The sequence below is a fragment of the Anomaloglossus baeobatrachus genome, chromosome 3 (assembly GCF_048569485.1).
Source record: "Anomaloglossus baeobatrachus isolate aAnoBae1 chromosome 3, aAnoBae1.hap1, whole genome shotgun sequence".
Taxonomy (NCBI): Eukaryota; Metazoa; Chordata; class Amphibia; order Anura; family Aromobatidae; genus Anomaloglossus; species Anomaloglossus baeobatrachus.
This window is the reverse complement of record NC_134355.1, coordinates 635,577,519-635,649,607: the sequence shown is the minus strand read 5'-3', so window position 1 is coordinate 635,649,607 and position 72,089 is coordinate 635,577,519. Positions and strand designations below refer to the sequence as shown.

General features: G+C 46.4%; 1 protein-coding gene across 1 annotated transcript; it reads right to left on the bottom strand.

The window, feature by feature from the left end:
• Window positions 1–36,867: 36,867 nt before the first annotated feature.
• On the bottom strand, window positions 36,868–57,188 carry LOC142296964 (uncharacterized). Its single transcript, XM_075341132.1, has 2 exons — window positions 53,435–57,188; window positions 36,868–36,949 (listed from the first exon to the last, which is right to left on the bottom strand). The coding sequence occupies exon 1, from the start codon at window positions 57,132–57,134 to the stop codon at window positions 53,847–53,849; it is 3,288 nt and encodes a 1,095-aa protein (XP_075197247.1). The 5' UTR covers window positions 57,135–57,188; the 3' UTR covers window positions 36,868–36,949; window positions 53,435–53,846.
• Between the last annotated feature and the right edge of the window lie 14,901 nt (window positions 57,189–72,089).

Below are 72,089 nucleotides of genomic sequence, written 5' to 3'. Positions count from 1 at the left end.
CCAATTGTGCAAGTTCTCCCACTTAAAAAGATGAGAGAGGTCTGTAATTGACATCATAGGTGACCACAACTATGAGAGACAAAATGAGAAAACAAATCCAGAAAATCACCTTGTCTGATTTGTCAAGATTTTTTTTGCAAATAATGCTGGAAAATAAGTATTTAGTCACCTAAAAACATACAAGATTTCTAGCTCTCAAAGACCTGTAACTTCTTCTTTAAGAGGATCCTCTGTCCTCCACTCATTACCTGTAGTAATAGCACCTGCTTGAACTAGTTATCAGTATAAAAGACACCGGTCCACAACCTCAAACAGTCACACTCCAAACTCCACTATGGTGAAGACCAAACAGCTGTTGAAGGACACAAGAAACAAATTTGTAGTCCTGCACTAGACTGGGAAGACTGAATCTGCAATAGGCAAGCAGCTTGGTGTGATGAAATCAACTGTGGGAGCAATAATAAGAAAATAGAAGACATACAAGACAACTGATAATCTCCCTCGATCTGGGGCTTCACGCAAGATCTTACCCCGTGGGGTCAAAATGATCACAAGAACAGTGAGCAAAATTCACTGAACCACATGGGGGACCTAGTGAATAACCTGCATAGAGCTGAGATAAAAAAAAAGTCTACCATTAGTAACACACTATGCCACCAGGGACTCAGATCCTGCAGTGCCAGACATGTTCCCCTGCTTAAGCCAGTACATGTCCGGGCCCATCTGAAGTTTGCTAGAGAGCATTATCCAGAAGAGTTCTGAGAGAATGTCATATGGTCTGATGAAACGAAAGTAGAACTGTTTGGTAGAAACACAACTCGTCATGTTTGGAGGAGACAGAATGCTGAGTTGCATACAAAGAACACCATACCTACTGTGAAGCATCCAGGTGGCAACATCATGCTTTAGGGCTGTTTCAATGCCAATGGACCAGGACGACTGATCCGTATACATGAAAGAATGAATGGAGCCATGTATCGTGAGATTTTGAGGCAAACATCCTTTCATCAGCAAGGGCATTGAAGATGAAACATGGCTGGGTCTTTCAGCATGATAATGATCCCAAGCATATCGCCAGGGCAATGAAGGAGTGAATATATAACAAAATATTGAAATGAACTTTTGTTATTGACCAAATACTTATTTTCCACCATAATTTGTAAATAAAATCTTGCCAAATCAGACAAGATTATTTTCTGGATTTGTTTTCTCATTCGTCTCTCATAGTTGTGGTCACCTATGATGTCAATTACAGGCCGACCTCATCTTTTTAAGTGGCAGAACTTGCACAATTGGAGGCTGACTAAATACTTTTTTTCCCACTATATGTCCTTTTGAAAAAATCAATTTATAAAATAAACTTAAAATGGGAAAATGTGTGTAGATGGGTAGGTAGCTGGCTTAGTGGTAGAAAACAAAGAGTGGTTATTAATGGCGCATACTCAGATTGGGCCAGGGTTACTAGTGGGGTGCCACAGGGGTCTGTATTGGGCCCCCTACTATTTAATATATTTATTAATGATCTGGTGGATGGTTTACAGAGTAAAATATCAGTATTTGCAGATGATACAAAACTATGTAAGGTAGTTAACACAAAGGAGGACAGTTTGCAACTACAGATGGATTTGAGTAAATTGGAGAATTGGGCTGAAAAATGGCAAATGAGGTTTAACACTGATAAATGTAAGGTTATGCACATGGGAAGGAGAAACAGATGCTACGATTACTTACTAAATGGGAAACCGCTGGGGAAATCAGACATGGAAAAAGACTTAGGCATCTTAGTCAATAAGAATCTAAATTGGAGTGCCCAGTGTCAGGCAGCAGCCACCAAAGCAAATAGGGTGATGGGATGCATTAGAAGAGGTCTGGGGGCACGAGATGAAAACATCATTCTCCCTCTGTACAAATCACTCGTCAGACCACACTTGGAGTATTATGTGCAATTTTGGGCACCAGTGCTCAAGAAAGACATTACTGAACTTGAAAGGGTTTAGAGGCGGGCTACTAAAATAATAAATGGAGTGGGTGCATTACAATACACGGAAAGGTTATCAAAATTAGGTCTATTTACTATAGAAAAGAGAAGACTTAGGGGAGACCTAATAAATATGTACAAATATATCAGAGGGCCATATAGAGATCTCTCCCATGATCTGTTTGTACCAAGGACTATGACAACAAGGGGGCATTCTCTTCGATTGGAGGAAAGAAAATTCCTACATCAGCATAGAAGAGGGTTCTTCACGGTAAGAGCAGTGAGGCTCTGGAACTCTCTTCCTGAGGAAGTGGTGATGGCCAACTCACTGAATGAATTTAAGAGAGGAATGGATGCTTTTCTTGATAGCAAAAGTATAGAAGGTTATAAATAGCATAATCTTACAGGTAGATAGAAGAGCGACCTAGATTATTAGAGGAATGGGTGGGCTGCAATACCTAGACAGGTTATTAAACTTGGGGTTATTTAGTTTGGAAAAACAAAGGCTTAGGGGGGATCTAATCACAATGTATAAACATATGAGGGGACAGTACAGAGACCTTTCCAAAGATCTCTTTACACCTAGGCCTGCGACTGGAACATGGGGGCATCCGCTACGTCTTGAGGAAAGAAGATTTAATCATAATCACAGACGAGGATTCTTTACTGTACGAGCAGTGAGACTTTGGAACTCTCTGCCGCATGATGTTGTAATGAGTGATTCACTGCTAACATTTAAGCAGAGCCTGGACGCCTTTCTTGAAAAATATATTACCAGTTATGTATATTGGATTTTATGACAGGGTGTTGATCCAGGGAACTAGTCTGATTGCCGTATGTGGGGTCAGGAAGGAATTTTTTTCCCCATTGGAGCTTATTTGACACATTGGGGTTTTTTTTGCCTTCCTTTGGATCAACATGTTAGGCTACGGGTTGAACTAGATGGACTTAGAGTCTCCCTTCAACCTTAAAAACTATGAAACTATGAAACTACTGCTAGTTAACTCTTGTTAGGAAATAATAATGTGGCGCCCCGGAGTACATCAGGGTGCCACAGGGTACTGCATCCTTACCAGGGTGCAGGGCCTACCCCCCCCATGGTTCCAGGTTCCTAAGAAATCAGTGTCACTACCATCAGCACCACAAATCCCAATCAACACCTCACATCATGACCTGTCAGACACACCAGTGGGTTGATCTAGCTGGAAAAGGGTCACCGACCTAGGGGTCAGGCAGACTGGTGGGAGGGAGGAAGTAGGAGAGTAGTGAGAGCCCTCAATGAGTGTGGAGCTGGGGAGAGTGAGCTCCCGGGGAGCTAGACCGAGGTTGGGTCGCAGACGGTGGTCCAGGACCAGAGAAGTCAGGGACCGGTGGCAGTGACATTGGAAGAGGATGCGATAGACATAGTCTAGGGGTACTGTCGGCACCAGCAAGCCCAAAAGAAAAAGACCGGTACCGAGCACAATGGGGTACTGGACCCTAGGTCAGGAGCCGATTCAACGTCCTTGCAATTAACCTGCAGAGGAAGGAGACCTTCAGGGACCTTCCCACAAAGCTCAGAGATTGGGGGCATCAGCACAACGCGGGGGACAGGGTTTTCCAGCCAAAAAGCAGTCCACTGAAGTCCCAAGTGCCAGCCCTCAAGAGCACAGCTACACTACACATAGTGAGCGGGGCCTTAACAGCTTCAAGCTACTGGGCCACAAACAGACAACTAAATTGTGCACGGAGGTAGGCTCTGGACTACCAAGTGACACCGATGGGAGCTGATACCTGGACAGGCTCCCCGCAGTGACAGTGATACACAGAGACTTTGGTTTACCTACAGTGTGTGTGTTTACTTTATAAACCTCATCCAGCACCACGACTACCGCAGTGAGTACCCTGGTCCCATGCACCCTGCGCTCCCAAGTAACCACCAATTCCCCTGAGCCCGGGGCCATCGTTACCTGTGGAGGGGCTACCATCAGGCTGCTTAACTCCATATGCACCGGTACTCCTTACAGTAGCGGCGGTACTCCCATTACTGCAACCCACAGGTGGCGTCACGAACTTCTCCCCTGTAAATACCCCCTTTTCACGGATCAAAGTGTCCGCCAACCCGGGTCTGGGCCCCTCGAGCCACCACGATCCCGGATCCGAGCAGCCCGACCAACACCGGGGTGCTACAATAATCACATAGGACTTCTCAATGACTTTAACATTTAGGAAATTGTGTGTTATTCTCTCATTTTGATCTCCCCTGTACATATGGAGGTATTCAGCTCAACTCTCTACTCTTCACCTAGCCTTTGAGAAAATCACATTGCCTTGAGGGGCAGGCTCCCTTATTCTTTATAGCCCGTGGAAAGATTATTTACCTTGATAAGATTTTTTTTGCCTTTGGTTATCTGTTTCATCTTTTCCCACTGCTGGATCCCAGGGATTCTTTATGTGTTATGCTTGATTCATTATCTATGTCCTTTTTGCACATCTGGGTCTCTTTGATGGTGATACCAGTGTAGTGGGTGGGCCTACCCCCTACTAGTCTAGCATAGATAACCCGGCACTGTTGTTATTAAAAATGTTTTATTATTGTATATGATGTGTTAGGGCACCCCCTAGTGGCCGGGTGGGACGGCTGTTGCCACCGGGGAGGAGGAGTCGGCCGGATTGCTAGGCAAGGTCTGAATGTGTGTGAGATAGAAAGATCCGGGTCAGCGGAGTGTGAACATCTGGAGCGGCAAGTGCGATTGTGTGAGCGGAACATCAGGGGACACCGGAGATAAGGAGGTGGACGCAACCTCAAAGCCTATTCTGCCGGTGTGGGTCCGGTGTATGCTTGGCTGAAGAGTGGGAGTCCAGTGGCGCAACCTCAAAGCCTATTCTGCCGGTGTGGGTCCGGTGTATGCTTGGCTGAAGAGTGGGAGAAGAACTCTGGGCATATCCCCATCAGAGGGTGCGTTTGGGCAGGTTGTCCCCAGCTCCACTAATATTGCCGGAATCCGCTGACCGGAGTGTTTTTTCCTCTTTAACTTTGTGAATAAATGTCGTTTTTATTGCATCTGGACTGTTGCCTGCAGCCTCTTTGTGCATCGGCCGATGAAGACACCGACATACACTCTCTCAACATTAAAGAAGTGATGAAGCCAGGGATGTGCCTTGAATATAGTGCTGCCACGACTACACAGCCAGAGGCCTCCCTGGCTGGTCACTTCATGTGGCGTAGTCGGCAGGATCCGAGTCCCTTGCCGGAGAACCAGGAGTCTGAAGACCAAGTAGTGCCTGAAGCACGGAATTCGGACGATGAAAGAAGATTCCCAGTCCCATGGTGGGAGGAAGAAGTGCCCAAGGCGTTGGACCGGGCACAAGATGGCGGCAAGATGGCCGACGTCTGTGAAGAAACAGAAAAGGCGCGGAAAATTGGCGCCGAAAGAAGAGCCTGGGGCTGGCCGGTGCCGAAGAGAAAGCATGGAGTACTCCGCCCAAAGAGGGGAGGCGCCAGCTCCAGGGCATGGAGGAAGAAAAAGAAAAAGAAGTACCTCAGCGGAGGAGTCGAAATGATGCGTGGGGCTGGGGGTGGATTCTGTTTAAGAGCGGGAAATGAAGACCCGCCTCCACTTCCTCCAGTCTCAGCGTCGACACCACCGCCATTATCAGCGATTCTGTTGAGAACCGAGATGGAGAACTTTGGGCAACCTGCGGAGTTGGCGACGACTATGGCCCTCATCAGCCTTGGCCGAGGCCGACCCCGGTTCGCCCCTGCTAGCGAGGCCGCGATAGCGGACCTTCCCATTGGGCCGGGAGGCTCTACAAGACCGGACAAGGTCTCTTGGAAGACCTCATGGGACGCTCAAACCGGGAGCACCATTACAGAGGTAAAGGCGACCTACGCTACTCCGCCCATGCCAAGCCGTCCGGGGGTTGCTGCTTTCCCATGGGACACCCCGCAGCTTAACGCCGTCGCCACACCACTTGTCCCGGCGCCAGAGTCGGCTGAGGAGTTAGCTGGGCGTCTAGAGGAGGACCACCTGGGCTTCTTCTGGGACCCAGTCATCGCCCCGCCGGAGAAGGCGCGCCCCAGTGTTCCGCCCCCGAAGCCTGACCCCGTCCAGGAACGGCTCCTGGCTGAGACCATTGTCCGGGAAATGCTGTCCGGTTCCGGTGGCGAGAAGCTAGCCCAGCAGTTTGTGACCGGGGTGGTAGTCAAGTTTAACCAGCAAGAGGGATACGGCTTCATCCGAGAAGTAGAGACCGGGGATGACTATTTTTATAACCGGGTTCATCTCGATGTCGAAGGACTCCCTAAGCGATTGCACACCCTTTGGCCGGACGAGAAAGTCACCTTCCTGCCGGACGCCGGTAGCCGCGGCCTGTTTGCTGTCTGTGTCTCCCGCATGCCGACCTCCCGGGAAGCGGAGCAGTGGCAGGAGGAGATTGAGTGGGAGGAGCAGCAAGAGCGGCGCCGGAGTCACGCTAGGCCGAGTCTGTCTGAGCCCTCTCACCCCAGGCGCATCAAGGCTGTCATCCCAGAGGCAGTGGCTGAACCGACCCCCGATCCGGAGAGGGTTCCAGCCGTGGTAGCGGTGACGCAAAATGTCAACAACAGACCGGTTTTCATGCTGGACGCGTCGCCCGCCGCGCCACCACCATCCCGGGCAGAAACGCCATCACCGCCAAGAGGAGCTGCAGCAGCTGTGCCGGAGGAACCGCCCTACGCCCCGGTGTCTTTCAGGCGAATCCGCCGCCAGCCGGGACAAACTCTGGGGGCCTACATCCAGGCTCAAGCGGAAGAATGGAAGAGAGCCTGGCCCCCAGAGTAAGTTGTTGCCTCCAGCACTTGCCGAGACCGGTGTTGTTCCAGACCGGCAGAAAGTTCCTCTGTTGTTGTAAAGTTTTACGGGCCTGTTGCCCTCAGCAAAGACCGGGAGCGCTCTTGAAGCCTCCGGGCACCTCCAGCGAAGACCGGGAGCGCTACTGAAGCCTCCGGGCACCCATCTAAGACCGGGAGCGCTGTTGAGCCTCCGGGCGCTATCCAGAGACCGGGAGCGCTGTTGCGCCATCAAGCGCCCCTCAAGACCGGGAGCGCCGCTGAACTGGTGCCGCTGTTGAGGACTGAACCGAAAGGTTTTTATGTGTTTATGTTTTTATGTGTTTAAGAGCCTTGCCGGGAGGCTCGGATTTTAAGAGGGGAGGCATGTAGTGGGTGGGCCTACCCCCTACTAGTCTAGCATAGATAACCCGGCACTGTTGTTATTAAAAATGTTTTATTATTGTATATGATGTGTTAGGGCACCCCCTAGTGGCCGGGTGGGACGGCTGTTGCCACCGGGGAGGAGGAGTCGGCCGGATTGCTAGGCAAGGTCTGAATGTGTGTGAGATAGAAAGATCCGGGTCAGCGGAGTGTGAACATCTGGAGCGGCAAGTGCGATTGTGTGAGCGGAACATCAGGGGACACCGGAGATAAGGAGGTGGACGCAACCTCAAAGCCTATTCTGCCGGTGTGGGTCCGGTGTATGCTTGGCTGAAGAGTGGGAGTCCAGTGGCGCAACCTCAAAGCCTATTCTGCCGGTGTGGGTCCGGTGTATGCTTGGCTGAAGAGTGGGAGAAGAACTCTGGGCATATCCCCATCAGAGGGTGCGTTTGGGCAGGTTGTCCCCAGCTCCACTAATATTGCCGGAATCCGCTGACCGGAGTGTTTTTTCCTCTTTAACTTTGTGAATAAATGTCGTTTTTATTGCATCTGGACTGTTGCCTGCAGCCTCTTTGTGCATCGGCCGATGAAGACACCGACATACACTCTCTCAACATTAAAGAAGTGATGAAGCCAGGGATGTGCCTTGAATATAGTGCTGCCACGACTACACAGCCAGAGGCCTCCCTGGCTGGTCACTTCACCAGCAGTGGTATTGAATGTCTGATATTTTCAGACCATTGTAGTCTTTAGTGTTATTTCCATTTGTTATGGTGTGCCTCTTTATTATATGTGCTATTGTTCATCTATTGTTGTACTGGATTATGTGTATTCCATAGGGTGCTTCTTTTTAATACTGTTTTAAATGTTTTTATTATTGTTTTTATGTTTCAATAGTTTTGATTGGAAAATTTAGTTTGACTTTTTGCGCCGACACTTTAATAAAGATGTAATTTTTTGGTGATCCTGCTTTTTAGCACATCTTTTCTTCATATCTCATTTATTAGTGTGTTCTTGTGCCTATGGAGATCTCATTAGGGTACTGCTGGAAGACCCACGACCTAGGACACAAACCCAGCTTTCTGACACTGTGCACTACATTGCGACCCAAAATCCTTTGGTAATTTTCAGATTTCATGATGCCATGCACACAGTGCCAGAGGTAGCAAAACAAGCCAAAACATTATTGAGCCTCCACCATATTTGGCTGTAGGTACTGTGTTCTGGCCTCATTCCATTTTTGGTAAACAATAGAATGATGTGCTTTACCAAAAAGCTCTATTTTGGTCTCATCTGTACACAAGATGCTTTCCAAAAAGAATTATGGCTTACTCACATACATTTTGGCAAACTGCAGTCTAGCTTTTTATATCTCTGTGTCAGCAGTTGGGTCCTCCTGGGTTTCCTGCCATAGTATTTATTTCATTCACATGTGGACAGATAGTTTGCGCTGACACTGATGCAACCTGAGCCTGCTTATCCACCATCTGGACTATACTGTATTGCAACCTTTCATTAATTTTCTCTGCCATCCACATCCAGGGAAATTAGCTACAGTGCTATGGATTGCAAACTTCTTGATTATGTTGCACATCTTGGACAATGGAACATCAAGATCTCTGGAGATGGACTTGTAAACTTGAGATTGTTGATATTTTTCAACAATTAGAGTTCTCATGTCCACAGACAGCTCTCTTCTGAGTCTTCTCTTTCTGTTCCCCTGGCTTAGTGTGGCACACACAGACAAACAATGCAAAGATTGAGTCAACTTATCTTGTTTCAGGTGTGATTTTCACATTGCCCACACCTGTTACTTGCCACAGGTGAGTTTCAATGAGCAACACACGCTTGAAACAAAGGTGTTTACTCACAATTTTGTAAAGGCGCCAACAATTGAGTACAGACCATTTTGGGGGGCCTTGTGTGAAAGCCTTTTTTTTCTTTGTTTTTTTCTGTGTTATTCCAATACACACAATGGAAATAAACATGTATGACAAAACACGTATAATAGCAATAATTTTCTGGTGAGAAATATTTTATTTTTTTGAAGAAGTGCCAATACTTTTGTCCATGACTATATGTCAAAAACAGACATCTGACTAAAGCCTCAGTGGGGTCATTCTCTTTAATACCAGACATATGCGATCGTCGATACAGGAAGTTGGCAGCTGAGTAATCACTTGTGCCTGCTATTAAAGAGAATAAATATTCACTGCTCCACACTCCTATAATGCTGCCCACCTTTCGGCGCTGGCTTCAATGCTGACAAGTGGCTGGGATTATGGGTATGGGGACCACTGAATTCAATTCTTTTATTAGCGGCCATACTGTTAGCCTCAGCGGTGAGTCTTATCTTCTGTGACCCCACTCTTGCCTTCTGTGACCCGCTACTCCGCCGCTACTGCCCCCTCCACAGCCACAACCAATTACAACTGGACTATAAGGCATACCCCCCTCTTTCCTCCCAAATTTTTTTTAAAAAAGAGGACATCTTATAGTCCACAAAATACAGCATACATAGAAAAAAACAAATCACTTATACATACAGACATGCATGATGAAAAAAAACAAAAAAAAATAAAAGTATTTGATACACTTCTGATTTTGCAAATTTTTGCACCCACAAAGAATGGAGAGGTCTGTAATTTTTATCATAGCTACACTTCAACTGTGACAGACAGAATTCCCCCCCAAAAAAATCCATAAAATCACATTGTCTGATTTTTAAATAATTACTTTGCATTTTATTGCATGAAATAAGTATTTGATACAATAGAAGAATAGAACCTAATATTTGGTGCAGAAACATTTTGTTTGCAATTACAGAGGTCAGACGTTTCCTGTAGTTCTTAATCAAGTTTGCACACACTGCAGCAGGGATTTTGGCCCACTCCTCCATACAGATCTTCGCCAGTTCTTTCAGGTTCAGGGCTGACACTGGGCAACATTGCGTTTCAGCTCCCTCCAAAGATTTTCTCTTGGGTTCAAGTCTGTAGACTGGCTACACCACTCCAGGACCTTGAAATACTTCTTAAGGGGGCACTCCTTAGGTACTGGCTGTGTGTTTTGGGTCATTCTCATGCTGGAAGACCCATCTGCAGTGCTCTAACTGAGGGTGGGTGGTTGTTGGACAAAATCTTACGATACATGACGCCATCATACTCCCTTCAATACGGTAAAGTTGTCCTATCCCCATTGCAGAAAAGCAGCCCCAAAGTATGATGTTTACCTCCATGCTTGATGGTTGGGATGGTGTTCTTGGGGTTGTATTCATTCTTCTTCCTCCAAACACGATAAGTGAAATTGATGACAAAAAGCTCTATTATGGTCTCATCTGACCACATGACCTTCTCCCATGCCTCCTCTGGATCATCCAGATGGTCATTGGCAATTTTCAAATGAGACTGGACATGTGCTGGCGTGAGCAGGAGAAGGACATTGTTTGCTCTGCAGGATTTCAATCCATGACGGTGTAGTGTGTTACTGACTGTCATATTTAAGACTGTGATTCCAGCTCTTTTCAGGTCATGGACCAGGTCCTCCTATGTAGTTCTGGGCTGAATCCTGACTTTTCTCAAAATCATCCTTACCCCATTAGGGGACATCTTGCATGGAGCCCCGGACCGAGTAAGATTGACAGTCATCTTATGTTTCTTTCATTTTTTAATAATTGCACCAACAGTTATTGCCTTCTCACCAAGCTGCTTGCCTATTGTCCTGTAGCCCATCCCAGCTTGTGCAGGTCTACAATTTTGTCCCTGGTGTTCTTAGACAGCTCTTTGAAAGGTCTTGGTCATGTTGAAGAGGTTGGAGTGTGATTGATTTAGTGTGTGGACAGGTGTCTTTTATACAGGTAATACGTTCAAACAGGTGCAATAATACAGGTAATGAGTGCAGAGTAGGAGCTTCTTAAAGAAAAAACTAACAGGTCTATGAGAGCCAGAATTCTTGCAGGTTGGTAGGTGATCAAATACTTATTTTATTCAATAAAATGCAAATTTATTATTTAAAAATCATACAATGTGATTTTTTTTAGAGCATTCTGCTGTCACAGTTAAAAATTACATTTTATGTGGGAGGAAAAAACTGGCAAAAGCGGCGGATATATATATATATATCAGAAAATGTAAGCCAATGTCCAGCTCCAGCTGGGAGCTCACGGGTCTCTTCCCACCTGGTAGTGAAGTTCCTGCACGGACTTGGATAGGAGTCAATCCATTAGTATGAGGAGAAAACAAGGAAATCCAGCAAGGACTCAGCAAACCAGGATTGGAGTAAAACTTTCTTTTCTTTATTAATCTTCAAAATATAAAATTAAAAGGCCCACAAGGATCAGGAACCAAAGTCAATGGCAGAGAGTTAGTGCAAATGGGACTACACGTTTCGGTGGTCTTGTCCGCCTTCCTCACGGTCCAAAAAGCCAGCACTAAATGTGCACGTCAGCGCTAAAAATTCCAAACTGTACTTATAAAAATTTGAGATTTTTGGCAAAAAATTGCAATTTCTTGAGCTACCCCGCCTTGTCACGGCAAATCTCTTTGGGGCAGTCCTACAGGTCCTTGGACCTGTCCCGCCCACAGCCATGACTCAGTCATGGGTAAGGGATTAAAATTGACCAAGTAAGTGCTGCTAAGAGCAGTTCTACTATTTCATATGTGAGGCCGTATAAGACATTTTATAAAAATATTTTAGTGTAGGACTGCCCCAAAGAGATTTGCCATGACATGGCGGGGTAGCTCAAGAAATTTCAATTTTTTGCCAAAAATCTCAAAATTGTTATAATAAGTACAGTCTGGAATTTTAAGTGCTGACGTGCACATTTGGTGCTGGCTTTTTGTTGTTTTTCTTCATTCTTTTTCTTCATTCTGCATTGAGGCCCTGCGCAGGTGCACTTTGATCTGCTTTGTTCAGGGCAGATCAAAGTATTTTAGTGCGCATGCGCGGGCAGTCTTTATCTTTTCCTCGCACCTGCGCATTGCTGTACTTTGATATTCCTCAGCAGGGCAGATCAAAGTGCGCCTCCGCAAAACCGCGATGCCGGCCTGGGCTGGATGTAAGGAGATCGCAGTAGAGAGGAGATGCTGCACCAGAGAGCAGCAACACCTATCGGACCGAACCGCCACCTTAGGTGAGTATTATTCGTATAAAAGTGTTTTTTACTTTCTACACAACGGCCAGAGTACAGTATTCTCAAACCCATCCAACCAGTCTGCACTGCACCGACCCTTATGTGAGTATTATAAACTGATTTTTATGTTCTATACATCGGCCTGGGCTCTTATATACAACATGTTAGAATGCTGTATATAAGAGCTCACTGGTGGTGGCCGCAGCTTATAGGTCCCAAATCTGGTGACAGGTTCCCTTTAAATATCAGTCACTTTTTAAACAATTATTTTTATATTTAAGATAAAAAACACAATTCTGACATTATTTGTACATTTTTTAGGGGTGTTCGCCATTTCTAATATTTACATAGATTGTACCATAAATTAGTGACCATGGATGCTTTGATGGATTTGTCTCATGACCAGCAATAAACCATTGACCAAGTTCTTTTTTTTTCCTGAAATGGTTCTTTTGATGGATCATTATAAACTCTGATTAAGAGGTATATGGATAAACAGAACTTTCCTACAAGATTATCATTGGTTTATTTAGGGCGTCCTTAACAGTCTATACCGTAATAATAACCAGTTGCTTATATTAACTTAGGTAAAGTAGATCGGATCCCACAGTCTAAACTTGGCCACAAATCATGAAGGGTGAAGAACCCGTCAAAGGAGATCAAAGGCTGGCAGCCATAGAGCAAGGACACTCAGGAGGTGTTAGATGTCCCTCATTTTGATCAATTAGATCTCACCTACCATGTACCACCAACAGTGACCTGCAAATGATGAGATTATACATCAATGACATGTAAACTACAAATCAACCAGAGGTGGAACATAGAAGAACATTTACAACAGTAATTTTTCTTTCTAGGGCAAGATTTATCTATGATGTCTTCAAGAGCATGGATTTATGACAGTGAAAATGGCACAAATTGTGCCAAATATATCAAAATGCAGCAGGTGGCAATATATACTTAAAGCATTTTTGCACGAAATCAACACAAACGACCGCTATGGTGCTCAGTTCTCCATTTAGTGCCAAAATTAGTACATGGGGAACGGACGAAGGGGCATGGTTTATGCGTAATAATCAGTAACTAACATCAGTAAAAAGAGTTAATAGTAATAGAACACACATTGAAACTCATTGCCTTGAAGAAATAGTGGGATATACACACACGCCACTGAAATTTTAACTCCTTCCCAAACAGTATTCTTGGGGTTGTACTCTTCTTTCTTCTTCCTCCAAACACGGTGAGTGGAGTTGATACCAAAAAAGTTTTGGTCTCATCTGACCACATGACCTTCTCCCATGCCTCCACTGTATCATTGAAAAGGTCATTGGTGAACTTCAAATAGGCTTAGAAATGTACTGGCATGAGCAGTGGGACCTTGCGTGCCCTGCAGGATTTTATCCCATGACAGCGTGGTGTGTTACTAACAGTAATTTTTGAGACTGTGGTCCCAGCTCACTTCCAGTCATTGACCAAATCCTCCCGTGTAGTTCTGGGCTGATTCCTGACCTTTCTCAGAATCATCCTTTCTCCATGAGGCAAGATCTTGCATGGAGCCCCAGACCGAGTAAGACTGACAGCCATCTTGTGTTTCTTCCATTTTCTAATAATTGCACCAACAGTTGTTTCCTTCTCACCAAGCTGCTTGCCTATTGTCCTGAAGCACATCCCAGCCTTGTGCACCTCTACAATTTTGTCCCAGGTGTGCTTAGACAGCTCTTTGGTCTTAGCCATGGTGGATAGGCTGGATTGTGATTGAGTGTGTGGACAGGTGTCTTTTATACAGGTAACAAGTTCTACACAGAGCAATTAATACAAGTAATGAATGCAGAGTAGGAGGGCTTGTTACAGAAAAAAATAACAGGTCTGGGAGAGCCAGAATTCTTGCTGGTTGGTAGGTGATCAAATACTTATTTCATGCAAAATACAATGCAAAATAATTATTTAACCTTTTCCTATCCTGAGTCCCCCCGGAGGGGGGGACATTCCAAAAATTCCGTTACACACCTTTGCCGGGCCACTGCCTTGTTTATCATTAACATGTGAATAAATTGATTTCCTGTTGATTTATTTTACAAAATTCATTCATATTGCAAAATTCTGTTTTGACATTTTTTCCCCAATTACAATAGGATTTCAATGGGCAGAACAGGAAATTTTATTGGATAGGAAAAGGCTAAAAATCATACAATGTGATATTCTGGATTTTTTTTATTCTGTCTGTCACAGTTGCAGTGTACATATATGATAACAATTACACACCTCCATTCTTTGTAGAACTTGCAGAATCGGCAGTGTAGCAAACACTTATTTTCCCCACTGTATGTCTGGATGAGGTTAAATACACAGGTGCAATTAAAATTATTTAACCCCCATTGACAAATTTACAAACTTTCTGCTTGCAATAAACCAAGCAAACAAGAATAATTTAGTAGCTCAGCATAAAACAAGTGGTTTATACAAATTCAAACCAAAATGCCACTTTTAGTGATTCCTGCAGTCTCAAAATTATTCTGTCCCCAGTCATGACACACATCTGTAGTACTCAGCAGAGCACCTTTGGCTGTTATAACCTGCTGCAAACATGACGTATAGCCAGGCAGCAGAGTTCCTGAGGAATCTTAGTCCATTTTTCAATAGCCTCTGGTTCCATAATATCCGTGGCTTCTTAGGCCTCCAACACACATCCGTTAAAACCACGTCCATGTAAAACGGGCCGTTTTTCGGGTCTGTTTTTCGTTTTTTAGGTCCGTTTTTATGGTATGTGTGGCCTGCGTGTGTATCCCGTATGCTAGCCGTATGTGCGTGTGGAATGTCCGTGTGTGCGTGAGTGAAATAACTGATGTGTGTGTGTTGCCCTTGTGAAATGTTCTGTGTGTGTGTGATCCACAATGTCGTTGATACATGTCGGCTGACAGCAGAGTTGCGCGATGAGAATGAACTTGGGTGAACTTCACCCGACTTATTGTCATGCCACGGCTCTGTCTGTGTGCCGCGTACTGATTAGCGGTCACCCGTGAAGGACTCACTGGTGACCGCTAATCCCCCGAGTGACTGAACTGAGCAGCCCTCTCTCATACTCACCGTTCCCCGATCTCCGGCGCGGCGCTGCACGGCTGTTATAAAAACTCCGGCGGCTTTTACTATTTTGAAAAAGCCGGCCGCTCATTAATCAATCTCGTATTCCCTGCTTTACCCGCCCACAGGCGCCTGTGATTGGTTGCAGTCACACACGCCCACCACGCTGAGTGACAGCTGTGTCACTGCACCCAATCACAGCAGCCGGTGGGCGTCTGTACTGTACAGTAAAATAAATAAATAATTTAAAAAAACCATGTGCGGTCCCCCCCTATTTTAATACCAGCCAGATAAAGCCATACGGCTGCAGGCTAGTATTCTCAGGATGGGGAGCCCCACATTATGGGGAGCCCCCAGCCTAACAATATCAGCCAGCAGACGCCCAGAATTGCTGCATAAATTATATGCGACAGTTCTGGGACTGTACCCGGCTCTTCCCGATTTGCCCTGGTGCATTGGCAATCGAGGTAATAAGGAGTTAATGGCAGCCCATAGCTGCCACTAAATCCTAGATTAATCATGTCAGGCATCTCCCCGAGATACCTTCCATGATTAATCTGTAAGTTACAGTTAAAAAACAGACACACCTGAAAAATCCTTTATTAGAAATAAAAAACACTAACAAATTCCCTCATTACCAATTTATTAACCCCAACAAAGCCCTCCATGTCCGGCGTAATCCACGGACCTCCAGCGTCGTATCCAGCTCTGCTGCATGAAGGTGACAGGAGCAGCAGAATACACCGCCGCTCCTGTCAGCTCCACGCAGCAAATGAGGTGAGTAGTGCGATCAGCTGAGCTGTTAGTGAGGTAACCCGCGGCCACCGCTGGATCCAGCGGTGGCCGTGAGTTACGTGACTGACAGCAGCTGATCGCGCTACTCAAAAGTCGTGCAGCGCCGCGCCGGAGATCGGGGAACGGTAAGTATGAGAGAGGGGGAGAACTGACCGATAGACAGCGAGAGGGACAGATAAAGATAAGACAGAGAGACCGATCGACAGACTGAGGGAGAGAACGAAACAGAAAAAGAAAAAAGTCCGACATCACATGAAAAAAGCACAAAACGTTCAGGGAGCAAACAGAGATGCGTCCGTGTCACTCGCACGTGCGCACAGACCCATTGACTTTCATTGGGTCCATGCTGCGTGTTGCGTGCTGAAAACGGACATGCTTCCGTGCAAAACGGAGACACAAACGTAGCACGCACACGGACCCACGGACCTTAATGAAAAACGCACATGTGTCCTCAAACATTAAATAACATTGGTGCACGTTTGGCCGTGTCTCCGGTATATACGGAAACGGACCAAACACGCACGTGTTTCACGGATGTGTGTTTCAGGCCTCAAGAGAATGGGCAAAAAAGCTGAAAGAAGAAATCATTGCCTTGGACAAACAAGCACAATAATATAAAAAAGGTTAGCAAAGGCGTTATGTAATGTTCCTTGAATTCCAGTTGGATACAAAGTTTGTAACTGTACAGTTACACTACCTTAATGCGGCAGAAAGAGGAAGCTATGATCATCTACCTCCAATTTCCTAAGGAGGGACATGGTCAAAACTCCTTCAGTGACTGCAGTAGACTTGGAGCAAGATTTGATGGCAGCAGCCACTAATGTTTCATTTTGTACATCAGATATATACTAAACACTGAAGACCACTATGCTCGAACTTCAACATGTCACCCAAATGCACAAGAGTAGTCATCTTCAGTTTGCTCAAAACCATATAAATAAGTCACAGGAGTTAAGAAAACTGGAAGCATATCAGGCTATAGATCAGCAGTTTCTCACAAGGACACAGAATGAAGCGTACACTGAAAATTACATCCTGCATACAGTAAAGCATGATGATGGCTTGGCGATCCTTACAGTGAAGCATGGCGGTGACTCTGTGATACCTACAGTAAAGCATGGTGGTGGCTCAGTAATGCCTACAATGAAGCATAGTGGTGGCTCAGTAATATCTACAGCAAAGTATGGCGGTGGCTCAGTGATAGAGAAAAAGAGAGGGTTTTAAGCTCACCTGATCCGTGTATTCCAGGACTTGTGGGGTGCATGCGGTCCCTCAGACAGGCCAGTCCGATATAGAGAACAGCAGAAAGAGGAAAAATGGGCGTATCCAATTAGTAAAATAAAAAAATCTTTAATTCAACATTTTTAAAAAATAGTAGGGATAAGAATCCATGATATACAGAAAATGGGCATGAAACTTGAAACTTGACGTGTTTCTGACTTTACATATTAAAAACAAAAGAGTCCTTAATCATAAGTCTTATGATTAAGGACTTCTTTTGTTTTTAATATGTAAAGTCCGAAACGCGTCAAGTTTCAAGTTTCATGCCCATTTTTTGTATGGCATGGATTCTTATCCCTACTATTTTTTAAACATGTTGAATTAAAGATTTTTTAATTTTACTAATTGGATACTGGTGCTGGGCCCATTTTTCACCTTCTGGTGTCTCAGGGATGCCTACAGTGAAGCATGATTGTGGCTCAGTGATCCCTACAGTAATGCATAGCAATGGCTTGGTGATCTCTACAGTGAAGCATGGTGGTGGCTCAGTAATGTCTACAGTAAAGTATGGTAGGGGTTTAGTGATTTCTACAGTGAAGCATGATTGTAGCTTGGTGATTCCTACAGTAATGCATAGCAATGGCTAGGTAACCCCTGAAGTGAAGCATGGTGGTGGCTCAGTAATGTCTACATTAAAGTATGGCAGTAGTTCGGTGGTGCCTACAGTGAAGCATGATTGTGGTTCGGTGATCCCTACAGTAATGCATAGCAATGGCTAGGTGACCCCTAAAGTGAAGCATGGTGGTGCCTCAGTAATGTCTACAATAAAGCATGGTGGGTGCTGAGTGATGCTTAGAAGCTATTTTGTTTCTTATTGCACTGCAGAGTATGAATGGTAAAATGGACCCAACTAAGCATCAGGATTTTGGAGAAGAAACATCCTGACTTCTGTGAGGAACCTGAAGCTTGAGCACCGTTGAACTGTCCATCTGGATAATGGTCCCAAGCATACCTCAAAGTCCAAATATATTTGGTCGCCTAACCTGAACCCCATAGAAAATCTTTGGTAGGATGTGAAGAAATGCTAGCCTAAGCATTAGTAAACTGGAGGCCATTGCCCATGGGAAATGGGTTAAGATTCCCCAAGAACACTGCAAGAAATGAGTATCTGGCTATTCATCATGCTTGCAGCAAGTCCTAACAGCCAGAGAGGCTCTGCTGAGAAATAAGGAGTAAAAAGATGTGTCAGGAATAGGGTGAATAACTGATAGTCCAGAGACTGCTTGTTATATTCGTTGTGTTGAGTTATTTACATTGTTGTCAGTTGATTGATTTACTGCAAAAGCAGAAAGTTTGTGAATTTTACTATAAACTGAATTTGGGTGGGGGAGGGGTAAATAGTTTTGAATGCAAGTATATTTGATGTTGCCTCAAGAATCATGTGCACTTCTCAAGTATACAAGTATATATACGTTACTTGTTTTTTGTTAAAACCGTAATTTTTGCAAGTCTTCTCATGCACTGTATATAAAATCTACAGAACTGTCTTATGTAATAATGAAGTATCAGAAAGGTGTTTGCTAAGCAGTCACATCATTTATTTATACTGGTTGGAACCGTACTGAAGGCTGCAATCTCCGTTCCTGTATAAACTGGGTTCCTTCCGCCTTGTCTTGTGCTCATCATGAATTTTTTATCATTTAATAAATGTTGTGTCTTTTGTTTGAGAGTCTCTAGTAACCCCTAAGTGGCTGGAAGTGAACAAAGTTTCCCTTACTGAGGTACACCGATATCAGAGATTTGAGATTTCATGCAGGACAAGGCTTAAAATCGCAATGATCAAAGTTTCTTTGTCATTTTGCATCTAGAACATTTTTCTAGAATTTTTTTGAGGTGCACCAGGTAAAATAACAAAAGAGGTTCCTAAGGACTTTATTATAGATGTGACAAGTGTGAACCAGCCTGATGTGATCTTGGGAGGAATTGGGTCACAGCATATTGTTGATCGCAGTTCCGTTTTAGTGCCCGGTCGCCATTTACCCTGAGTTGGAGTGTATTTAATTACATCTGGTACTGAAGAGGTTAAGGTGCATTTCTATCCTGCAGTGATCTAACAGGTAGTTGTAACATCAGCTGCAGCCACTCCCTTCTACTATAAAATATCCACTCCTCACTCCATCCTATGTCGGCTATAGCTCAAACTTTAGCTTAGCTGTCTATGGTAAAGGAACTTGTCTCTGCAGAGCTGAGGTGTTGCTACAGTTGCAGCTGTGAAGCTCCTACTGAAGAAACTTTGGAGAACTCATTGTTGTGTCTTTCACCATCTGTTTGTCTTACCTAACTCGTATCATCTTATTGCAGTGGCAAGACTAGTATCACTAGTCAGGGTGAGTTCAGGGCCAGCAAGGGCCTAGGCACATGATTGGCGACAGGGAGAAGGATCTGTGTAGGTACACTAGAAAGCACAGGGATCAGCCTCAGGTAGAAGAAAAAAAAAATAATCCAGCTTCCGGAACAATATAAAATCTTGTGCAAGCTTTATTTTAAAGGACGTAAAAGATACTTGTCATTACAAAGGACAAAATAGGGAGCCCATGTGCGGCAACACGTTTCGAACTCCACCTGCGCACATGGGCTCCCTATTTTGTCCTTTGTAATGACAAGTATCTTTTACGTCCTTTAAAATAAATCCAAAGGTAGGAAAGAAGCGGCAGCTCACTCGGGAGATGACAACAAATTCTTTATTCTGCTGTGGCAGACATAATCACGGGAACATAGGGGAGTGAGGAGGGTGCGGGGACGGGAGACGGACAACAGCCGTTTCGCGCTGTGGGTAGCGCTTTGACAAGTCCTAGTCTGTGCAGTCAGCTGACCATTTCATGGAGTCTTGAAAGCTGACGTAGTGACATTACAAAGCAACGCGTTGCTGCCTGATACGTAACATTTACAAGACTGCAACATAAACATACAATATCGTTACCGGACATGAATATTCATTCTATTCTCTACTACAAATCAAGAAAGTTCATATATATTATTTTTCTACAGAATGAAATAGTTTAGCGCAGCCTGAATAATAGCAACAATCAACAGAATCCGCAAATAAGGAGAGATTTTTTTTAGAAACGATTCTCTTTTTTAGCCCGCTCTCCTCCTTCCTGATATAAAAAGAACCCATTATTTTCTCAAAGGAAGCCGAAGCATTCCTTGAAATAATTATAGTGCTCTGTTTATTTTTATTCTATATCTGGTATGCTATAATGTCCTAAAAAAAAGAGTGACGGAATTTTGATACGGGAAGTCTTCAGAAAACCCACGGCAAAAAAAAACACCCTGCTACATTATGGCAGCTTCCACCCGCCCCACACAAAAAGATTGTTGCCCTTTAGCCAATTTCTTCGTATTGATAGAATCAACAACAAGGACCAAACTCGAGACAGGCAATTCAAGGAGCTTGAAAGTAGACTCAAGAACACAGGGTATCCCCTTTCTGTCATCGAGGCTGTAAAGTCACGCACCAGTCTTAAAATCTGAAGCTAAAAAAATTTGTAAAGCCAACAAAAATATCTCTAGTAACGATACAATAAGCAAAAATAGTAAAAAATATAGAAAAGATACGAATAATAACAGATTTTTATTCAGTTTCAAATTTGGTCCTATGGACAGCCAAATAAAAGCTAGTATAAAAAGACATTGGCACGTCCTGGAAAATGACTCAGATCTAAAAGAGAGGACCGCACTTGGTCCTCTAGTCACCTACAAAAGGAGTCAAAACCTGGGCGACATATTAGTACACAATCGGTGGGAGGACCACAGAATCACATGGCTGAATAAAACCCTCCTCATAGGTAATTTCAAATGTGGTGATTGCAATTTTTGCTCATTCCATTTGAAGTAATAACATACTAATAAGTTGGGATGTTACATTCTCTGTAAAATAATTTATTTCCTGCAAAACAAAAAATGTGGTTTATGTTATTTTCTGTCCTTGTTCCTTTTTTTACATTGGTAAGACCATCCGCTGCCTATATGTTCGCTTCCGGGAGCATTTTAAATCCATTTATATATATTGGAACATGAGTAAGACTATGTGTCGAAACGCGTAGGTCTGTGGGGTCTCCATATCTGTATCCCCTGTATTTTTTTCTGACCGCTTTACACTTTATGGATTTTATTGGATTTCACAAATAAATATTGATGATTTTAAAGTCTACATCTTGAGGACTGCGCTGGACTTCTTTCTTATAACATATTGGGGATGTTACATTCTCTGTAAAATAATTTATTTCCTGCAAAACAAAGAATGTGATTTACGTTATTTTCTGTCCTTGTTCCTTTTTTTACATTGGTAAGACCATCCGCTGCCTATATGTTCGCTTCCGGGAGCATTTTAAATCCATTTATATATATCGGAACATGAGTAAGACTATGTGTCGAAACGCGTAGTTCTGTGGGGTCTCCATATCTGTATCCCCTGTATTTTTTGCTGACCGCTTTACACTTTATGGATTTTATTGGATTTCACAAATAAATATTGATGATTTTAAAGTCTACATCTTGAGGACTGCGCTGGACTTCTTTCTTATAACATATTGGGGATGTTACATTCTCTGTAAAAGAATTTATTTCCTGCAAAACAAAGTATGTGATTTACGTTATTTTCTGTCCTTGTTCCTTTTTTTACATTGGTAAGACCATCCGCTGCCTATATGTTCGCTTCCGGGAGCATTTTAAATCCATTTATTCTGGTATTTGCTCCCCAAGATTAATCCAACACGTAAAGCCTGCTTTACACGGTCCAATTACGCATACAATATCGTATGCGATCGTACCCGCCCCCATCGTATGTGTGGCACGTTAAATTTGTTAACCGTGTCGCACAAACGATTAATTGCCGTCACACGTACTTACCCGTCCATACGACCTCGATGTGGGCGGCGAACATCCACTTCCTGGAGTGGGAGGGACGTTTGGCGTCACAGCGACGTCACGCATTTCTTTTTTGCTTCCATGTATATTCTCTTGTAAATGTTGACATCTGTTGACCATATCCATTCAGCTCTTTGTAAAACTTAACTGTCTTTTTTTGTGTTTTTCTTTAATGTTGCAGAAATATATCTGAAAGAATGAAATTCACAAGTGACCTCTGCAAATGCTGAGCGTGCATCTTCAAATTCACCTCATTGACTCTATGGACTAAATTATCTAGCTGTATGAACTCTTTAAAATATGCTGCATATTGAAAAAAAAAATCACGCATATTAAACATGCAAAAAAATCCCCACAAACATAATTTAGTACAAATTAACCTTAAGTTTGACATTCTTCACTATGTCCCTGTTTAGAAACACAACATTAGGAAGTCAGGTGCAATCTTCCAAGGACTGTTTTGTCGAGAGATCTTCAGCTCTTTGAAGAAAATAACAAGTTGATTAGGAAGTGCTTCTGCCACTCCGACTTCCTCTCATTACACCTCAAGTGAGAAAAACACAATTTTAGGAAGCGGGATCAACTTTCAGAATAAATTCCGCAGCTTGTCTCTCCAATAAACTGCCATGAGAACCTCCTTTGGCTTTAGTCAATGACATTGAAATTCTAAATCTATATTACAGTACTGTGCAAAGGTTTTACGCAGGTGTGCAAAAAAAGCTGCAAACTAAGAATGCTTCCAAAAATATATATGTTAGTCTATTTTTTTATCATTTAATAAACTACAAAGGGAATGGACAGAGAAATGTAAGTAAAATCAATATTTGATGTGATCGCCCTCTGTCTTCAAAATAGCATCAAAGGATTAGTTCTTCTCAGAGCACCAGAACACTTACAGGTTTTGAAGAAACTCAGTAGGGAGATTGTTCCAGACATTTTGGAGAACAAAACCACAGATCTTTTGTGGATGACGCTTGCGCAAATTTTTCTGTCTCTTCCAGTAGTTCCAAACGATGGAGCTGAAAAGACTAAAGGCGCAAACCTGGTGTCCTCTCCTGGTGGAACCAGTATAAGGGGGTGCAGGGAGTCACTTGTGCCGCCCCAGCAGCGGATCGAACCGCTCGGATCCGGGGGTAGTGTCCATTCGTGGCTCTAGGGTCTCCAGACCCGGGGGCTTGGGGCCACACTCTAAAGTAAAAGGGGATATTTACAGGGAGATGATAGTTTGTGACGCCACCCGTGGTGTGCGGAAATTGGGAGTTCCACCACTGCTGTTGCTGGGAGTACCAGGGGTGATGCAATTGGGCAGCCAGGTGTCATTACCCTCCGCTCTCCGCAGGTTAACTGCTGGGTTGCCTGAAGCTTCTCCCCGACCTAGGGTCTGTGTACCCTGTCGCGGGCGGAGGAGGGGACGCTGCGCTCTCCCACTGCTCGGGTCCGGCTGCCGCTGCTGCTGTGGCTGCTGCTGCTCGGTGGTGGCTCAAGCGGTGGGCCGGATCACGGGGACTCGAGCGGCGCTCCTCGCCCGTGAGTGAAAAGGGGATTTTGATTGTGGGGGTTTTGATTATTGTCCGTGACGCCACCCACGGTTGTGGTGATTTTGGTGACACCACCGCTGCTCTGGACGGGGATCCCGGGAGCGGTGACAGGGAGCAGCTTTGTTGTTAGTTCTCCCCTCCGTGGGTAGGGGGTTGATTGTCCCGGGGCCCGGTGATGGGGTAGGGATGAATGGCAGGCGGGTTACGGGGCCTCATGAGGTGCAGGGTCGCGGGGGCAGTGCTGTGCTGCACGGCACGGTGGTACTCACTCAGCCAATGATGAGGACACAGTTCTCGGTAAAACACACGGCTGGATGGACGGGTCCCACAGACGGCTGCGGTGTTGTTTTCTCCCGGCAGGTTGGTGGTGACTGCCTTTCCCTGCACCTAAGTTGTTTGTACGGTTCCAATGGGTTCCCACCGGTAACCTGCTCCCCGGCTTGGATATGGGCCGGAGGAGACCCTTTTCCCCGCAGGCGCTGGCCCTGAGAAACGGTTGCCTTGGCGGTGGCGGTGTCTCCCTCACTTGGTTGGACTGTTGCCTTCTGTCGGGACTTGACTGTTTGGAAACCCAGGAGGTCCCCTTCACTAACGGATTCGTCAAATTCACGGCGACTCCTAGCCTTGCCGGGGTCCGAAAAGCCCCTGCCAGATGGTGCTGGCTTCTGTTTGTATACCGGTCCGGTACCGCCGGGCCACCGCCCGTCCACGGTCCTTACAGTAACTCGGATAGGCCACTCCTGCAGACGGTCACCATCGTCTGCCAACCTTGCTGTTCCGCCCGGGCCACACACCCGGACGCTGTCAGTCAGTTGCTCCACTACCACACTTTCCTTCTTCCACTTTCACTGTCAAAACTAGACTGTCTGTTTTCCCGCCTCCAGGACTGTGAACTCCTTGGTGGGCGGGACCAACCGCCTGGCCCACCCCCTGGTGTGGACATCAGCCCCTGGAGGAAGTCAACAAGGGTTTTGTGTCTGACTTCGGTGTGTCTGCTGGGAGTGTGGGGTGTGTTGGTGTTGTTCTCTGTGGCCCCTGGCTTGTCCAGGGTGCCACATACCCCACCGTGCCTTTGGTCCAAGACCGAGGATAGGACCAGGCTGCCGACCGTTCACTCAAAAGGTCCAGGCACCTTGCTTCAATCCCCTGCGACCGGGAGTCCGACTTCTATAGGTCCAGACCACCGTCTGCAACCTAGACAGCTACTCAGGGGAGCCATCACTCCCTGCCTCCACCACTTCACTCCTCTCCACTTCCTCTGACACTCTCCTGACCCTCCCTTCCTGACCCCGAGGTGGTCGACCCTATTCCGCTTAACCCACCCACCGGTGTGTCTGGTGGGTGTGGTCCAGGGTGTTCCTAGGATTTGATCTGCTGTTGGAGGCAGCACTGTAAGATGGGGACCCAGAACCATGAGGGATTTGAATTGGCGTAAAAAAAAGCTGGCTGCTGTAGCCCCATGAGGTATAGTGTCGATCAAATGGAGTAGGACAACGGAGTTAAATTGCCGCGTTGCCGGACAAACTCAGGAGAGTTATCAAAGTGATCAATAGTTCATAGTTTATTGTTCACAGTTATTCAGTAGCATGCTCTTTCTTCAGGAACCAATTATAGCAATGCAACAACAGAGAAATTTAAATAAAATCGATATTTGACGTGATCGCCCTCTGTCTTCAAAACAGCATCGAAGGATTAGTTCTTCTCAGTACACTTGAGCACAGGTTTTGAAGAAACTCAGTAGGGAGATTGTTCCAAACATCTTGGAGAACTAATCACAGATCTTCTGTGGATAATGCTTATGCAAGTCTTTCTGTCTCTTCATGTAATTCAAGACAGACTCGATGATGGTGATGACATCAGGGCATCACTTCCAGGACACCTTGATCTTCTTTACACTGAATATAAATCTTAATGATATTGGCTGTATTTTTGGGAATAAACGTTGAACCAATCAGACGCCTCCCTGATGGTATTGCATAATTGATATGTATCTCCCTGTATTTCCTAGCGTTGAGGACAATTAGTCATATACAATCCCCAAATACTTTTACTGAAATGCTGCCCCAAACTTGCCAAGAACCTCCACGAAGCTTCACTGCTGACTGCAGACACTCATTGTTGTACCACACCCCAGCGCTTCGGCAAACAAACAAAAAAGTTTTTACTCATCAGTAGAGATGAGCACATCAGGCAGATTTCAAATTCTCGTCTTCATCGGCTTTATTTCTTGGGAAATTTGATTTACAGAGAAGTTAATCTCTGGGCCTGGAGAGGCCTCAGAGAATAATAAACATAATAAGTAAAAAATCATTATACTCATCCTCCTCTTACAACTTCGACCCCTCCGATACTCACCGCCACCTATCTGGTGATTGCCACATTTTCTGATCCCCTGCTACTCGTGTTGCAATCTTCAGTCCTCTTGCATTGTGCTGGACTTCCGAGTATTCTTGCACCTAGGACGGTTTTGCATATTTGCGTGGGAGATAAATGCTGTCATGATGTCACAACGTGTACCGTAACCTTCTGAGAGAACCGTCCCAGGTGCCATGACACCCAGCAATCCAGCGCAATACGAGAGGATGGAAGATTTTAACATGAGCAGTGGGCTATCAGGAGATGCGTCGTGGATCAAACGGGTGGTGGTAAGTGGCCCAGGGATCAGAGACATGAGAGGTGAGATGAGCATAAGAATTTTTTACAGTTTTTATCCTTTTGATGGCCCTTTATGGTTCAGAAAAATGTTGCTGGATTTGCACACAGACAAATTACAAAAAACTCTTCATTTTACTGGATTTTTCTTTCTATTAATTCATTTTAGCTCGAATTTATTTGCTTTCCTCTACTCATCAGTCCAGAGCAGCTGCTGCCATTTTGTTTTGCTGCCAAATGATTTCATGCATAGTTGAGTCTTTTGGTCTTGTCTCCTTGATGAAGATATGACTTTTTGGCTGCAATTGTTCCATGAAGATCATTTATGACCAGAGTTCTTAAAACAGTAGATGTGTGTAGCTGAGTAGAGATGAGCAAGCATGAGGTCCAGTTTTCGAACCGAACACCAACTTAAAAAAACATGGCTTGGGTTTGGAGTTCGAATGCTTTATGTGCAAATGTAACTCACATGAGCAACACTGTGCTCAGGTACACTTGGTGCTCAGCCCTGTGTGAGCTGCTTGTGTGGCGCCCCTGACCTGGTCAGGCACCACTGAGTACTGCACCCATGCTGGGACAGTGCTTCCAGGTATTTCCAAAGGCCAGAATGAGGTGTGTACGCACAGACACATAGCAACCAGGTCTCCCACACCATAAGATGGGACCCTTGGGTAACCTCTAGACGAGGCTAGCCTTCAATTCTTGTCAAGGGGTGTAGTGGAGGTGCTGGAAGCTAAGCTGTAGAGGCTGTCAGATAAGAGGTGGAGCAAGCCAGTCTGGTAGCAGTAAGCGCGGTTAATAAGAGACGCAGACGCGCGCACACTCTAGTCAGACCCTGCACGTGAAGTAGCCGTTAGCGGGGGAGAACGGTTACCAGTGAGTCAGTCTGAAAGACACCTGAAGAGAGGCAGTCGAGTACGGGGACTGCTGGTGACTAGACACGCATGGGGAACAGGTCCCTAGAGTAGACATCCATTTATTGATCTGCTAAACCTGCCGATGAGGGGACTAGAGGTACCTCACCAACCATCTAGAGTCCGAGCCTCAGCAGCAACGAAGGGCCCATAAGGAGACAGAGCTTGAAGCCATCTCACCTGGTCCACGCTGCCGGCAAATGGGCCAAAAAGGGAGAAAAGGCAGTAACGACTCCCTGGATAGACCCGACGGTACTTCAAGTCAGGGGTTATCCGAACAAAGAAGTGCTAGGAAGGCAAGTTAGTGGTTACCCTCAGATCGGCCCGAAGGAGTTCCTGGTTCCACCTGGTTTGTCTCAGCATCGCCCGGGTTACCTCACGAAAACAGCAAAAGTCAGTAAAAACAAGTTGAAAGACTTTCTGGACTGAGCCTGAGTTATTTTGGAACCTGTTGTTCCACACACCCGAGCCCCTGGGGCCAGCCTCACTCACGGGAGGCCACACCATCCGACTGCACACTCCACAGCCCCAGACGCTCATTAAACCTGCAGTGGAGGTCACCCATATCCCTGACCGCAAACCGTGAGTGGCATCACGACTTATATATATATATATATATATATATATATATATATATATATATATTTACAAAACTGACATACCTGTTGTCATATATACCCAAAAGAAGCTGCTGTGGCGTCCCTGAAGGTGGAGTGAAGTCCCTGGGGCGACTACTGCAGGTGGGCTTCACACTTGCAGTGTTTGATTGGCTCGCACTGGGGGCAACAACAACAGCATGATCACATGTAGTGTGCAAACCCAAACAAGAATTTGAAAATTCCTGCCCACCCTCTCTCGGAAGAGATTTGCTTATGGCTGGCTGCATGTGGGAGGATACTCAAACTGCCAATGAGTGTTTACGAACCTCCTCGGTAGAGATGAGCGAACCGGTCGCGGTTCGGCTCGAGGTCGGTTCGCCGAACGGAGCTCCCGTTCGAGTTCGGTTCGTCGAACGTTCGACGAACCGACCTCGAACTGCATAGGAAACAATGGCAGGCAATCACAAACACATAAAAACACCTAGAAAACACCCTCAAAGGTGTCCAAAAGGTGACAAACAACTCACAACACAACACAAACACATGGGAAAGTGACAAGGACAAACTCTCATGCGAAAACAAAACAGCGTTACGAGGAAAAAGAGGACGAGACACAGATATAGGCATGGCATGCCCTTCTAAAATCATGTAAAACACCGCAAGGTGACTCCAAGCGGAGTCTCCCTTTTTTCCAAAAATTGGGCCACACAGACACCCCTTCAGTGGCAGCACTTGTGCCCCAGTTGTACACTTCACAGCTAGATTTGCATCAAGCACATTCAAAAATACGCCATTCTTATCCGTCCCCAGGATGACACCGGGGTAGGTAGCAAAGTCTTTACTTATCCCAGCTCTGTTCATCTTGGATCATTTTTAAAAAACACAGCAAGCAAGGGTTACTCCAAGCGGAGTCTCCCTTTTTTACCAAAAATTGTGCCCCACACACACCCACCCATTCAGTGGCAGCACTTGTGCCCTAGTTGTACACTTCACAGCTAGATTTGCATCAAGCACATTCAAAAATACGCCATACTTAACCGTCCCCAGGATGACACCGGGGTAGGTAGCAAAGTCTTTCCTGATCCCAGCTCTGTTCATCTTGGATCATTTTTAAAAAACACAGCAAGCAAGGGTTACTCCAAGCGGAGTCTCCCTTTTTTTCCAAAAATTGTGCCCCACACACACCCACCCATTCAGTGGCAGCACTTGTGCCCTAGTTGTACACTTCACAGCTAGATTTGCATCAAGCACATTAAAAAATACGCCATACTTAACCGTCCCCAGGATGACACCGGGGTAGGTAGCAAAGTCTTTCCTGATCCCAGCTGTATGCATCTTGGATAATTTTTTAAAACAATGTAAGCAAGGGTTACTCCAAGCGGAGGGTCCCTTTTTCCAAAAATTGTGCCCCACACACACCCACCCATTCAGTGGCAGCAGTTGTGCCCCAGTTGTACAACTCACAGCTAGATTTGCATCAAGCACATTCAAAAATACGCCATACTTAACCGTCCCCAGGATGACACCGGGGTAGGTAGCAAAGTCTTTCCTGATCCCAGCTGTATGCATCTTGGATCCTTTTTTAAAACAATGTAAGAAAGGGTTACTCCAAGCGGAGGGTCCCTTTTTCCAAAAATTGTGCCCCACACACACCCACCCATTCAGTGGCAGCACTTGTGCCCTAGTTGCAAACAGGATGTTTTGATTTGCATCAAGCACATTCCAAATCCACAAGCATTTACTCTCCCCAGGATGACACAGGGGTAGTAAATTCCTTGTGGATTCATGACTTGTTCATTTTGATGAACGTTAGTCTGTCCACATTGTCACTGGACAGACGCGTGCGCTTATCTGTCAGCACACACCCAGCAGCACTGAAGACACGTTCAGAGACAACGCTGGCAGCTGGACACGACAAAATCTCCAAGGCGTAACTGGAGAGCTCTGGCCATTTTTCTAGATTTGAAGACCAAAATGAGCAAGGCTCCATTTGCAAAGTCATGGCATCGATGTTCATTTGGAGATACTCCTGTATCATCCTCTCCAGCCGTTGACTATGTGTCAGACTTGTTGTCTCTGTTGGCCTTGCAAAGGAGGGTCTAAAAAAATTATGAAAAGATTCCATAAAATTGCTGTTACCAGCACCTGATACAGTCCTTCTGGTACGGGTAGACTGTTGAAGATGACGAGACCATCCCATGTTTATCAAGTTACAACTGGGAGATTCACTCCCTGCACCTGCACGGTTGTTTGGTGGAAAAGCCGAGCTAAGATCGAGTAACAGCTTCTGCTGATACTCCTGCATACGTGCGTCCCTTTCTATGGCTGGAATTATGTCACAAAATTTGGACTTGTACCGGTGATCTAATAGTGTGGCAAGCCAGTAGTCATCATCACTTCTAATTTTGACAATACAAGGGTCATGTTGGAGGTAGTGCAACAAGAAGGCACTCATGTGTCTTGCGCAGCCATGCGGACCAAGTCCACGCTGTGTTTGTGGCATAGAGGTGCTACCCGTTCTTTCTTCCTCTGACATCTCCCCCCAACCTCTTTCAACTGAAATTTGACCAAGGTCTCCCTCATCCGCTGAGTCTTCCATGTCCATGGACAGTTCGTCCTCCATTTCTTCATGTTCTCCTGCACCTTCCTCAACATTTTGCCTGCTACCATGCGCCCTTGTTGATCCTTGTCCCCCATGGTCCCATGCCTGCCGCGTTGGTGATGATGAACGTCTGGACCTTGATGATGTTGTTGGCCCTTGCGCATATGAATCCTCCTGTAGTTCCTCCCCTTCCTGTTGTCCCACCCCCTGACTCCGAATAGTGTTTAGCGTGTGCTCCAGCATGTAAATGACTGGAATTGTCATGCTGATAATGGCATTGTCAGCGCTAAACATATTCGTCGCCATGTCGAAACTGTGCAGAAGGGTGCATAGGTCCTTGATCTGAGACCACTCCATCAGGGTGATCTGCCTCACCTCTGCATCTCGTTGGCCCAAGCTATACGTCATGACGTATTGCACCAGGGCTCGGCGGTGCTGCCACAGTCGCTGTAACATGTGGAGAGTCGAATTCCAGCGTGTCGCCACATCGCATTTCAGGCGATGAACCGGCAGGCCGAAAGACTTCTGGAGCGATGCAAGTCGCTCAGCTGCGGCGGTTGAACGGCGGAAGTGAGCAGACAGTTTTCGTGCCCTGGTCAGAAGGCCATCTGGGCCGGGATAGTGTGTTAAAAATTGCTGGACAAAGAGGTTCAACACGTGAGCCATACAAGGCACGTGTGTCACCTTGCCCAGGTGAAGGGCCGCACCCAGGTGCAGCATTGTCGCACACGGCCTTACAAGGCTGCAGGTTGAGTGGAGACAACCATTTATTAAACTCGGACCGCAGAGCTGACCACAACTCCTCTGCTGTGTGACTCCTATTACCAAGACATGTCAAGCTAAAGACCGCCTGATGCCGTTGCGCACTGCTGCCAGCATAGTAATGAAGGGTGCGTGATTCCTTCTGCGCAGTGAGAACGCTGGTGGCCTGACCAGGCAGGCTTGGGGCAGAGGTGGAGGACCCAGACGAGGTTGAGGAGGCAGAAGCAGTGGAGGAACTTGGACAGACAGAGGATTGACACACAAGTCGTGGGGACGGCAAGACTTGTGCAGCAGACCCTTCACCATCTATCACCATAGTTACCCAGTGCCCAGTCAGCGACATGTAACGTCCCTGTCCATGCTTACTGGTCCAAGTATCGGTGGTGAAATGCACCCGTTCACACACAGAGTTTCTCAAGGAAGCGGTGATGTTGTGTGCGACATGCTGGTGTAGCGCGGGCACACCTTTCTCAGAGAAGTAGTGGCGACTAGGCATCTGGTACTGGGGCACAGCGACAGACATAAGGTCACTAAAATCCTGTGTGTCCACTAGGCGGAAAGGCAGCATTTCGGTAGCCAAGAGCTTACAGAGGGATAGAGTCAACCTCTTAGCTTTGTCATGGGTCGCAGGAAATGGCCTTTTATTTGACCACATCTGAGGGACAGAGATCTGGCTGCTGTGTGTAGACGGTGTTGAGTAGGGTGTCCCTGGAAAAATGCAGGTTTGTGAGGAAAGTGCAGGCGGAGACATGATGTTGCCTTCATCCAACGTTGGTGCTATCGATGTCTGAGAGAGCTGTACACACTCACTTGTTTCCCCTTCCAAACCAACTGACGACCTACCAAGCAAACTGCCTGTTGTGGTTACAGTGGTGGAAGTTGTGCGTTGAAAACCAGGTGTGACAGCTGTCCCCACAGTCCTAGAAGATGAAGAGCGCGCGGATGCACTGGAAGGGGCAGGCCGTGGATGTTTCGCTCCGCTAGGCCGCATTGCAGCACGGTGAGCTTCCCACTGGGACCTATAATATTTATTCATGTGACGATTCATGGAAGAAGTTGTCAAACTGCTGAGGTTTTGACCTCTACTAACAGAATCCAGACAAATTTTACACATCACATAATTTGGGCGATCTTTTTCTATGTCAAAAAAGGACCAGGCTAGGCAAGGCTTAGAGGGCATGCGACCTGCTGAGCCCCCCCCCCCGACTAGTGCTCAGAGGCAGAGTGGTGGCTGATGATGCAGTTGTAGACGTGCTACCAGTGCTCCGACTCTGTCCAGGAAGGCGCAAGGTAACTTCGTCGTCGGTTGCATCCTCCTCCACCGCCTCTGTTGACCTCCTCGAGTGCCTGACTGTGGGTTGACAGTAGGTGGGATCTAGAACTTCATCATCAATTGTTGTGTTTGCACTCCCCTCCCCCTCAGACCGAGCCTCTTCTTGCCCTGACCGAATATTTAGGTTGTCATCATAATCTGGTATCTGCGTCTCATCGTCATCAGTATGTTCCTCATTGTCTATAACCACAGGTGTTACAGTTTGTGACAAAGGGTCAACATTATGCTCAGAAACTTGGTCCTCACGGCCTGAATCAGAGTCACAGAGGTTCTGGGCATCACTGCAGACCATTTCCTGGTCTGTACTCACTGTAGCTTGGGAGCAGACCTCTGATTCCCAGGCTATAGTGTGACTGAACAGTTCTGCAGACTCAGCCATCTCAGTTCCACCATACTGTGCAGGGCGGATGGAGACTTCAGAGCTGGGAGAAAGCAAGTTTGATTGGGATGACAACTCAGAGGACTGGTGTTTTTTGGATGCGGTACTTGAGGTGGCTGAGAGGGCACTTGTTGGACCACTTGAGATCCATTCAAGCATTTTCCTTTTTTGGCCATCATCTACCTTTGTTCCTGTTGTTTGTGTCCGTAAAAAAGGGAGCACATCGGATTGTCCACGGTAAGTCGTAGACATCTTACTTTTGCTGGTAGATGGTCTATCTTCAGCAGATGATAATGGAGCTTTGCCACCTTCCCCACGGACAAACCCTTTTTTTCCTTTTCCACCACGCCTCTTCCCCTTTCCACCAGCATCTGTCATTTTGCCACTCATGTTGATTGCGACAAAATTGTGGACTGAAAATGTGGCAGTAAAAATTGAGAGGTGGTGTAGATTGCAGCGGTGGTCTAGCTTTATTAACAGCAGAATAATAAAGAATAAATATCCCTGACAATGCAACTACGGCCCTTAAACTGGCACCAGTGTTTGCTAGTATAATGGCTTAGTTATAATGAGTTTGAGTGTGCAATGCAGGCAGACATGCTGTAAATATCTTTGCACTACTGGGACTATACAGAAGTCCAATAGCCACGTTTAGGATGCCACTAAGTTCACTCAGTGTTTGCTAGTATAATGGCTTAGTTATAATGAGTTTGAGTGTGCAATGCAGGCAGACGTGCTGCAAATATCTTTGCACTACTGGGACTATACAGAAGTCCAATAGCCACGTTTAGGATGCCACTAAGTTCACTGAGTGTTTGCTAGTATAATGGCTTAGTAACAATGAGTTGGATTGTGCAAAGGACAGGAGGGTACAGTGGCAGGGTTGTGGGTCTCTGGGTAGAGGAAAGGAAGCCTGCCTTTCTATCCCTCCTAATGGGGAAATGCAGCGAGGAAATCCCTGACCTGAGCTACACAGACGCTGTCATCTTGTGTAGCTGTTAAACTCTGTTTTCAGGACCTGTCACCTATGGCTCTGACCCTGCCGGTATGAGCCCTTAAAAGGACTGATAGAAAGTGCTATCCCTAAGCTGTCCAGCACTGTGTATGGAGCGTATACAGCTGTATCGGCGATAGGAGCTGCGCCAGTGATGTCTGACACCAAGGACGCAGAAGAGATAATGGCGTCCGGACGAGCAGATACTCGTTTTTATAATGCAGGGACATGTGACATGGACATCCTATCACACATGCCGTTGCTTTTCTGGCTAAAAGTCCACTTAGCTGTGTGTGTGTCTGGGATTGGCTGACATGCTGGCCCTCCCCACTACACGCGCGCGCTTAGGGAAGGAAGACAAGGAAAAAAAAAAAAAATTATCCAAACAGCAGTGATCTGAATGCGCTGTTCCTGCACACTATACACTGAAATGTCATAATAGTGTGAGTCACAGAGTGACTTACACTATTACAGCGGAAAGCCAGCTAGGAATTAGCTGGTTTTTTTGCTGCTAGAACCGTTCTCGAACGTATCTAGAACTATCGAGCTTTAGCAAAAAAGCTCGAGTTCTAGTTCGATCTAGAACAGCCCCCAAAATCACTCGAGCTGCGAACTGGAGAACCATGAACCGCGAACCGCGCTCAACTCTACTCCTCGGGCAAGGTTCAGACACGTGGAGGTTCAGTTCATTTGTTGCCACCGAACCTATAAAGGTTTGCTCATCTTTATAACTGGGTCCACTGGTTTCGAACAGCTCTGAACTAATGTCACTGCTGAATATATTTCTAGTTTGAATGGGAGTATGGTAAGCATGACGTGTCTTTCATCTGCTGCACTAAGTTTTTTTGGCCGACCACTGTGGCATCACCACTCATCAGTTTCCCATTTCTTGGTGCTTCTTCAAGAGAGCTTGAACAGCACATCTCAAACACAATCAGCTTTAAAATTCTTGGAGACTTGGAGATTCAGTGTATCTGTAATGCCCCACGCTCGGCCGCAGCCGAGCCGCTCGGATCCGGGCTCATTGGTGGGTGGCTCGAGCGCCTCCGGACCCGGGGTCACTTCGCTCTGAAAGGGGATGCTGCAGCTTTTGGTGGGGGTTAGGTAGGTGCACAGCCGGAGCCGCGCTTGAGTTCGTGAAGCTACCCATGGGAAGTGGTGAAGGTAGGCACCACCGCTGCAGTTACGGGGCACCCGGGGGAGATGTTATGCAGCAAGCTGTTAACCCCTCCGTGGGCAGGGATGGTGGCCCCGGGGCCCATTGGGGATAGCTGGGCGGTGCAGGGCGATGTGCGCAGCTTGAGGGCACTGTTGTACTCACGATTAGCAACACACACAAGTCTCTGGTAAACCAAGATGATGGTGGTCGGTGCCCACAGCTGGCTGCGGTCGGGTCCCCCCTTCAGCGACGAGAGTCCGCTCCCCGGCTTTGTGTATGTCGGGAGAGCCCGTTTGCCCACAGACGCTAGCCCGTGGGATCTCTCTGCCTGTGCTGTGGCTTTCTATCCTCCTCAGTGGGCTGTTGTCTTCAGTCGGGACTTGGGTGGGAAAGGACCTATAGTCCAGACCGCAATCATTTAATTAACTCAGTCCAGTGGATTCTGGACCTTGTTTCAGGGTCTGAGTACCCCCCTGTGTGCTCCGGTTTCCGAGTCGGTTCCCCGGGTCGGTATCAGCGGGCCACTACCCTGTCCCGGTCCACCACGGTTCCACCGAGCAGTCTTCCCGGCTCGTGCAGGCTGAGGCCACCGCTTGCCTCCTAGCCAAGGTGTTCGGGCTACGACCCTCACACCTGTCACTCCGTCTCCACTCCACTGACAACTCCTCATCACTACTACTACTGTTTTTCCCGCCTCAGGCTCTCTGAACTCCTCGGAGGGCGTGGCCAACCACCTGGCTCCGCCCCCCTGGTGTGTCCATCAAGCCCTGAGAGGGGTGACTAGGGTTTTTGTGGTTGGCTGATGACTCCTTTTTAGGGGACCGGTGTTATGTGGGGCACTACCTGTGACTACCTGGCTAGTCCAGGGCGTCACATATCTACTTTGTGTCTTGTTGCTGTGCTCAGTATTGCCATGGTGTATGACCTGTGATGTGAAACTGTTTCCGCAACCTCAGCTTTTTAGCAGAAGTTTCGATGTTCCTCACCTATTTTTAAGACTACTACACAGATGTTTCTGGTTCAGTAAATTACTGTGTTTGAACCTACTGTACATAAGAAAATCATGATCATTATTACCTGTTTGGTGTAAATGATTTGGTTTGGCTCATCTACGTAGAACTAATGGTTTTCACGAGTATTAATTTGAATGCAATTACTCTTTTGTTCAATCACTTTGCATTTGTTAATTATAAAAAAAAAATATTAACACTCCTATTTCTTAAAACATTTTTACTTTACAGCATTTTATATTTACAGGACAGATAGATAGATAGATAGATAGATAGATAGATAGATAGATAGATAGAATCTTTTTTTTTTTTGCGGATTCGACTTTGAGTCACATTTACAGAAATTTTCAGTGTCACGCAAATTCAAACACTTTGAGATTGGATTCACTGTTCACAAAAAGTGACTGGCACCATCTCCCAGCAGCGTAGAGCAGGGTAATATCAGTAATGGTCAGTACCTGGGCCATCACATATCATCAGTTCCCAGTGGAGCACAGTGTGTACGGCAATTTCCATATTCAGAGTCACTGGGTAAGTCTCTTTCATCTGTAGCGTGTAAGATCTTATGGTCAACGTGGTCCTCTCTCTTTCTCTCTTTTCTGTAGTGTATAAGCTCTTATTATCAGCTGTGTCCTCTCTCTTTCTATTTCTCTCTCTCTCTCCTGTAAAGTGTAAGCTGTTATGGTCACCAGGGTCCACTTCTTCCTGTAGAGTGTAAGATCTTATGGTCAGTGGGGTCCTCTCTCTCTCTCCCTCTTGTAGAATGTAACCTCTTATCTTCAGCATGGTACTTTCTCTCTCTCCTGTAGAGTGTAAATGTGACGCCCTGGGCAAGCCAGGGGTCACAGGTCACAACATCACATGCACCCCACATTCCCTGCAGGTACACAAAGGCTAACTAAAATCCTTGTTGCCTTCCTCCAGGGGCTGATGTCCACACCAGGGGGTGGGCCAGGCGGTTGGCTCCGCCCACCGAGGAGTTCACAGCCCTGGAGGCGGGAGAACCAGGCAGAGATCAGTTAAGGAAGTGAAAGTAGAAGGAAGTAAAGTGGTAGAGGAGCTAAAGAGAGAAGCTGAAGTGACAGAAAAGTGAGAGTAGTAAAGCCTGAAGTGGTCCGGGTGTGTGCCCCGGACTGAGACAGCAAGGTCAGCAGACGGCGGTGATAGTCTGCAGGGGGACTGCTTGGAGGTTGCTGGAAGGACCGCGGACGGGTGGTGACCCGGCGGTACCGGAGCAGTATACGAAGAACAGTCAGCACCAGGGCAGGGGCCTTTCGGATCCCGGCAAGGCTAGGAGTCGCCATAATTTGCCAAATCCGTCAGTGAAGGGGACCTCTGTCTCCTAACAACCAAGTCCCGATTGAAGGCAACAGTCCGACCGTTAAGGGGAGACACCGCCACCGCCAAGGCACCAGTTTCCCAGGGCCAGCACCTGCGGGCAAGAGAGGGGCTCCTCCGGCTCATATCCAAGCCGGGGAGCGGGTAACCGGTGGGGACCCATCGCTACCAAGAGATTTTACATAGGTGCAGGGAAGAGACCGTCACCGCTAACTGCAGGGAACAGCAGCACCGTAACCGTCCGAGGGACCCATCCAACCAGCCGTTTGTTTACCGAGAACTGTGTCGTGTTTACTGGCTGAGTGAGTACCTCCGTGCCGTGCGGCACAGCGCTGCCCCTGCGCCCCTGCACCTCCACAGGCCCCATTTCCGCCTGTCCACCATTCCAACCCGATCACTGGGCCCCGGGAGCACCAAAACCCCCTACCCACGGAGGTGCAAATCACAACTGGCTGCTCCGTACCATCCCTCCCGGGGTCCCCAGACAGAGCAGTGGTGGTGTCCACTTAATCACCACAACCGTGGGTGGCGTCACGGACAATAGACTATCCCAAAACTCAATCCCCTTTCACTCACGGGCGAGGAGCGCCGCTCGAGTCCTCGGGATCCGGCCCATCGCTCGAGCCACCGAGCAGCGGCAGCAGCAGGCCACAGCAGCCGCAGCGGCAGCCGGACCCGAGCAGTGGGAGAGCGCGGCGTCCCCTCCTCCGCCCGCGACATAAACGTAAACTCTTATGGTCAGCATGGTTCTTTCTCTCTCTTTCCTGTAGAATGTAGGCTACTATAGTCAGCAGGGTTCTTTCTTTCTCTCTTTCCTGTAGAATGTAAGCTCCTATAGTCAGCAGGGTTCTTTCTCTCTCCCTCTTTTTCTCTCTCTTTCTCCTGTAGAATGTAAGCTCCTATAGTCAGCAGGGTTCTTTCTGTCTCCCTCTCTTTCTTTTTTTCTCTCTCTCCTGTAGAATGTAAGGTCCTATAGTCATCAGGGTTCTTTCTCTCTCCCTCTCTTTCTTTTTTTCTCTCTCTCCTGTAGAATTTAAGCTCCTATAGTCAGCAGGGTTCTTTCTCTCTCCCTCTCTTTCTCTCTCTTTCTCCTGTAGAATGTAAGCTCCTATAGTCAGCAGGATTCTTTCTCTCTCCCTCTCTTTCTTTTTCTCTCTATCTCCTGTAGAATGTAAGCTCCTATAGTCAGCAGGGTTCTTTCTCCCTCCCTCTCTTTCTTTTTCTCTCTATCTCCTGTAGAATGTAAGCTCCTATAGTCAGCAGGGTTCTTTCTCTCTCCCTCTCTTTCTCTCTCTCTATCTCCTGTAGAATGTAAGCTCCTATAGTCAGCAGGGTTCTTTCTCCCTCCCTCTCTTTCTTTTTCTCTCTATCTCCTGTAGAATGTAAGCTCCTATAGTCAGCAGGGTTCTTTCTCTCTCTCTTGTAGAGTATAAATTCTTATGGTTAGCAGGCTCCTGTCTCTTCTCTCCCCCATGTGTATTGTCTGAGCAATTACAAGCTTTCCAGTATTGAGATTGGTGCATATTTATTTTCCTCAAACTGAATTATCTGGAAAAGTTTGTCAAAGCCGGTGAAGCCAGTGAATTCAAATTTCAGAAGATCCGCTTATCTCTACCTGTCGCTGTTAAGCCTCATTCAGATATCCATGAGTCACGTATGTGTTCTATCTGTGGTTTTCGCATATAGAACAAGTACCCACTATAATCTATATATCCTTGTTTTTTTGAAAATCTAGTGGACTACAAAAAACCATGGTGACTTCATTTTTTATCTACATCAAAAGTACCTATCCAAGTCTATGAGTCCGTGAAAATCACAGACAGAACATTCATAAATACATGGCATAAAAGTGCAATCTGTGTGCTGTGTGTGACCATCATTAATATTGTAATGTATAGACTTTTTTTGCATTTTAATTCTTTTTTCATCAGTGAAAGTCACTGAAGAAACACTGATAGTAAAAATGAATGCACTAATGAAACTTGGATCCAAAACACAGAGGAATAAGAGTTCATATCTTAACATGCATGAAGAGGGTTAGGGTGATTTCATACTTGTCGAGTCAGGAAAATCTGCAGGGAAATCTACAATAGCAAACCCACTCCAAATTGTACTGATTTTTCTGTGCATTTGGACAGTTTTGTACGAGAAGTAAACAAATGTATTGTGCCACGCACTATTCGCATACAGTATATGGATATGGGGCGGAATACTACTACAGAGGGTGGCCCACCAGCGAATTCACCCGTTCTCCGGTGGGCCATTCTGAGCTTGGGAGGAGGTACTCCATTTAAATAAAAAAAATCTAGTGGAAGGTTTTCTTTAAAGGCAGAAGTATTTTTCTTATTCATAAATGGTCACCCTCACTGCCATTTCAATAAAGACCTAAGTGACCACATACTGTTTATACTCCTGGTCTTGGCCATGAATGTGAGCCGTGTGTGTTCAACACTTGTCCAATGTATGTGTGGTGTGAAGCTAGGATGTGCGGCATGTATCATTGAATTGAGGGGATCATACACAAACATATCAAGATTGGCCTCACCTCTTAGTAAGTTTGGCGCATTTTTAACCTCTCGCTCACCAGAACACAAAATCTACATACACAATAATTTAAATTGTCACATTGTGTGTGTCCACCCTCCTGTCTGAGCTCCACCAACTTTTTAGAACCGCCACTTGTGCAAATGTTTGAACTTTTTGGTGGCAAAAATCTGGTGTAGAGGGAACATTTAGGCGGGCTTTGCACACTATGACATCGCAGGTGCGATGTCGGTGGGGTCAAATTGAAAGTGACGCACATCCGGCGTCGCAGGCGATATCGTAGTGTGTAAAGCCCAGATGATACGATTAACGAGCGCAAAAGCGTCGTAATCGTATCATCGGTGCAGCGTCGGCATAATCCATAATTACGCTGACGCGACGGTCCGATGTTGTTCCTCGCTCCTGCGGCTGCGCACATCGCTGTGTGTGAAGCCGCAGGAGCGAGGAACATCTCCTACCGGCGTCACCGCGGCTCCCGTAGGATATGCGGAAGGAAGGAGGTGGGTGGGATGTTTACATCCCGCTTATCTCCGCCCCTCCGCTCCTCTTGGCCGCCTGCCGTGTGACGTCGCAGTGACGCCATACGACCCGCCCCCTTAATAAGGAGGCGGGTCGCCGGCCAGAGCGACGGTCGCAGGACAGGTGAGTCCATGTGAAGCTGCCGTAGCGATAATGTTCGCTACGGCAGCTATCACAAGGATATCGCAGCTGCGACGGGGGCGGGCACTATCGCGCTCGGCATCGCAGCATCGGCTTGCGATGTCGTAGTGTGCAAAGCCCGCCTTACAGTCTCTGGTTGGATTGTATGGCACAGCTCTTCTTCTTTAGCGTCGTATTTCAGAGACCTCTATCAGTGACCTTAAAAACCGTTTAATCAAGGATAATATACTCTGAGAACTGAACCAGAAAGTAATTGTGCCAAGAGGACTTATTTCTGAAGCTGTCCATCAGTTTTATGTAGGTTTTGTATGGGCTATAAGTGCAGGGGAGGAGGTGATTTCTCTGGACGAAGCACTTGAGTGTTATGAGTGGAATAAATTACATTATGTCACCCTCCTGTATCTTCCTGCTCAAAATTTGGATGGAAGTAAAACTGCGAGACAAGTTGTTAGAGTTCAATCAGAGATCACGTATGTTACGTGCCATGAATTTTTATCGCAATATCATTAATGTTTAGATGTGTGACTGGGAGAGAAAACAATTTCTCTTTATAATAAGGGAGTCGTAATGCGAGATTTCATACTGCCCTGGTGTGATTTTAGATAAGGAGGTGTAAACTTTCAGCACCAATAAATGTAAAATTTACCGTATTTTGCAGATTATAAGACACATTTTTCTCCAAAAGAATTGGGAGGAAAATGAGGAGTGCATCTTAAAATCCGAATGTAGCTTACCGGGGGGTGGTGGTGGGAGCTGTGCCATGGCCGGTACTGGGCGCTGTGCCACGGGCGGTAAGCTCACAGCTGCCACTAAGCCCTAGATTAGTAATGGGAGGTGTCTATGAGACCCTCCCATTACTAATGTATAAGTGAAGGTAAATAAACACAAACACCAAAAAATCCTGTATTTGAAATGAAATACAAAAAACACCATCTGTCACCCAATTATTAACCCGAGAAACACCCACGTCCAAAATAATCCACATGAGGTCCCTTAATGATTCCAGCTGTGCTACATTGTAAGTGACAGCAGGCGGCCATAGAACAATGACCACACACTGTGAGCTTCAGGCAGAGACAGCCTCAGTGATCAGCGGTGACATCACTCAGGTTATTTGTCGTTACAGCTGGACGTTCCCACTGTCCTCCACCTGTAATTGCAGATAACCTGACCTCAGGTGACCTCAATAAAGTCAGTGACCTCACCTGTGTACTGCACTGCTTGATGAAAGACTACCCTGGGATGAAAATAACATTAAGGTCAAAATGTGTTATAAAAAGGTGTTCATTTTTAGCCAGAGATTAATACAATTCTTAATTAACTTTAAAGTGGTTTGTCTGGTACTTTATATTGATGGCCTATCCTTAGGGATTAATTTGAATAGGGGCGGATGTGCAGTATCTGGTTGCGGGACTATCCGGTTGATGGAGCTGTGCTGTGCGGCTCTGCAACTGACGACATCCGGTTGGCTCCGGATACCAGGTGTCACACCCTCACTGATCTGGTATTGATGCCCTTTTCCTAAGCATAAACCATCAATTTCAACGTAACCAGACAACACTTTAAATTTTTTTACTGCAGTTTTGCCATGTTTGTTCTTCTCTAAAGGCTTAGTGATTCATTCAGAAAAGCAATAGTGTTAGGCTCGCCGGGGGAATAGGGATTTTAGTGGATCTACTGGGCCGCAAAACACAGAAGACCCAGAGGGGCTTTACTACGGACCCAAACCTTGTTTTCTCCAGAGCTCCTGATGGTGGAGGTGTTACGCTGCAGGTAGGATCCGGGGGCCACTCAGGAAGACTGGTGTTGGGTTGGCTGGCCCCAGAAGTATGGGAGCGACAGTCTCTGGCAGAGGGTTGCAGCAGCAGCAGCTGCTGTAATGGTTCCATCTGGGATGGATGGATGGATGGATGGATGGGTGGGTGGATGGGTGGATGGGTAGAAGGATAGATAGCAGCAGCTCGTGTAGAGGTTCCGTCCAGGATGGATGGATGGCAGCAGCTGATGACAATACTTCAAGGCAACAGGTATTGTGGTAGGAGGCCGATGTGATGTCTCACAGCAGCAGCAGGTAGTGGGATCGGCACTCTGCAATACAGCAAGGTATAAGCAGTATGTCTAGTACAGTGGAACAGCAACAGCAGTGCAGGGCTAGGGGACCTCACAACTAGCAGGGTGCCTTAAGTATCTACAGTTACCAGCTGACATGGGAGCACTTCCGGATTAGTAGGGCGCTATTTCATTAAGAAAAAGGGCATGGCCGTGGGCGTGTCCGATGGGCAGAGACTAGAGCTCTGCAAGGTGCACAGATGCTCTGTGTGGCTGCAGAATGAGATGGAGATGGAAGCCCCGCAGCAGGACATCCAGACGGGTGAGAACGCTGGTCACCTCACCAGGGTAGGGGAGCAGGAGCATGCGAGGACGCTGTCATGGGCGTTACAAATAGTTAATGATAAATTCAACACTACCACATCTGTTGTCTAGTGAGACTTGCGGAAGTCCTGATACTTCTCCAGTTCAACGTGAAGCACAATAGCCCTGCCGCTGCCTGAGGCATGGCTCACTGTTTGGACGGCATCCACTGATAAGGAACATTCAGTCCTCCATTAACAGCCATGCCGGGCGCTTTCCATTTTCTTCCTTAAAACATATCTTTATTGGAATTTACTTAAAAATTTCCATTAAAAACATATGGATTCCCATGTTCCAGGCCACCAAGTTTCCATCTTACCCGTTTCGGAAAAGATCCTTTTTTTCAGGTTTGCATGACTCATCCCGTCTCCTAAATGAGCAGGAAGCAGGTGGCTTCATACAGACAGCTCACCATGACGACGTCCTGGTAGGGTGGAAGCCTGAGCTAGGAGTGAGCTGCAGAGAAGGCAGGAAGTCTAATCAGAGCTGTCTGGAATGTGAGAGGAGACAGACCTCTGCAGGGTAGCTCCTGTAGAGGGGAATCAGCCAGACCAGGGCTTGTAACACCTGGAGGAAGGGAACGGGACAGGTACTGGGGATCATGGAGAATGTACCTGGTAGTGCCCAAAAGATACCATGATTCCGTCAGGGGGTGCTGCTGGGGTAGGGGAAAGAGACAGAGAGGCGGTGAGTCCCAAAGAAGCTTCATGCCACGGGGACGGCAACCAAACACACAAGACAGAGAGACCCTCAGATAACCTTACTGGACCCTGCCTCTGACCTGCCTGGGACCGACCGGAGGCTACAACGGCGAGGACCGGCACCCGGGTGCAATGTTGGAAAAGACCAGTGAATAAAAAGGAACTGGAACCCATACTCAGTGACTCTTGTGAGTAAATGCCGCCGCACTGTGCCCTGGTGCTCCCGTGGACTGCCGCCTGCGGTTCGATAATATCGATATCGACATCGATAATAATGATGTTTTTGAGCTGCACAAAAAATGTGATGAGATATGTGCTAGACCACAACATTTGGTACACCAAATAATTCGATAGACTGAAACCCAGGCAAGGGAGGCCAATTAAATGCTATGGAGAGAAACCCAGGAGAAGTATAAGATTCACATAAAGGGGGACAGAAAGAGAAGGACTTGTATCAGTAGGACTCTATTGAACAGTTGACTACGGTGAAAAGGACATCAATTGTGTATATTGGAAGGAAGTTATGGTCACCATATTGGGACACGTGTTCCCCTACGGTGGAACTGAGGGTGCATCACAGTCAGGAGTCTGTGACCCTCCAAGAATGGACTGTGTTAGTAGTAGTGAGGAATCATACTGATGTGTTCTCTATAGGGGAGGCCTCACAGATAGTGATGGGCGATCCCGAACTGTAAAGTTCAGGGTTCGTACCGAACACATAGTGATCATGTACATGATCCTGAACACGAGCTTTCCTGAAAAGCTCATGTTATGTTCAGGTCCAGTTCGGGTCCAGGGGTTGTAAAAAAAAAGCACATTATTAAAAAACATTCAGCAACAACATCCCGTGTCCCACAACACGTCCTTCAGACGCCACTGACTAAAGGACCTTCCATGATGTCATAGCCATAAAACCAGTCTGGTGTGAATGTTGTACAGACATTGGCTTACAGACTAGTCACAAAGCTATGACATCATCGAAGGTCCTGTTAACTGAACTTTGACTGTCACTTTGCGAGTGTCGCAACAGCATCACCCGGTACGGCAGCACACTCTCCTGACAGGAGCGGTCGGCTGCATGTATTTCCATGCAGCTGAGGCGCTCGTGTCCGGAGAGTGTCAGGCCGTGTAGGGTGATGCTGATTTATTTATTTTTACATTCTGATTTTTTTTGTCTGGTTGCTGTGATGCCATTTTCCTGCTGATTTTATTAAGCCGGAAGCAAATGGTTGTCAGCTGTAAGGATGAAAATTGTTTGACATTTTTTTATCCCCTTATGTGTTAGTTTTCCACATATGCTGGCACAAATTTTGCTCATATTTTTTCACGGGCAGTCTAATGTTGCCTTAAGTGTGTGTGTGTGTGTGTGTGTGTGTGTGTGTGTGTCTGTGTGTGTGTGTTTTGTGGATAAAACATGTCAAAGACAAATTTATCACTAGATGTCAGGAAGCTTATTATGAGTCAGGAAAAAGTCAAAAGGAGGAAGCAATGAAATCAACTGTTCTCAGAGTCAAGTGTCAGGTATAATAAAGAATGAAAAAGGGTTAGGGAACAGCTGACAAACCTGGAGGAGGAGGACGACCACAGAAAAATTCCTCCAATGTTGATCACATTATTAAGAAAAAGTCTTTATCTGATCCATAAATGTACTGTGCAGATTTCACATGAAATGAACAAAGATTATGGGGTCAAAGTGAGCCGCCAAACTGTGGTGCGATGGCTAAAGCCCACTTTACACGCTGCGATATCGGTATCGATATCGCTAGCGAGCGTACCCGCCCCCGTTGGTTGTGCGTCACGGGCAAATCGCTGCCCGTGACGCACAACATCGTTAGTCCCCGTCACACATACTTACCTGCCTAGCAACGTCACTGTGGCAGGCGAACCGCCGCCTTTCTAAGGGGGGCGGTTCATTCGGCGTCACAGCGATGTCACTAAGCGGCTGGCCAATAGAAGTGGAGGGGCGGAGATGAGCGGGACAAACATCCCACCCACCTCCTTCCTTCCTCATTGCGTGCGGCCGCAGTTACGATCTAGTTCCTCGTTCCTGCGGTGTCACACCTAGCGATGTGTGCTGCCGCAGGAACGACGAACAATCTGAGTCCTGCAACAGCAACGATAATCGGTAAAGGAACGACACATCAATGATTAGGTAAGTAAATTTGATCGTTAACGGTCGTTCCTGCGTTTCACACGCAACGACGTCGCTAACAAGGCCAGATGTCCGTCACGAATTCCGTGACCCCAATGACATCTCGTTAGCGATGTCGCTGCGTGTGAAGCGGCCTTAAGAGCAGTAGGCCTGTATGCACAAGTTCCAGTCAAGAAGCCTTTCATCTCTGGAAAGAACACAGCCAATGGAAAGAGACAGATTAGTCTAAGGTGTTGTTGTCAGATGAATTCAAGATCAGTATGTTTGGTAGTGATGGCAGCATTATATATACCGCACAATTGGAAAACATAATGCTGTAAGGCACCAAATGCCTACAGTGAATCATGGTGGTTGCAGTCTCAGGGTTTGGGGCTACTTTTCTGCATCTGCTATTGGCTCTCTGCGCAGATGGAAATATGAAGGATATTATGTACAAGGATATACTGGAAAATATAATGCTGCCACATAGTAAAATCAAAGTAGGCAGGGGCTGGAAAGTTCAGCAAGACAATGATCCTAAGCAACATCCAATCTAGTCAAAAATTGGTTAGGAAAGAAAAATGTTCACCTGTTGCAATGACCAAGCCAATAACCTGATTTACACCCTATAGAGCAGCTTTGGGACAAGTTAGGGCGATGAGTTGGGCCCTCTACAAAGAGCAATAAAGAGGAATTGTGTTCAGCTTGCAAATGGAATGGAGCAAGGTCCTTCAAGATGTCTTGAATACCCCGAGGTTTCAATGCCCCGCCATGTGGTGCAGTTATTAAAGCACGAGGTTATGCTACAAAATACTGAGATATGGCATTGTAAGTAATGAATTACTTTCTATGTTGTGATCAATAAATAGTATAGGCAAAACTTTTGGTAGTCAGTTTTCTTTAATTAAATGACCGTACCTAAATTCACAAGCATTTTGGTTAACCTCTTCACGACACATGACGTACTGGATACGTCATGGATGTTGTCAGGTTAATCCCCTACGACTGCTGCTGGCAGCCGGCAGAGATCCCTGCATATGTCAGCTGATTTGAACAGCTGACATGTGCGGATAAAAGGCACGAGTGGGTCCGGGACCCACTTGCGCCTGTTAACCCCTTGCATCTTGCTGTCAAAAGTGATAGTAGGAAGAAACAGCGTGCCGTGGTAAGCATTCACTTACCCGGTGCCATCGGAAATCACGTGACATGATCACGTGGATCCGATGGTTGTCATGGTAGCACAGGGTCATGTGATGATTCCTGTAACCATCATGAGCCACTTCCTCTTGCACCCGGCAGAGCGGTGTGTGTGAGAGGAGAGCAGCTTTTCTGCAGATCTCAGCTATGCAGCTGTAATCTACAGAAAGGAACAAGCAATCAATTGGTAAAATAAAAACAAAAAAGTTTTAAAAAATTAAAAAAAAGTAAAGAAACCTAAAAGTTCAAATCACCCTCATTTGCCCCATTGAAAATTAAAGGGTTAAAAAAAAAATACACTGAGGAAAAAAAGTATTTAGTCAGCCACCAATTGTGCAAGTTCTTTGTAAAGGCCACTTTACATACAACAACATCGCTAACGAGATATCGTTGAGATCACGGAATTCGTGACGCACATCCGGCCTCGTTAGCGATGTTGTTGCGTGTGACACGTACGAGCGGACGCTAACGATCAGAAATACCAAATCGTTGATCGTTGACACGTTGTTCATTTCCCAAATATCGTTGCTCATTTTGGACGCAGGTTGTTCGTCGTTCCTGGGCAGCACACATCGCTACGTGTGACACCCCGGGAACGACGAACAACAGCGTACCTGCGTCCTCTGGCAACGAGGTGGGAGTGACATGAATGCGGCTGCTCTCCACTCCTCTGCTTCTATTGGTGGCCTGCAGATTGACATCGCTGTGACGCCGCACGAACCGTCCCCTTAAAAAAGAGGTTGTTCGCCGCCCACAGCGACATCGCTAGTAAGGTATGTGTGATGTGTACTGGCGATAGTTCCCCACGGGCAGCGATTTGCCCGTGACGCACAAACAACGGTGGCGGGTTCGATCGCTATCGACATTGCTAGCGATGTCGCAGCATGTAAAGCGCCCTTTAGTCTTCATAAGGTTGGCACACACTGCTGGTGGTATGTTGGCCCATTCCTCCATGCAGATCTCCTGTAGAGCAGTGATGTTTTGGGCCTGTCACTGGGCAACATGGACTTTCAACTCCCTCCAAAGGTTTTCTATGTGGTTGAGATCTGGAGACTGGCTAGGCCACTCCAGGACATTCATAGTCTTACGAAGCCACTCCTTTGTTGCCCTGGCGGTGTGCTTGGGATCATTATCATGCTGAAAGACCCAGCCATGTTTAATCTTCAATACCCTTGCTGATGGAAGGAGGTTTGCACTCAAAATCTCATGATACATGGCTCCATTCATTCTTTCATGTACATGGATCAGTCATCCTGGTCCCTTTGCAGAGATACAGCCCCAAAGCATGATGTTGCCACCCCCATTCTTCACAGTAGGTATGGTGTTCTTTAGATGCAACCAGGGGCGCACCTATCATGAGTCGACCTGAGCCTTTGGCCTCAGGCGGTGCCACTTGCTAGGTGAACGAGAGCGGCAGCCAGGGTGTGTCTGGTGTATTACATGAACATTACAGTTACAACACTGCTAGTGAAATCACTGGCTTCCGGCCGCAAGTGATCTACACTAGTATTGACACAGACAGTCACAAACTGTGTGTGTCAGAGTTCAATGGAGCTGGCGGCCAATGAAAATGGGGTCAGGTGATGTACTTTTAACCCCTTAGTGACTTCCCGACACTTAAGGACCCATGACGTACTCAGTACGTCATGGCGAAATTGCGGCTCCGGAGCCCCGGTGGGTTCCTGCAGATTCGGGAAGGAGGGGACCTCAGCCTGACATCAGGAGGGGTGGTGCCTTCTCCCCGGACCTACGGAGGCTGTGATTGGCTGACGAATGCTGCTCAGCCAATCACAACCACTGTGAGGTTTCAGCCATTGAAAATGGCTGAAACATTGAAAATCCAGCCATGATCAGTGCAGCTATAGCACTGATCATTGGCTGGAGCTGGGTGACCTCAGCTGGGTCACCCTCCCCCAGCTCCATCAGCTCTTATTGGAGAGACCGGCATAGTGACCGATCTTTCCAATCACCGTGGATCTGGGGCCGGTGATTGAACAATTAGGTACCTGATCAACAAGCATCCTGCAGCCGTACTCTACTTTGGACAGGACTTCTTTTTCCATCCCACCTAGTCTCCCCACCTTTTTGCAGCACATCAGTGCATGCATCCTGATTTTTTTTTTTATGCCATGGGGGGTCTAGTCTCCAAAATGTAGTCACATGTGGGGGAGCTCCACTGATTCGGCACATTAGGGGCTCTCCAAACGCGACATGGTATGGCTAACGATTCTTGCTAATTTTCCGTTCAAAAAGTCAAATGACGCTCCTTCCCTTCAGAGCTCTGCTGTGCGCCAAAACAGTGGTTTTCTGCCACATTTGAAGTATCAGCGTACTCAGGACAAATTGCCCAACAAATTTTGCTGTCCATTTTATACTGTTACCCCAGTAAAAATTAAAAAATTGAGCCTAAAATAACAATTTTGTGGAAAAAAAATGTACATTTTTATGGCTCAATGAATGAAGCACGTGAGGGTTCAAAGTGCTCATTACCCATCTACATTTATGCCATTGAGGGGTCTAGTTTCCAACTAGCATCACATGTGGGGGAGCTTTACTGCACATCAGGGGCTCTCCAAACGAACATGGTGCGGCTAACTATTCCAGCTAATTTTCTGTTCACAAAGTCAAATGACGCTCCGTCCCTTCCGAGTCCCACCGCGCGCCCAAACAGTGGGTTTTCACCACATGGGAGGTATCTTCGTGCTCAGAAGAAATTGCCCAACACATTTTGGGGTCCATTTAATCCTGCTACCCTTGTGAAAATGCAATATTTGAGGCTAAATTAACATTTTTGTTGCAAAAAGTAAAATGTTCATTTTTTCCTTCCACATTGCTTTAGTTCCTGTGAAGCACCTGAAGGGTTAATAACCTTCTTGAATGTGGTCTTCAGTAGCCTGAGGGGTGCCGTTTTTGGAATGGTGTCACTTTTGGGTGTTTTGTGTCATGTAGACCTCTGAATATCACTTCAAATGTGATGTGGTCCCTAAAAAAAGTGGCTTTGTAAATTTTGTTGTAAAAATGAGAAATTGCTCATAAAATTTGAACCCCATATAACTTCCATATATTTTTTTCCCCAAAATTGTGCCGATGTAAAGTAGACATGTGGAAAATGTTATTTATTAATTATTTTGTGTTATATGTCTCGCAGGTTTAAGAGCATAAAAATTCAAACTTTGAAAATTGATAGTAAATAGAAAATATTTTATTTTTCCCTACTTATACAGCACCTTAACAAGTGTAAAGGCTGATGTTTCAAATATATTCCTATTTAAGTGTGTATTATATAGTGCGTCAAGTTAGGCTAGTAAAGAGTAAATCAGATTTATTTCTACCGATTTTAAAAGTTTACTAAGGGGGCGCCATTTTGATGTTCGCCTCAGGTACCAGAGAGGCTAGGTTTACCCCTGGATGCAACTCAGCATTCTGTCTCCTCCAAACACGACGAGTTGTGTTTCTACCAAACAGTTCTCCTTTGGTTTCATCAGACCATATGACATTCTCCCAATGCTCTTCTGGATAATCCAAATGCTCTCAAGCAAACTTCAGACGTGCCCGGACTTGCACTGGCTTAAGCAGGGGAACACATCTGTCACTCGAGGATCTGAGTCCCTGGCGGCATATTGTGTTACTGATGGTAGCCTTTGTTACGGTGGTCCCAGCTTTATGGAGGTCATTCACTAGGTCCCCCGTGTGGTTCTGGGATTTTTGCTCATCTTTCTTGTGATCATTTTGACCCCACGGGGTGAGATTTTGCATGGAGCCCCAGATCGAGGGAGATTATCAGTGGTCATTTTCCAATTTTGCTCCCACAGTTGATTTCATCACACCAAGCTGCTTGCCTATTGCAGATTCAGTCTTCCCAGTCTGGTGCAGGGCTACAATTTTGTTTCTGGTGTCCTTCAAGAGCTCTTTGGTCTTCACCATAGTGGAGTTTGGAGTGTGACTGTTTGAGGTTTTGGACAGATGTGTTTTATACTCATGACAAGTTCAAACAGGTGCCATTAATACAGGTAATGAGTGGAGGACAGAGGAGCCTCTTAAAGAAGACGTTACAGGTCTGTGAGAGCCAGAAATCTTGCATGTTTTTAGGTGACTAAATACTTATTTTCCACCATAATTTGCAAAAACAAATCTTACAAGTTGATTTTTTGGATTTGTTTTCTCATTTTGTCTCTCATAATTGTGGTCTACCTATGATGTCAATTACAGGACTCTCATCTTTCTAAATGGGAGAACTTGCACAATTGGTGGCTGACAATACTTTTTGTTCCACACTGTATACACACATTTAGTATCACCGCGTTAAGAAAAGCCTAATCTATCAAAATATAAAATCAATTAATCTGATCGGTAAATGGTGTAGCAGCAAAAAAGATCCAAACGCCAAAGTTACGTTTTTTTGGTCGCCGTATAATTTGCGCAAGATGCGATAACGGGCGATCAAAACGAAGCATCTCCCCTAAAAATGTAAGCTTGAGACACAAAAAGTAAGCCATCACTTAGCTATAGTTCCCTAGAATTGAGAACGCTAGGGTTTGCGTAAAATGGCGCAAAAAGTGTGCCCTTCTTTTGGACAAACTTGTGAATTTTTTAACCATAGATAAAAGTAAACCTATACATGTTTGGTATCTATAAACTCGTACCAACCTGAGGCATCACACCGACACATCAGTTTTACCATATAGTGAACGCAGTGAATAAAATATCCCCAAAACAATTGGGCAGTTACACTTTTTTTGCAATTTTTTCGCACTTGGAATTTTTTTGCTGTTTTCCAGTACACTACATGGTAAAGCTAATAGTTTCATTCAAAAGTGCAACTCATGCCGCAAAGCAGGGGTGGGGAACCTCAGGCCCGCGGGCCGTATGCGGCCCGCGACGACTTTTTATATGGCCCCTGGGCACATTGCTGGTGACTACTCCCGCGGCAGCCACGATCATGTCGCCCTGCCGGCCCTTTAAATCACACATTGTGGTGCGCATAGCATAGGCTCTCAGCACAGTGGCCTGTACCAGTGTTCTTCCGACGTACTTTGTGGGCGGGATAAACGTGAGATACGCTCACGCTGTGTGCTCCTGTCCCACAGAAGAAGAGGAGCAGCTTTACCGGATTCCCTGCTGTATGTGCTATCACTCCTGCCTCCCTGCTTTTCATGCCTCACCATGCTGAGTTAATCCTGCCTTCCCTGTGCATGTCTCCTGTGCTGTGCAAGTCCTGCCTCCCTGCTGTGCATGCCTCCCCGGGCTGTGTGAGCCCTGATTCTTGTGCTGTGTGACTCATACCTCTCCCTCCCTGCTGTGCATGTCTCCTGGTGCTGTGCAAGTCCTGCCTCCCTGGGCTGTGTGACTTATGGCTTCCTGCAGTTTATGCCTCTCAGTGCTGTGTGACTCCTACCACCCCAGTGCTGTCTGTGTGTCCCCCCAGTGCAGTCCCAGCCCCTCCTGTGATGTGTATATACGCCCCCAGCCCCTCCTGTGATGTGTGTATATACGCCCCCAGCCCCCCCTGTGATTTGTATATACGCCCCCAGCCCCCCCTGTGATTTGTATATACGCCCCCAGCCCCTCCTGTGATGTGTATATACGCCCCCAGCCCCTCCTGTGATGTGTATATACGCCCCCAGCCCCTCTTGTGATGTGTATATACGCCCCCAGCCCCTCCTGTGATGTGTATATACGCCCCCAGCCCCTCCTGTGATGTGTATATACGCCCCCAGCCCCTCCTGTGATGTGTATATACGCCCCCAGCCCCTCCTGTGATGTGTATATACGCCCCCAGCCCCTCCTGTGATGTGTATATACGCCCCCAGCCCCTCCTGTGATGTGTATATACGCCCCCAGCCCCTCCTGTGATGTGTATATACGCCCCCAGCCCCTCCTGTGATGTGTATATACGCCCCCAGCCCCTACTGTGATGTGTATATACGCCCCCAGCCCCTCCTGTGAAGTTTATGATTTACCAATTTGTTAACTGCGCTCCCAACTGAGACAAACCTGGAAAAGCAGTTGTTGTTCTGTCCCCACTTAAAGGCGATGGAAGGTGCGTAGTTGTGAGAGGTTGTGAGAGTCTTACCTTCGTTTTTCCTATAGGTGGGGCAGACAGGACCTTGAGCACTCCAGAGTGAAAACATGCACAAGCTGAGATGAAACAATGGTGGTTTATTTTCTCCAAAGGTCAGGACATGCAGAGTGCAGTAATCCAAGTACCTGGCATTGAATTCTCCAGTGATGCTTGCCTCTGTAGCTACTACGTGTGGTCAGAAGACTTTGCTCCTAGTAGCTCAAGTAAGGGATGTTGCTCTCACAAAAGCTCTGACTGGAATGACAAGCCAGGAAGTGATGCAAGAGGGTCATCAGACACTCCCATGGGCTGAGCAAAAGAAACAGAGGAGCTGAAAAGTCTGACCAGTAGATGGCAGCAGAGACAGGCATGAAAAACATTAAATAACAGTTTTAACTAAGACAAATAGAACAGCACACTCCCCGTCTGAAATTTACTTTGGGGATTTCACTATTGAGTCCATAATACAACCTGAAAGGAAAGGCATGTTAAATGCAAAAACAAGCTCAATTGAGTCCAAAACAAGAAGGATGGCTTAAAGTTCAGGTCCGGTAGCGTTCATCCTGTAGGGACGCTCTCTATGGGCAAAAGCAGAACAAGTTCGTGGATTGGCCTTGCAAAGGTCTTCGTCTCACCTTTCCTGATGACCTTTAGCTCCACCTTCCGAACATTGCCGTCCTGACTAGGCAGTATCCTAGTAATTAGTCCCATAGGCCAGTCAGTCCTTTCTGTGGTCTGATCTTTCATGAGGACTAGGTCTCCTTCCTTGAGGTTCGGCTTGGGATGTCGCCACTTCTTTCTTCCCTGAAGAATGGTGAGGTATTCCTTCCTCCATCGGTTCCAGAAGTAGTCAGCCAAGTATTGAACCCGTTTCCAGTGTTTTTGATACGTGTTCGCGTGGGTGAACTCTCCGCTGGGCATTACCACGTTGTCAGTTTTTTGGGTAATGAGAATAGTAGGAGTTAATATGGTTGGTGTTTCTGGATCCATGGTCACCGGCACAAGGGGTCTTGAATTGATAATGGCTGAGACTTCAGCTAAAAGAGTGACTAGAGTCTCATGTGTGAGTCTTGAGGAATTGACGTCCATTAGCATGGAGTTCAAGATGTTGCGTGAAATCCCGATCATCCTCTCCCAGGAACCTCCCATGTGAGAACTGTGAGGGGGATTGAAGATCCAGGTGCAACCTTTCTCTGCCAGCTGATCTTGGATAGGTTTGGTGTCGATGTTCAGTTCTCTACATGCACCGACGAAGTTGCTTCCACGGTCAGACCTCAGCTGTTTCACTGGTCCTCTGATGGCAAGGAACCTTCTCAAGGCGTTGATTAGGCTGGAGGTATCCATGGACTCTAACACCTCAATGTGAACGGCTCGAACACTCATGCAGGTGAATAACACAGCCCACCGCTTGCTGTTTGCTTGGCCTCCGCGAGTTCTGCGTGTGGACACCATCCATGGTCCGAAAACGTCTAGGCCCACGTAGGTGAAAGGTGGCTCTGTGGAAAGTCTGTCTGTAGGCAAGTCAGCCATTTGCTGGTATAGTTGTTTTCCTCTCGCTTTACGACAGTGCACACAATCGTGTAGTATTTGTGCTACACGTCTCTTCATTCCAATAATCCAGAGGCCTGCAGACCGTAAAGCACCTTCTGTAATTTGCCTGCCTTGGTGTTCAGTCTTTTCATGGTGGTGTCGGATCAGCAAGACTGTAACATGGTGTTTGTTGGGAATGATGAGAGGATTTTGTTCTGCAACTCCAAGATGAGCCTGATTTAAACGACCACCAACTCTCAGTAAGCCGAAACTGTCAATGACTGGGTTTAAATTGGCGAGAGGACTTCTTAATGGAATCTGCTGTTTGTTGTATAAACACTTCCATTCTATGGCGAATTCACTCTGTTGGAGGTGGCGTATTATGAGGGACTCGCTATGGGAGATGTCCTCAGCAGAAAGGGCTTTGTGGCAGACATGCCAGCGATGACAGTCTTTGGTTTTAAGGTCAGTACGACAGCATCCGGCGATATGCACTAACCTAGCGACAGTCCTGACGAGCCTCATCCAGCTGGAGAAACGTTCAAAACGTTGGCAACCGAGGTTGGAAGTTTTTTCTGCACTGGTGGCCAGGGTATTGACTTCAGCTCGGACATCTGGATCGTGGTCTGGATCTAGGATGCTGAAGGCTTCCTGGACACCTTCTTCTGACTGTCTCAGCAGGAACTCTGGACCCGTAAGCCAAGAAGAGTTAGCAAAAGAACTTATAGACATAGGTCTAGTTGCGTGATCTGCTGGATTCAGTTCAGATGGTACATAACGCCATTGTTCTGGTTTGGAGGATCTCCTGATCCTTTCAATGCGGTTACTGACGTACACATAAAATCGTCTTGATTGATTGTAGATGTAACCTAAAACAACCTTACTGTCAGTGTAGTATTGGACCTCATCTATTTCGACACACAGTTCTTGTCGTATGAAGTCGGCAATTTCCACTGCCAAAACGGTGCCACAGAGTTCCAGTCTGGGAATGGTATGGTCGGGCTTCGGGGCCAGCTTCGCCTTGCCAAATACAAATCCAACGTAGTTTTGTCCGTTGGGGTCTGTCACTTTCAGGTATGCAACTGCTGCTATAGCTTCTGTGGAGGAGTCTGAGAAGATGTGCAGTTCCTTCTTTATGCTAGAGGTGAGGGAGATTTTGAGATAACATCTTGAGATGTGGATGTTGTTCAACCCACACAACGACTGTTTCCAAGCTTCCCATTTTTGCTGTTTGTCAGAAGGGAGTGGGGTATCCCAGTCCTTGACGGTTTCAGAGAATTGTCTCAGCAAGGATTTGCCTTGTATAGTGATAGGCGCCACAAATCCCAGTGCGTCGAACAAGCTGTTCACTATAGAGAGGACACCACGTTTTGTGAATGGCTTGTCTGAGCAACTTACTTGAAATCCGAAGGAGTCGGCTGCAAGATCCCATCTGATGCCCAGGCTCCTCTGCACGGGTGGACTGTCTAGCCCCAAGTCAATGTCCTTGAATCCAGGGGCGTGATCACCCGACTCAAAGGCTCTCATTACGGTCAGGCTATTGGAAGCAATTTTGTGTAACCTGAGTTTTGCCTGGGACAGCATGCCTTGAGTCCTTTTGAGCAAATCAATGGCTTCTTCCTCGGTGGGTAGTGATTTGAGCCCATCGTCTACATAAAAGTCTTTCTCAACAAAGCCTCTGGCATCTGTTCCATACTCGGACTCTCCCTCTAATGCGGTTCTCCGGAGACCATAGGTTGGAACTGCGGGTGAAGGGCTGTTTCCAAACACGTGGACCCTCATACGATATTCCACCATCTCTTTATTGGTGTCATTATCCTTGTACCACAGAAATCTGAGGAAGTTCCGGTGGTCCTCTCTGACTAGGAAACAGTGGAACATCTGTTCAATATCGGCAGTGATGGCGACAAGCTCTTTTCTGAACCTCAGCAATACTCCTACCAAGTTGTTTGTTAGGTTAGGACCTGTGAGGAGAACATCGTTAAGGGATACACCTTCATGTTTGGCGCTGGAGTCGAAGACAACCCTGATTTGATTCGGTTTTCGTGGGTGGTATACACCGAATGAAGGCAGATACCAACACTCTTCGTTCTTCTTCAAGAATGGAGCAGGTTCTGCGTGGTTGTTGCGGAATATTTTGTCCATAAAGGCAACAATATGTTCTCTCATTTCAGGTTTGCTGCTCATAGAACGCTGAAGAGAGTTAAATCTGGTCTGAGCTTGAGCTCGGTTGTTTGGGAGTCTTACCCTGGTAGATCGGAAGGGTAATGGAGAGACCCAATGGTTGGTTTTGTCTTTAGAAAACTCACAGTCCATTATTCCGATGAATTCTCTGTCCTCTACTGACAAGGCTACTTTATCGTCGTCCTTGGTTGTGAGAAAGACTGATCTTCCCAAGTTGTCGATATGCAGAGAAGAAGCGATGTCAGGTAGCTGTATTGTGTCTGGAGACTTCTCTTTCACTTCATAGTGATGAGGACATGGCTTTAAGCAGGTTGTGCGCCCATCTCCATGCACATAAGTCTTGAAGGAATCAATTTCTGATCGATCAACGCACACATTTCCTATGACTACCCATCCCAAGTCCAGTCTCTGGGCGTATGGTGCATAGTCAGGCCCATTACACTGCTGTCGCACCTTGTGTACCCTTAGATTGTCTCTGCCGAGCAGGAGTAGAATCTCTGCGTTATTGTCCAGAGGTGGAATAACACTAGCGAGGTGTCTTAGGTGTGGTTGATGAAATGCAGCTTCTGGGGTAGGAATTTCATTCCTGTGGCTGGGTATTTGGTCACATTCAACGAGCGTTGGTAGAGGTATTTCAGTCTTCCCATTGATAGGAGAAGCAATGAATCCCTGGGCTCTTCTGCCGCTAGTCTCAATGCGACCTGAGCAGGTGTTCAAGGTGTAGGGTTCTGATGGTCCATTAATTCCGAAGGCTTCAAAGAATTTGGTTCCTGCTAGGGACCGGTTGCTTTGGTCGTCTATGATGGCATACACCTTCATTGCCTTTTCTGGATGTCCCTCAGGATAAACCTTGATGAGGCATATTCGGGCACAACATTTCTGTGTTTGGCCCTCTCCACATACCTCTGAGCATGAGCAGGAGATGGCTGTGGTGGTGTCAGTCTGATTCTTGGGCTCCCCGCCATGACTTGGAGTGGGAGTGGTGGTGACTGCAGCCGGTGTGTCTCTAGCTAGCTGGGTTGGGTGCATGGCTGAAACGTGTTTTTCACTGTGACACTCCTCACACTTGACAATGGATTTACAGTCCTTGGCCATGTGTTCAAGTGATGCGCAGCATTTGAAACAGATCCCAAGCTCTGTGAGGACTTTCTTGCGCTCCTGTAGGGTTTTAGATCTAAACCCTCTGCACTTGTTCAGTGAATGCGGTTTTTTATGGATGGGACATTCTTGATTGAAAGACTTATCTCGTGATGAGATGGTGTTCTGTTTATCTGTGCGTGCTGCAGGTGATGGTAGCTCAGTCTCCCTGACACTCACAGTGTTCTTAATGTCTCTGCGTTTGTGTATGGCACCTTCATACCTTGATGATGATGATGTTGCAGCTGCCGAAGTGTTGAACTCTAGGAAGTCGAGGCTGGGGTCGTTCCTCATCTGGGCCTGCTCATCAATGAACTTGCAGAACTGAATAAATGGGGGAAAGGTGACGTCATTCATTCTTTTGTACCTTGAGACTGACGTTGCCCATTTCTCCTGCAGACTGTATGGCAGCTTCACCACGATTGGGTTCACTCCATGGGCTGTATCCAGGTAGCACAGCCCAGACAGATGAGGGTCTCTTTTGGCGAGCTCCAGCTCCATGAGCAGATCACTTAGGTCTTGAAGCTTGTGGACTTCTTTAAGGTTGATCTTTGGGATGTCCTGCAGTCTCTTGAATAGGGCTTTCTCTATTGCTTCTGCGCTGCCAAAGGTGCGTTCCAGTCTCTGCCATGCAGCAGCGAGACCTGCTTCTGCTTGTCCCACATAGACGGTTCTGAGGCTCTTGATACGGTTTGTAGAGCCTGGGCCCAACCACTTGATCAGGAGGTCGAGCTCCTGTTCCGCAGTGAAGTTGAGATTTGCGATGGCTGCCTTGAAAGTTGCTTTCCAGGCCCTGTAGCTCTCTGCACGATCATCGAATTTCGTGAGACTAGTGTTGATTAGCTCTCTGCTCACCATGAACCTGGCAAACTCAGACATATCTGATTTCTCACCACTTGTTGCCACGACGACTCGTGATGCCCCTGGGGCGTATGGGCTGCCTGGCATGAATGGATGAGATGTTCCCGGGTAAAATGACGTTGCTGCAGGGTTGAGCTGTGGTTTAGCCTCTGTAGATTCTGATGACCGCTGCTTGAGCTGTGGAAGTGGGTCAGGAAACACTTGGTTGCCATCTTGCTGTGGTGGCTGTGTTTGAGAGGGCACCTTTTGGTGACTGTTATTAATTTGCTTGGGTGCTTTAGGTGGCACTGGCACTGGTAGAGGTAAGTTGGAGGTTTCGGTGTTGTCGGCTTGGACGGTACTGCAAACCGGGGTTGCTACAGGTAACTGATTCAGTACATAGTCTCTTGTGCGATCAACTGGATTGTCTGCTTCCAGTGGTGGCGAGTCAGCTGGATCAGGACCTTGGATCAATGCTTGCTCAAGTAGTCTCACTTTAGCTAGCGCAACTTCCTCTTCCATCTGTGACTGAAGAATCTTTATCCGAGCCTCCGCTTCTGCACTTTTGGCTTCTTCCTCTACTTCTCTTTCTGTGAAGGAACGTCTCACCTTGGATTCCTCTGCTCTTATGCGGGCCTCTAGTATCCTGTCGCTCAGGGCTGAGCTTCTTGAGGATGATGACCCGGATGACCGAGAGGAACGTCTAGATGAGGTTGATCGGTGTGATCTGGTTTCTTGCTGGTGAGAGATACGGTGTTCTGCCTTGTCTATGGCATTTTGCACCTTGGCATCTCTTTCTTTGTCCACCTCTTCTGCCTTGCTCAGGTCTGAAAGCGCTTCGTCAATTTTAGAGTCTTTTAGAAAGGTAATGTACCTTGTTGACAGTCTCTTGTATCTTTCATGAGCTGTGTTCAGCCGTTCCAGAGCGGCTTGTAAGCATGTGGCATCACCTGATGAGGATTCAAGTCTTGACATGTAATAGGTGACTCGTTCCCACTGTTCTTCCAGGTGTTCACATAGCTCATCTTTCATAGTGTGATAGTTTTCAGTGGCCTTTATCGTGGGTTTGGAAGAGCGCTTCGGTCGGACAACTTGGTCTGCTGAAAGCATGGGCTCTGCCTCCTGGGCTTCATAATGGACAGTATCAGGTTGTATTTGCTCTGTTTCAGCAGTGGGGAACTGTCCGAGGTCTTTTTCGGCCATTTTTATATAAGGTGTACTGTCTCTTTAAGAAACTTGACTTTTGAATAGGGGTCCAAAAATCGTTGTGCAGCTCTGCAAGGACTCCCTGATGAGATTCCCAAGGTGTCTTCAGTAAAACTTGGGGTTCGCAGTGCAGCGGTGTGCAGTAATGGGGTATAATGTACTGCAAGTCTATAGAAGGAGTATAGCAAGAGAGAAACAGCAGGTGCATAAACTGTCCCTTTACAATGCAGCAGAGGTGACACAGGACGTGGCAGATGGGAGAGCTTCCCCTTAGGCTTGTCCAGGCATGCACTGTGCAGGCAGACTAGTGCACAAGGCTTGTTGCTAGGCAGATTACAGGGGAAGTTACAGGGCTCTTAGGGATCTGTAGCCGGGGTATTGAGCTCTTAAGCAGTCTTCTGACTGTTCTGTCCCCACTTAAAGGGAACCTGTCATGAGAAATGTCCCCTAAAACCTCACAGATTCCCCCTCTGCAGCTCCTGGGCTGCATTCTATAAAGGTCCCTGTTATGATTGTGGCCACTTTCTGACCTAAAAAAAGTGTTTATAAAGTTGTACCTTTTTTGCTTCTGATTCTGTAAATACGTCCCGGGGGCGGGCTGCCTGATGGCCGTTAGTCTGCCCCCTGGTCCTGTATGCCGCCCCCCTCGCTGATTACAATAATGCTGGACGCCGCCCCCTGCTACATCCATCGCCGCGCATGCCCAGTGCCCATCTGTCGGGGATGAGCACTGTGCCTAGCGTCACCGCTGGTGACGTGCACGCAGGGTTAAGATTATGGGCGGTGCTGTGATGTTTATCGGCCTGCTTCGTTCTGCGCAAGCGCGCTGCTGGTAATCTGATCTCCGCGTCTCCTCCTGATCGGTGTAGTCACCGCTCCTCCCATCTATTTCCTGCCTCGGGGCAAGATGGGAAGGAGGTGACGTGGGGGTCAGCAGCAGCGCGCTTGCGCAGAACGAAGCAGGCCGAGGGGGCAAGCGCGGCCCCCGCGATTATGGGCGGTTGCTTAGGAATAAACATCACAGCACCGCCCATAATCTTAACCCTGCGTGCACGTCACCAGCGGTGACGCTAGGCACAGTGCTCATCCCCGACAGATGGGCACTGGGCATGCGCGGCGATGGATGTAGCAGGGGGCGGCGTCCAGCATTATTGTAATCAGCGAGGGGGGCGGCATACAGGACCAGGGGGCAGACTAACGGCCATCAGGCAGCCCGCCCCCGGGACGTATTTACAGAATCAGAAGCAAAAAAGGTACAACTTTATAAACACTTTTTTTAGGTCAGAAAGTGGCCACAATCATAACAGGGACCTTTATAGAATGCAGCCCAGGAGCTGCAGAGGGGGAATCTGTGAGGTTTTAGGGGACATTTCTCATGACAGGTTCCCTTTAAAGGCGATGGAAGGTGCGTAGTTGTGAGAGGTTGTGAGAGTCTTACCTTCGTTTTTCCTATAGGTGGGGCAGACAGGACCTTGAGCACTCCAGAGTGAAAACATGCACAAGCTGAGATGAAACAATGGTGGTTTATTTTCTCCAAAGGTCAGGACATGCAGAGTGCAGTAATCCAAGTACCTGGCATTGAATTCTCCAGTGATGCTTGCCTCTGTAGCTACTACGTGTGGTCAGAAGACTTTGCTCCTAGTAGCTCAAGTAAGGGATGTTGCTCTCACAAAAGCTCTGACTGGAATGACAAGCCAGGAAGTGATGCAAGAGGGTCATCAGACACTCCCATGGGCTGAGCAAAAGAAACAGAGGAGCTGAAAAGTCTGACCAGTAGATGGCAGCAGAGACAGGCATGAAAAACATTAAATAACAGTTTTAACTAAGACAAATAGAACAGCACAGTTGTGAGAAGCAGCATGTTCAATATCGCCGAATATCACAGCCACAACAAAGAAAAGCAGCTCTAGCCACCATAGTTGGGGTGTAGGGGTGAGGTAAATTTCAAGCCGTTAATTTTTTGCGGCCCCCGAAGGTTGGTAGAAATTTCCAAATGGCCCCCGGCAGAAAAAAGGCTCCCCACCCCTGCCGCAAAGAAATAAGCCTTTATATGGCAAGGTTGACTGAAAAATAAAAATGTTACGGCTTTTGGAAGAAGGGGAGGAGAAAAAACAAAAAAACGGAAAAGTGCCCGGGGGTGAAGGGGTTACAATTAAGGTTTTGTATAATGACAACTTCATCACCAGGAAAATGGCAACAACCAGACAGAAGTAATCACACTTAAAAAAAAAACCGCTAAACTTTTGGTCTCTACTGTATATTCATGTAAAATAAGTACTTGCAATCCTATCATATCAGTAATCTCATGACTTTAACGACCCTTACTATATCTATACACGTCTTGTATACCTGCTTTATAGCAAAAGGGGACCTGTCCTCAAACAAAGGCCCCCCTGTCATCATTTTTAGATTGTCACAATGACACATTATACTCACATACAATGCCTATACAATAATGTCCAAATAATTAAATGACTAATTAGTAACAGAGTTAATGGTAACGTTCCTGGGCTAGGGTGGTGCGTTGCGTATAGTCAGACCCGTATGATAGTGGGACGCTCATATTTCCGCTTTCTCTGCATCATCTCCGATAACAGAACCGCTCTGCGGACATCAATAATGACATGAAAATGTATGTGTCAATAAGTGAAGGCAGAATCTGCAGACACTTCTACAAAACACTAGAAGCGTCTTATCAGATAATTACCTCACTTAATAATTCATGAATTAAGAGCTTTCGGATTAATGAAGACCAGAGAATTTACTTTTCTCTATTCAACATGATTCGCCGATTGTAACTTTAACCCTTTGTTGTCCACGTCATGCAATATTCATGTTATCGATCAGTGAGACACTGGCCTCCTAAATGCTTCCTAATTGGATTTTTACAGGATTGGTGTAACAGTGGAATTAGGGACATCTTTCTTCTTTGAAACTTAGTAAGTCTAATAATCTAATAGATATTGTAGGAAAAAGAGTCCAAAATGGCTGGAGTCAACCCTGTCCGTCAGATTAAATGGTCTGCTGGTATTGCTTCTTAGGGGTACTTTGCACGTTGCAACATCGCTAGCCGATGCTAGCGATGCCGAGCGCGATAGTAACCGCCCCCGTCGCACATGCGATATTTTGTGATAGCTGCCGTAGCGAACATTATCGCTACAGCAGCTTCACATGCACTTACCTGCCCTGCGACGTCGCTCTGGCCAGCGACCCGCCTCCTTCCTAAGGGGGCGGGTCGTGCGGCGTCACAGCGACGTCACACGGCAGGCGGCCAATAGAAGCTGATTCCTTCAGCATTGGCGGTGGAGACAGGTAAGGAGATGTTCCTCGCTCCTGCAGCTTCACAAACAGCGATGTGTGCTGCCGCAGGAACGAGGAACAACATCGTATCTGCTATTGGTGCGACATTATGAAAATGTCGGACACTACACAGATCACCGATTTACGACCCTTTTGCGATCCTTTATCTGCACATCTAGGCTTTACACATTGCGACGTCGTTACCGGCGCCGGATGTGTTTCACTTTCGATTTGACCCCGACGATATCGCAGTAGCGATGTCGCAATGTGCAAAGTACCCCTTAGCCTTATGCAAGTAGATAATAGACACATCCATGGACAGCGGTGGCATTGTTTCTGGAAAAAGTGGCTTTTACTTTGGCAGACTCAAAATGTCCCTTCATTACATGGTTGGACATCCCCTGATAAAGAAGAATTGTATGGCCAACTGTACTTCCAATGTCAACAATATCTCCAGAAATTTCACTCCAGTACCTGACTCCATTACTCCAGCACGCCACTCATCAGATGCTCCAGATACAATAGCTCGTCATGAATTAGATGAGCCATGGCATCCCACCCATGCTGCTCCCGGAACCCAACCCGGTTGCTCCCATTTTGCTGGAGCTGTGAGAAACTGGAGTGAAAATACAAGCACAACTTTTAGCTATAAAGACACATAGATCTGCATTAGAGCAATATACTTAAAGGGAACCTGTCAGCAGATTTGGGGCCTATAAAGTTACGGCCACCACCAGTGGGCTCTTATATACAGCATTCTAACATGCTGTATATAAGAGCCCAGGCCGCTGTGTAGAATGTAAAAATGACTTTATAATACTCACATAAGGGGCGGTGCAGACTGGTCGGATGGGTGTCTCTACGGGTCCGGCGCTTCCTCGTTCGTCCATTTTTGTCCTCCTTCTTCTGAAACCTAGGTGCATGATGTGTTCTAAGTCATTCACACTAGCCGGCATTGAGGTCCTGAGCAGGCACGCTACAATACTTTCTTCTGCCCTGCTCAGGGCAGATCCAAGTGCGTCTGCTCAGGACCTCAATACCAGCCCAGTGTGGATGACGTAGGACGCATCATGCACCCAGGGTTCAGAAGAAGGAGGACAAAAATGGATTAAAAGAGGAGGCACCTCACCCGGAGAACGGAGACACCCATCTGACCGGTCTGCACCGAAACGACCGTTTAGGTGAGTAGTATAAAGTGATTTTTACGTTCTACACAGCGGCCTGGGCTCTTATATACAACACGTTAGAATGCTGTATATAAGAGCCCACTGGTGGTGGCCATAGCTTATAGTCACCAAATCTGGTGACAGGTTCCCTTTAAAACATGTATCAACGTATCACATTCAATCAATACTATTTGCAAAGGGACTTTTTTTTTAAAAAAAACAACAAAAAAAAAAACAAGCATTGAAACAAATATTATCTGAGCTATGCTTGTAGAAATCAGAACAATTGGAGTATGTGGCCGATGTTATTTTACTTTATGTAAGATAATGGTGAGCTCGTCGTGTCCTTGGTGCACGGGGGATAAGTTTTTAATAAATCCCTTTTAAATTATTTTGATTTTTGTGAGACAAAGATGAGCTTAACAATAAAACCTCAATGCAAATATCTTCACCTTTTTATTCCATTGTGCAATATAGATATTTCCAGGACTTCATTTTCTCTTCATTTATATGCATAGAAAATTTACAGCAGCGTATTTACAAGAACTAAGTTACCACAGGCGATGTCCTTTATAAATATGCAAAGCGTCCTTCACAGTGTGCTCCATTTATAAAGGGAGACCGTCAAATTCAGTTCCTGACCATAACTTCGAAGGATCCGGCCTAATACTGCTCAAGAAGATATTTATATGGGACGCTGCTGGTTTTATAGCAGGAACTTGTCTTACCTGCGGGCAGGATATTTTGTCCCATGAACTTGTCGGCACTTTTATCAAGGTTAGTGGACTAAGAGCTGGTTCAGCTTAGAAAAAGTATTTTTAATGACATTTGAAAAATGAGAGAAGAAATCCTTTTTTAGAATCTTCATCATTTACCTTGAACATAGAGAGGTCACAAAGAGCGTGTCCACGATAGTAATGAAGTGACTTGAAATCAAGACTACCTAACTGTCTCTTATCCCAGAGGTACGCCTGATGGTGGCAAGGTCTGTACCCCCGGCGTAACCCTAAATCCTGAGAAGCCCTGGTCTTATACTCCCTCACCCCCATCCTAGGAGGGCATCGGGATTGGAGTGATAAATCCCCACACAAATAGACAGACAGGGAAGAACTAAACCTCTAACTCCCAGCAGTCACTCACGGAGGTAAAGACAATACGTGCACGGGGGGAATTATAGAAAAGGGAGGAAATACACAAGGACAAGGGTATCTCCACATCACATCAAGATAGCATACAGCAGTGCTTCTGAAGCTGAGTCACCATGCACCAATATCAGTAACGCTTTTGCTATATTTGGCATGAAGGAACAGGATCCACCATTTTTTAAAGGGTGGAGGTGGCTGTGATAGGTCTTCAGTAACCTGTGACCCCAGCAGCAACTTACAGGCTAGCAGAAATTAACTCCTGCCAGACCATCACCAGAGATACCCCTAATGGTGGTGATGACTGAGTCTCCTTCCTGGCCCTGCTCCTGACTCGCCCTGATCTTATACCCCATTCCTCTCCTCCAGTGGGGCCAGAAAAGGAGTGTGATTTAACCCACAGAAATTAGACAAACAGGGGAAACCAAAACTCTGTCACACAGCACACACACACAGATGTATAAGACTATAAGAGATTAGGAGGAAAACAATAGCCGGGTGGAAACAACAAGATGATGGGTAAACTCCACAACACCAAGCACACAGCAAATCTGGGACACCACAGCACACAGAGCAACACTAGAGAAGCTCTAGTTGGCATGGGTGCAAAATCTCCTCCAACCTAAGTATAAGCAGAGCATATGTGATATGTATCCTTACCACATGTGATCCCAGAAGCCTAACAAGCAGGCTATCAGTGGTTAACTCTTGCTAGCCTGTTTATGAATGAGCACACAGCTGGTCGACGCCTGGGTCTGACTGTGTAGATCAGAAACATCAGCGAAATCATCAAGCGGGTTGTTAGAATTTGCAATATGAACAGCGTCTGATGCCACCATGACAGTCGGCGAGTTTTGTGTAAAACTCCGCATGACACTATCACCACCTTAAAAGTGGACAGATTTTTACTCTTATTTTATTCCTGCTGTTCCACTGACTTTTGTTTTATTTTTTTGTTTTTTATATCAGACACATGGTTCCAGAAATATGAGCCTTTTTTTATTTCCTACTAATTTTTATTGGCTTTACAAAGGGGCGTGGTTTACAGAGTAAAAATGCAGAGCAGCCCAAAAGACACGCACCACAGAATCCTGTGAGCGACGTTCCCTTGTAAAGACCATAAAAATAATCACTAAATAAAAAGTCCAGTGTCTGGAAATGTCTGGCAGATTTAAAAAATACAAACAAAATAATACTCAGGAGAGAAAAAAACTCCACATCTATGATCTGGTGACAGGTCCCTTTTACGTTGTTGGATATCGCCTGTAACAAGCACTCTGGGGACAAGTGGCCATAGTGGGAAACTGCATATCCACCTCTCATCGTTCCACGAGCGGCGGATGTACACACATGGTCAAAATTGTTGGTACCCCTCGTTTAATGAAAGAAAAACCCACAATGGACATCGAAATAACTTGAATCTGACAAAAGTAATACTAAATAAAAAAATCTATGAAAATGAACAAATGGAAGTCAGACATTGCTGCTTTTCAACCATGCTTCCATTGATTTTTTTTTAAAAATAATAGAACTGATGAAATAGGCCTGGACGGAAATTATGGTACCCCTGAAAATAATGTGGCAAAAGGGACATGTTAAATCAAGGTATGCCAACTAATTAGCATCACAGGTGTCTACAATCTTGTAATCAGTCAGAGGGCCTGTATATAGGGCTATATATACTCACTGTGCTGTTTGGTGACATGGGGTGTACCACACTCAGAATGGACCAGAGAAAGCAAAGGAAAGAGCTGTCTCAGGAGATTAGAAAGAAAATTATAGACAAGCATGTTAAGGGTAAAGGTTATAAGACAATCACCAAGCAACTTGATGTTCCTGTGACTAGAGTTGCACATATTATTCAGAAATTTAAGATCCATGGGACTGTAGCCAACCTCCCTGGATGTGGCTGCAGGAGGAAAATTGATGACAAATCAAAGAGACGGATAATACGAATGGTAACAAAAGAGCCCAGAAAAACTTCTAAAGAGATTAAAGGTGAACTTCAAACTCAAGGAACATCAGTGTCAGAGCGCACCATCCGTCGATGTTTGAGCCAAAGTGGACTTCATGGGAGACGATCAAGGAGGACACTATTGTTGGAAAAAAAAATCATAAAAAAAGCCAAACTGGAAGTTGCCAAACTACATGTTGACAAGCCACAAAGCTTCTGGTAGAATGTCCTATGGACAGGAGGCAAATATTGAACTTTTTGGCAAGGCACATCAGCATTATGGTCACAGATGGAAAAATGAAGCATATCAAGAAAAGAACACTGTCCCTACTGTGAAACATGGAGGAGGCTCTGTTATGTTCTGAGTCTGCTTTGCTGCATCTGGCACAGGGTGTCTTGAATCTGTGCAGGGTACAATGAAATCTCTAGACTATCAAGGGATTCTAGAGAGACATGTGCTGCCTAGTGTCAGAAAGCTTGGTCTCAGTCACAGGTCATGGGTCTTACAACAGGATAATGACCCAAAGCACACCCAAAAAACACCCAAGAATGGCTAAGAGGAAAACATTGGACTATTCTGAAGTGGCCTTCTATGAGCCCTGACATAAATCCTATTGAGCATCTTTGGAAAGAGGTGAAACATGCCGTCTGGAAAAAGAAGCCTTCAAACACAAGACAACTGGAGCAGTTTGCTCTTGAGGAGCCAATATACCTGTGGAGAGGAGCAGAAGTCTCTAATAGTTACAGTAATCGTGTGATTGAAGTGATTGCCTCAAAAGGTTGTGCAACAAAATATTAAGATAAGGAGGAGGGGGAGGAGGAGAAGGAGGAGGAGGAGGAAGGGGAGGATGAGGAGGAGGGAGGAGGAGGAAGGCAAGGATGAGGAGGAAGGTGGAGGAGGAGGAAGATGGAGGAGGAAGATGGAGGAGGAGGAGGAAGGGGAGGAGGAGGAGGGGGAGGAGGAGGAGGATGAGGAAGGGGAGGAGGAGGGAGAGGAGGAGGAGGAAGGAGGAAGGAGGAGGGAGGAGGAGGAAGGAGGGAGGAGGAGGAGGAAGGAGGGAGGAGGAGCAGGAGGGCACCATCATTTCTGTCCAGGTTGATTTCATGAGTTTTATTTATTTATTTTTTAAATTCCGTGGAAGCAGAAAAGCAGCAATGTCTGACTTTCATTTGTTCATTTTCATAGATTTTTTATTTATTATTACTTTTGTCAGATTCAAGTTATTTCTGTGACTATTGTGGGTATTTATTTCATTAAACGAGGGGTACCAACAATTTTGACCAGGTGTGTACATACCCCACTGCGACCACTATGCAGTTGACTGTCATGTTCTGCTGATCATTGTCCAGCCACCGCCATCTCCAGGAAAAGCTGATCAGTTTGCGTGCACCACCACCAATCTGATATTGATGACCTTTCCGAAGGATAGGCCATCAATGTAAAAGTACTAGGCATCCACTTTAACACAGTGCTAATGTATGCACATAATATATAACCTGTAAGGTCAGGAGAAGTTTGCATTGTAATTTAATCCTCTGCCCATGCATTATTTATCGAATTCAACCCTTTTAGGTTCCTTTGTGAAATTCCCACAATTTCATGTAAGGTTTATTATTACTATTCATTAATAAAGAAGAAATCAATTGATATACATTTTCGTTGTCTGAATAGCTTTTTGGCATAGTATCATATTTAAGTATTATGGTCTTGAATTACCTTCTACTCTTGTACAATGACTGATAATGTGGCGCCCCTGACCTCGTCAGGCACCAATGAGTACTGTACCCATGCTGGGACAGTACTTCCAGGTAATCCAAAAGGCCAGAATGAGGTGTGACCAGGTCACCAAAAGGACTGGTGATCACTCCGTATATGGGTTTTGGGTTAAAGACTCGTGGGTGGTGATGGTATGGTACCTGGTATGTTGATATGTAAATATCTCCCCTGTGTGGGAAAATTTGTATTTTGTTTTCTTGTCTTTGCAGCCCGAGGATGTGCTGTTAATAACCAAGGGGGAATGTGGTGCCCTTGACCTGGTCAGGCACCACTGAGTACTGTACCTATGCTGGGACAGTACTTCCAGGTAATCCTAAAGGCCAGAATGAGGTGTGTACGTACAGACACATAGCAACCTGGTCTCCAACACCTTTAGAGGGGACCCTTGGGTAGTCTGAAGAGGGGGGCTAGCCTACAATTCTTTTCAGGAGGTGTAGTGGAGAGGCTGGGAGTTAAAGTGCAGAAACTGAAAGGAAAGGAGTGGAGCGAGCCAGTCTGGTAGTGGTGAGCAGCGGTTGCTAAGGGATACGCACGCTCACACTAGTCAGACCCTGCGCGGTGTAGTGACAGTTGGCGGGGAGAACGGTCACCAAGGAGTCAGAAGAAGAGGTGCTCCTGTTGACTAGGCACGTATGGGGTACAGGTCCCTAGAGTAGACTCAAGTTTAACTATCTGCTAAACCTGCCGGTGAGGGGAACTACAAGTACCTCACCAACCACACAGAGTCCAAGCCTCAGCAACAACGCAGGGACCCATAAGGAGACAGAGCCAGAAGCCATCTCACCTGGTCCACGCTGCCGGCAAACGGTACAAAAAGGGGAGAAAAGGCAGTAGCGACTCCCTGGATAGACCCCCCACGGTACTTCAGGTCAGGGGGTTATCCGAACACAGAAGTGCTAGGAAGGGGAGCCAACTAGTTACCCTCAGACTGGCCTGAAGGAGCTCCTGGTCCTACCTGGCTCATCACAGCAACGCCCGGGTCAGCTCACCATAACATCAGTGTGAGTAAAAATCAGTTAAATCACTTTTGGACTCTGCCTGAGTTATTCTGGGACCCGTTGTTCTTCACACCTGAGCTCCTGGGGCCAGCCTCACTCACGGGAGGCCACACCATCTGACTGCAGACCCCATCAGCCCCAGACGCTCATAAAATCTGCAGTGGCGGTCACCCATATCCCTGACCGCAAGCCGTGAATGGCGTCACGACACATACAAAATCTGACATACCTGTTTGCCATATTACAAGAAGACCCTGTGGCGTCCCTGAAGCTGGATCGATGTCCCTGGGGCGTCACAATAACACCTCTATATACAGTAGATAGTACAGGAGCCACCATTCACAATAGATGATTTCACAGCTCACCTCCTCCCCCTCCTGTGCAATGACTGATACCATCCTATACTGTAGATAAAAGAGAATCGATCTTTTACTATAGGTGATATCACAGCTCACTTCCTCCACCTTCTGTAAAATTACCATCACCTTTATATACAGTAGATAACACAGGAATCACAATTCACAATAGGTGATATCACAGCTCCCCTTCTTCTCCTGTACAATGACTGATATCACCTCTGTATACAGTAGACAACACAGGATCCACCTTTCACAATAGGTGATATCACAGCTCACCTCCTCCTGCTCCTCCTGGTCAGTTACTGATAACACCTCTCTATATACAGTCTTTAACACAGTATCCACCATTCACAGCTCACCTCCTCTCTCTCTCTTCACAGAGGCCTTTTGCCCAGATGACAGAATATATCAGATAACATAATTAGTCAAACAAATGAGGTCTGCGTTGGTCTATTGCCACCAATGTTCAAGTGCCCAATAGGAAGTCGAAGTCTAATATTTTACCTAGTGGACAGTCTGAAAATTTCAATTTCCCTGTGCTTTTTCATTGTCCTTACTAGTCATAAACAAGCACTACCATGCTCCGACAGGGCTGCCACCAGAGTATTCAAGGCCCCATACTGGCCAAATTTTAGGGCCCCCTCGAGACTCTGCCCAGGCTCCACCCCAGCTCCGCCTTTACTCCACAAACCTTCCACAGTCCCACTGCTACTCTTGGAAAAAATCCACTTCCACACTACATCCTCACCAATCACACTTTAACAGTTCCCATCAAACGCCATCTGCTGGCCGTATATATACAGTATATATATATATATATATATATATATACACACTCATACACACACATTATAGAGGCTGCCGGCTGTGTGTGTGTGTGTGTGTGTGTGTGTGTGTGTATACGTATGTATGGCACTTTTACAAATGTTCAAGAAAATTAAGTATTTACCTGAGAAAAATAATACACTCCCTATATTGCCCCTCTTCATAATATACCCTCACACACTGCCCCTCTGTATAATATCCCCATACACACTATACACTGTATAATGTCCCCCCACACACTGCCCCTCTGTATAATATCCTCCACAGACTGCCCCTCTCCATAATACACCCCCACACACTGCCCCTCTTTATAATATACCCCCACACACTGCCCCTCTTTACAAATAGCCACACACACCCTTCCCCTCTGTATAATAGCCACC

Coding starts and splice junctions, on each gene's coding strand:
- LOC142296964 (XM_075341132.1), bottom strand. CDS start 57,134: ATGGACTGTGAGTTTTCTAAAGACAAAACCAACCATTGGGTCTCTCCA.